The sequence below is a fragment of the Notolepis coatsorum genome (genome assembly GCF_963971535.1).
Source record: "Notolepis coatsorum genome assembly, chromosome: 6".
In the NCBI taxonomy this organism is placed as follows: domain Eukaryota; kingdom Metazoa; phylum Chordata; class Actinopteri; order Aulopiformes; family Paralepididae; genus Notolepis; species Notolepis coatsorum.
The window spans coordinates 127,332,132-127,404,220 of NC_140170.1; the positions used below are offsets into that span (position 1 = coordinate 127,332,132).

At 47.0% G+C, this 72,089-nt stretch overlaps 1 protein-coding gene across 1 annotated transcript; it reads left to right on the forward strand.

Annotated features, from left to right (window-relative positions):
• The first annotated feature begins 27,842 nt into the window (after positions 1–27,842).
• On the forward strand, positions 27,843–45,167 carry oser1 (oxidative stress responsive serine-rich 1). The gene is made up of 4 exons (XM_084316444.1): positions 27,843–28,171; positions 28,729–28,838; positions 29,311–29,421; positions 43,357–45,167. Exons 2-4 carry the CDS (start codon positions 28,762–28,764, stop codon positions 44,384–44,386), a joined length of 1,218 nt encoding a protein of 405 aa, XP_084172570.1. The 5' UTR covers positions 27,843–28,171; positions 28,729–28,761; the 3' UTR covers positions 44,387–45,167.
• The last annotated feature ends 26,922 nt before the right edge of the window (positions 45,168–72,089 follow it).

The window sequence follows — 72,089 nt, forward strand, 5'->3', positions numbered from 1 at the left end:
TCCTCTCAATCAAATTAAGAAAAAAATGCATTTGTTCAGCTCAACTCACAACTTTATTCTGTTTAACAACATTCTGTTTAAAAATACAATAAGATGCAATCAATATACAGAATAATAACAAAAACAAATAAAACCTTTTCCATAGAACAATCATTGGTTCAGGTCATATACTTCAAAAAGTGCTTTAAATACCAAAAAATAACTCAAACAATCACACATATCATTATAGGCCTGATAACGCAAAATGTGCAACTCTGAACCTTGCTTTAACTAATACAATCCATAGGCCTAAGATAAATGTGTATATTCTGGTTAAAAACAAGTAGGCCTGTACAAAATGAAATAAAAAACAAGGACACAATCATGACAAAATGATTGTCATGTATAAACCATGCTTAGACCTGTAGAACCCCCCACCCCACAACATGCATTTACACACACCAGTGTTTTAGACACACTTCTTTGTGTATTTAGCCCAGATCTCACCTGAAACACTAAAATGACGTGCAGAGGATGTGGCAGGTAGTGGCTCCGGGATGACACATTTGATGTCGTCCAAGTAACAAGCCGGTCTGCTAGGTTCTTGAGTGCACCCCCTACCCCATCAGGGGCACCCTTGCCATGAGATGCCTCTGAGAAGTTCCAGGTGACATATTCAAACCCTCTCATGAAAGGCACTGTCGAGGCCAGATAGAACGCTGTCTTGTTGCGGTACTGTCTGGGAGGTGGGTCCATCTGAAATAAAATGGATGTGCTTCACTTCTGGATGTTCCTCCCAGATGGACTTGAGCACTGGATTAAGATGAGCCCACGTTGCAACAGCATCATGCTTTAGGGACGCTGCAGAGAGGCAAAAGACTCCACACATCCCCCACTCAGGTATTTGACCCCAGTATGAAGCGTCACTTGCTGGTTCCCGCCACCAAAGTGGGTGTCTTTCACTTCCCTGGTGTACTTACAGCCAGGGCCGCCTGGGAGAAATCCTTGACTGTACACTGTACATAGTCAAGGATCTTCAGTCACAGTGCTCAGGTATTCTGCCACTGTGTACTCTCTGTTTAGGGCCAAATAGCATTTCAATTTCTTTCCAATGTGTGTCTCTCTCTCTCTCTCTCTCTTTGGATTTAAGTGTTGATCTTTGTCCTTTTGGATCTCTCATACATGCTCTCTCTCTAACACACACACACATGACAAACACACATGCTCTCTCTCTCTCTCTCTCTCTCTTTCTAACACACACAGTCTGCCTATGGCGGCATTTCTCGATGGCTAGGCTGTGCTCGCTGAGTCTGTACATAGTCAAGGATCTTCAGTCACAGTGCTCAGGTATTCTGCCACTGTGTACTCTCTGTTTAGGGCCAAATAGCATTTCAATTTCTTTCCAATGTGTCTCTCTCTCTCTCTCTCTCTTTGGATTTAAGTGTTGATCTTTGTCCTTTTGGATCTCTCATACATGCTCTCTCTCTAACACACACACACACACATGACAAACACACATGCTCTCTCTCTCTCTCTCTTTCTAACACACACAGTCTGCCTATGGCGGCCTTTCTCGATGGCTAGGCTGTGCTCGCTGAGTCTGTACATACTCAGCGAGCACAGCCTAGCCATCGAGAAAGGCTGCCATAGGCAGACTGTGTGTGTTAGAAAGAGAGAGAGAGAGAGAGAGAGAGAGAGAGAGAGAGAGAGAGAGAGAGAGAGAGAGAGAGAGAGAGAGAGAGAGAGAGAGAGAGCATGTGTGTTTGTCATGTGTGTGTGTGTTAGAGAGAGAGCATGTATGAGAGATCCAAAAGGACAAATATCAACACTTAAATCCAAAGAGAGAGAGAGAGAGAGACACATTGGAAAGAAATTGAAATGCTATTTGGCCCTAAACAGAGAGTACACAGTGGCAGAATACCTGAGCACTGTGACTGAAGATCCTTGACTATGTACAGACTCAGCGAGCACAGCCTAGCCATCGAGAAAGGCCGCCATAGGCAGACTGTGTGTGTTAGAAAGAGAGAGAGAGAGAGAGAGAGAGAGCATGTGTGTTTGTCATGTGTGTGTGTGTTAGAGAGAGAGCATGTATGAGAGATCCAAAAGGACAAAGATCAACACTTAAATCCAAAGAGAGAGAGAGAGAGACACACATTGGAAAGAAATTGAAATGCTATTTGGCCCTAAACAGAGAGTACACAGTGGCAGAATACCTGAGCACTGTGACTGAAGATCCTTGACTATGTACAGACTCAGCGAGCACAGCCTAGCCATCGAGAAAGGCCGCCATAGGCAGACTGTGTGTGTTAGAAAGAGAGAGAGAGAGCATGTGTGTTTGTCATGTGTGTGTGTGTTAGAGAGAGAGCATGTATGAGAGATCCAAAAGGACAAAGATCAACACTTAAATCCAAAGAGAAGAGGGTCTATACCAGAGAAACCAAAGCAGCAAGGAGCCAATGGCCGACATCAGCTAAATAGGCTAGCCAGGTACTGTGACACCAGGCCACACACAGCTTTGGCCAACGGCCCAACGCTACCCAAGCTACACAAACGACCAAGACATTCACACACAGCACATGTCGTATCTCCAAATGTTGTGAAGTAACATATGTTTTGCCTGGAAAAAAACATCGTTATTAACAAAACATTCGGGAGGGGAAGGAAGGAGGAGTGGGGTAATGTCATGACATTTTCATTAATCTTACCTGCACCAAGGAACGCAGGGCGAAAGGCCGCAACACAGGTCTCCACGTTGACGAAAGGCCTCTCGCTGTCGGGACAAAAATAAGCTATGGCCAGAGCCTTGTCATGGTGCAGGCCCGACTACATCTTCTGTCAAAGATGATGTCGTAGTCAGAGTGCCAGAACCCCCTGCTATTCTCACGGCTAATGTCAATGGTCGTAGCACAAGCTAACAGCTAACTCAAGGCTAACTGATAGCATCAAACGAACGTTCCCAGCCGAGCGCAGCCGGCAGCTAACGTCGAAGCTAAACAGCTAACTGGCTAACAGTTAGCTCAACCAGGCTATCGCTAACCATTAGCTAACGCAGAAGCAAGCTATGCGGCTACTTACAGGTGCTGACACCAGGCCATACACCGTTAGCTACTAGTAGTACTACAACAGCTAGTCGGCCAGTTTAGCTCCAGAGAGAGAGAGAGAGAGAGAGAGCGATGTCCACGGCGGGAATAGAATAGAGTTAATAGAATAGGTTAAAAACTCACCAAACGTCCAAGAGGATGGAGACAACCGCGTGGAGTTGACGAAGTTCATCTGCCAAACGACCATCCTCTTCATCTTGGCTGCATGTCTCTAGGTTAGCTAACGCTAGTTAGCCTTTAGCTAAGCTAGCTACTAGCCGACATCATCATGGCTATATCCCGACTGCATCATGACAAGGCTCCGGCCATTTGTCCCGCCTTTCGTCAACGTTCCTTGGTGACCGACCGACTGATAATGACCGACCTCTTCGAGTTGGCTGGCATAACTAAGCATAATAGTCAAAAGCTGCACGCGCGAAATAGTCAAACGCAGCTGACTCACGCCAGCGTACTACACATGATGTAAGTAACCACTCCGCTCCCTTCGTTGAAACCAATAGTATGTCTGCTGCAGAGCCCCATAGCTCCCTTCGTTGAAACCAATAGTATGTCACTGCAGACCCAGGAACAAGTCAGACACATTCTACAAACGTGTCTAATGTGAAATATATAAGCATATAAGCAAAACTAGATTTTAGGTCTGTGATGAAAAAGGGCCCCTTCCCGCGAGGCCCTGTGCGACCGCACTGCTCGCACACCCCCTGAGGCGGCCCTGCTTACAGCTATAGTTAGTGTGGGACCACCCACACTATTGTAATCTATACTATTTATTTATTATTTATTATTAACTCCTGCCAGAGCTTTTTTTGGTGCAACTCGAGTTGCTATTACTTTTTGGAAAGTTTCACCGCACCGTAAAACTGTAAAAATAGAAAATGGCACCCCGCAAGGAAGCGTGATTAGTCCGGTCCTCTTCGATGTGATGATTAATGACATTTTTGGGCAAATTGGAAAAGGATATGGGTTGTCTTTATTTGCGGACGATGGGGCCATATGGAAAAGAGGGAAGAATGTTGAGTATTGTTTAAAGCAGGTACAAAGAGCTCTGGGGGATGTAGAGGAATGGGGAGACAAGTGGGGTTTTAAAATATCCGCCTCTAAGTCTAATTATATGATTTTTGGTTTTAGAAAGAGGGTGCCTAGGGGAAGGCTGGTTATGTATGGATCTCCCTTAGGGAGAGTAAAGGTGTTTAAATTTTTGGGAGTTTGGTTTGACGAAAGATTGAATTGGGCTGTTCATATAGAGAAAATCCTGGCAAAGTGTGAAAGAATAGTGAATGTGCTGAGAAGTTTGGCTGGGAGTGGGTGGGGAGCGGATAGAGAGACCACGTGCATGATATACCAGGCGATGATCAGGTCAACAATTGATTATGGTTGTTATGTGTACGGCTCTGCGGCCAAGTTTAATTTGCGAAAGCTGGATGTGCTTCAGTGCAAGGCTCTGAGAATCTGCTGTGGAGCTTTTAAGACCACCCCTGCTTCAGCACTATTGGTGGAAATGGGGGAGTTGCCCCTAAACCTGAGGAGAGTAAAGTTAGGGCTACAGTACTGGGCAAAATTGAGTGGGACAAGTCTGTCCTTCCCAGCTAGGTGTTTACTTTAGGAGATGGGGATAAGTATAAACCTTTTTTGGCCAGTATTGATCAGTGGGCCAGGAAGTTGAGATTGCATCAGGGGGGAGTGGCGGAGCACACTCGGTGGCTATCAGTGCCATTTTGGCTAGTGCCTGATCGAGTCATTGAACTTAGGTTCTTGAAGGAGGAGGATAAGGGCGAGATTGTGGAGGAAATAGAGAGGTTCCTTCTGGAATCAGGGGCTCTGGAGGTGTACACTGATGGCTCTGTGGATCCTGAAAGTGGGAGGGCAGGATTTGGGTGGTGGGTGCCTCGGTTAGGGATCGGTAAGGGACAAAGAATATCCGATGGCAGCTCAGTATTTGTGACAGAGTTGCTTGCCATCCTCTGGGCATTGTGGTGGGTGGAGGAAGTGGGACCAAGCCAGGTGATTATATGCTCTGACTCGGCTGCTGCACTGATGGCTCTGAGTGCAGGTGGGTCTAAAGCTCGCCCTGATCTCATTCAGGAAATAATGTTGGTTTTATATAGGATTGCGAAGGCAGGCTGGTCAGTGGAGTTTTGTTGGGTCCCGGGGCACGCTGGTATTGCGGGGAATGAGATGGCTGACTCCCTTGCCAAACAGAGCCTGGGAAGGGAGGAAGAGATAGGCATTTCAATGGGAAGAGTAGAACTCAGAGATAAGATAAAGAAAGGAGTTGAGGCTGAGTGGCAGGATGAGTGGGAAAGGGGGACCAAGGGAAGGCACTATTTCTCTCTGCAGCCTCGGGTCAAGATCAAGGTGGAGGGATATGGGTCAAGGAGTGATAGGGTGAAGATGTGTAGACTGAGGCTGGGGCACTGTGGGTTGAACAGTAGCTTGTGCATTGTGGGCAAACATCCAGATGGGGTGTGTGAATGTGGAGAGACTGAAACTGTCGGGCATGTCTTCCTAAAATGTGAAAGGTATAGGAAAGAGAGGGAAATCTTTTATAAAAGTCTGGAAGAGCTGGGAGTCTCTTCCTTCTCTCTTAAATCATTCTTTGGCATGGATAATGAGAACCACCAGTTGATCACAGAGGCAGTGCTGACATTTCTGCATGCTTCAGAGTTGTACCAGAGGATATAGCGTTAGGGTATGTATTAGTATTGGACAGGCAAGAGGAGCAGAGAAGAAGGAGAAAGTGTGAGTTGAAGAGGCCTAAAGATGGAACACCACTAGTGTAGTATAAGAAATGAGGAGGGAAGAAATACGCCAAGAAAGAAGAAGAAGAAGAAGAAGAAGAAGAAGAAGAAGAAGAAGAAGAAGAGATCATCAAAAGAAGTGTGGAGGGCAGTAATACGCCACGATGCGTCTACTCTGCCGGAAATTCAAAAGAAGAAGAAGAAGAAGAAGAAGATCTCATTGTTCACAAGAAGAAGAAGAAGAAGAAGAAGAAGAAGAAGAAGAAGAAGAAGAAGAAGAAGAAGAAGAAGAAGAAGAAGAAGAAGAAGAAGAAGAAGAAGAAGAAGAAGAAGAAGAAGAAGAAGAAGAAGAAGAAGAAGAAGAGCTCATTGTGCATCTTGAAACAGGACTGAACAGAGACTAAACAACATAGATTGAAGCCTGCATTTCTCAAACAAGATGCCTAATGTGAGTGTCCACAACGGCTAGCTAGCTGTTCTACTTGAATACTGAATGTTAATATTGAATCAGACAATATTGAATACTGAATGAAAAAAGTAATTTAATCGGATGAATCACTTTATTTGAGGATATTAAATAAATTATACTTTTTATTTATTTATTTTTATTAAAAACGAAGGTTAGAACGTCCGTTTAATCAGATTAATCACTTTATTCAAATTGAGGATTTAGTTTTGAGGATTAAAAAATAAAGTATAATTATTATTATTATTTTTTAATCTTTTTTTAATTAAAAACGAAAGTTCGAACATCCGTTTGAAAAACCCTGACGAAGTTTGAATCCCAAAAACAGGCTTCGGGACAGCCTTACCAAACATTATTATTTATATTATTCAAATGGAACTTGTAACTGAGGGGTACAATTCCCTGACTGTATTGATAAGTATGGTATCATTAAACCACTACCGCTTTATGTACTTTAATTACTGGCCATACAGTACACGATATATGAATATGATGAACACTTCCCAGAATGAAATCGGTTCCAAACAAAGGTATAATCAAGTATTTAATGGAGCAAAAGGTACATAGGATACTTTACATTATTCTTTGAATGCACTTGTAAGGCAAAGGAATATGCGTAGGCAAATCAACAATGAATGTCCATTCTCTGGTTACGCAGGAGGTAATTATACAACCTGAATCTTAGGGAATTATATCTATGGTACACTAGTAATATAGCGGGAGATACTGGAAGGGGTTCCCCCTGGTTGTAAGCCAGCGGGGGGGTAGAAGATCTGTCGGTAGTAGGACGTCTGGTCAACGATGACTAAGGAGACTTCAGGTACAGAAGCCGGTGCAGTAGCCTCTTGATCCACAGACGAATACAGCTGTTCTCCGTAGACTGTAGACTGTAGCTCCACAGTGAAGAAAGCTAGTCGGCCTCAGGCTCTCTGAGGCGCCGACTCGACTTGACTCCTCGCGGGGTAAATCCAACACGTGCAGGCGTCGGCGATTATCCGCTCCATAAATCACAGGACCAAAGCAAATATATTCCAGCCGCAAAGGGCTATGTAGTCGTCGGGTAGATTAATCCAGTGTACATGTCCATACGGTTCTCGTCTAGGTCTCCTCGGGTGAAAGCGCCATGTGGTCAGCCCAGCCTGGATAAGAACTCTAGCTAATACGAGGAAGCGTTGGAGATGCTGGTCACTGTAGAACTTTAACCGCACGATACACTATACTCAAATAGACTATTAATGACTTAATAGAAATATGTCGCACTCGACGGTATAGCGCCAAACTCTGACAATTCAGTTATTAATTCGCACGCGGTCTCAATGCTCTATTCTGGGGCCAAACAGGCCATACTTCACCGCACGTTGTATCGTGGGTGAGGCTTCAACTTATTGGTAACTCATACTAAGGCTAAGAAGGGCTAAGGGGGGTAAGGGGCTTATATATTCACCTGCGCCGTATTTATACGCACGGTGAACAAACTAGTTCCAATCTCATTTCTGTCGCGTATCCCTGGGCAAGGCCGGGCATGTCCAGACACGTCTTGACGGTGACTTTGAACCTGACTCCGGAGGCCGGTCCCTGGCGCCGGTGGACCGCTGTCCAATAGGAGAATGGAATATTATGGTCTGGGCTAAAGGGATATTCCGTGTATATGTACAAGGAATATACAGGGGATATCAAACGATATACAAATACTATGCAATATATATCAATAAATAAATATATATATTCGGTTTAATCTGATCCTTTGTAACAGCCGCCCCCTAATTAGTCCCACCTAATTAGCTAAGCAGAGACAGATTAACCGCACTGTCCACTACTCAATGTCTGTTGTGAGGGGTCTGTCAGTTCACAAAGTCATGGGGTCATGGTCGTCATCGATGGTATCGGGGAGCCTTGGCAGTTCTATTAGCCTCACCACGGGTCGGGTGTAGATCCGCCCTTGGACGAGCACTTCGGCTGCTCGGACCTTTCCGTCGGCACCGGTGATCACTTTGCTTACGCGGCCAGCCGGCCACATAGCTCGGGGTAGTGACTGGTCGATAATCATGACGACTGTTCCTTCTGTCAAATTGTCTCTCTCTTTCACCCATTTCTGGCGGGTCTGTAGAGACGGTAGGTAGTGGAGTAGGAAGCTGTTCCAAAACTTGTCAGCCAATACTTGACTGTACCTCCACATTCTTCGGCCGTTCGCTTCTTCAGGCCTGTACATTGTCTGTGGTAGCGCGGGGTCCAGCCGCCCCATCAAGAGTGTGTTGGGGGTGACTGGGTCGACATCTGCTACATCACTTGAGACGTAACCGAGGGGCTTTGAGTTCAATACTCCCTCGATCTCCGTGAGGACTGTCATTAAGACTTCTTCCGCCACGGTCTGGGCCCCAAGCACGGCGTACAGGGCTGTCTTTATTGAACGTACTTCTCGTTCCCAAGTTCCACCGAAGTGAGGTGCGTTCGGGGGATTAAACTGGAAGTCAATCTGGTATGGAGCGAGGTGGGTCTTAAGTTCTGGGCCCATAGCTTGGAAGCTCTCTCTCAGCTCTCTTTCTCCGCCTTTGAAGTTTGTCCCGTGATCAGACAATAATATAGACGGTTTACCCTTCCGCGATGTGAATCTTCGGAAGGCCATAAGGAATGAGTCTGTGCTCATGGTTGGAAGGAGTTCTATATGCATCGCTCGGGTGGTCATGCATTTGAATACAATACCCCACCGCTTCTCGGTTCCTCTTCCTTTCTTTATATACAGCGGGCCGAAACAGTCCATACCGGTGGAGTGAAAAGGCTTGTCGCCGAGTCGGAGGCGACAGGGAGGTAGGTCAGCCATCCGGGGTATACTGGGCTGCGCTCGCCACTTACGACAGTCTAGACAGGTTCGCTGGAAGCGCCGCACTGCTTCTCTCCCTTGCAGTATCCAATAACGACGTCTGATCTCCGCGAAGACTCTCTCTGCCCCGGCGTGATGCACATCCTCGTCGTATTTCTTTATGATCAGCTCTGTGACCTTGTGTCGGCTGTTTAAGACTATCGGGTACTTGACGTCATCCGGTAAGTCTGGAGCTCTCCGCAGACGACCACCCACTCTGATGAGACCATGGGCGTCGCTCTCGGGGGCTAGGTGGAGCAGTCTGCTGTCTGATGGGACGGGCTTTGCTCCCTGTAGACAGTCTAGCTCATCGGGGAACGAGTCTCTCTGGGCTCGTTGTAGTAGAAGAAGTTCCGCTTCTTCGTAGTCAGCTGCAGTAATGTCAGTAGTGAGCTGAACCTCTGGGTGGTGCCACAGGAATATCTTTAGCTGCGCACTCTCTAGGGTGAGGCAATCGTCTATGTCGGGGTCTGTGGAGACGAGTGTGTTCAATCCACAGAACATAGATTTCTTGTTTTCTGCCTCCTCTTTACTCGCTTCCCGTGGGGTGGGTGTAGGCCACTCTTCTTCCGGGAGCTTGAGGAACTCTGGCCCGTCACTGTATAGGTTGTGACGGGTGAGGTCATCCAGGGACATTCCCTGGGTGATGACGTCAGCTGGGTTGTGTTTTGTGTCCACATACCTCCAGCTTGCTACTTCTGTTAAATCTTGAATCTCTGTGACTCTGACTCCCACGAAGACCTTGTATCTGCACGAATCAGACCGGATCCATGTGAGTACTGTCGTGGAGTCTGACCACAAGATTGTTCTTTGCACCGGAATGGTGAGTTCACGTTGGATTAACGTGGCGAGTTGCGCTCCTGCTAGGGCTGCGCAGAGCTCTAGACGCGGGATAGATTGTTGCTTTCGTGGGGCTATTCTTGAGCGGGCCAGGATGAAAGCAGTATGTATTTCTCCTCCCTCCTCTCGGGCACGCAAGTAGGCCACCGAACCGTAGGCTACTTCGGAGGCGTCGCTGAAGACGTGCAGGTCCATCTGGCACGTCTCCGGCCTCACTGTGGGTGGGAAGTAGCTGCGGCGTATGTTAACACCTGGGAGTGAGCTGAGTTCCGTCTCCCACTCTCTCCATGTGGATGCAAGGTGTTCGGGTATGGGGTCGTCCCAGCCCTGGTCCTTGTCCCATAACGCTCTTACAATCATCTTTGCCCTGGTGGTGTAAGGTAGAATACATCCCAACGGGTCATATTGTCTGGCGAGTGTTCTGTATACACTCCGTCTGGTGGTCGGTAGTGCAGTCGACCTTCCCTGCTCCTTGGTCAGGGGTGTGTGTTTATAATGGAGCGAGTCTGTTTTGAAGCGCCAGTCCTAATGTCATTTCTTGGGCTTCTCCTGGGATGGTCGCCATCCAGGTCTCGCTGCTTGCTGCCTTGTCCTCGGGGGAGAGGCTGCGCAATACTTGCGGGTCGCTGCTGGCCCACTGCCTGAGATCAAAGCCGCCTTTGATCAGGGAGGCGCGGAGCTTGAGTAGAAGGGCCTCGGCTTCTTCTGGCGTCGAGACGCTTTGCAGACAGTTGTCCACGTAGAAACTATTTTCTACACTTTTTCGGACCTCTTCATCAGCTGCTGGGTCCTCTGCGACGTGTTTTTGCAGTGCAAACGTAGCACAGCATGGGCTGCATGTGGTTCCGAAAGGGAGGACTTCCCATTGATAGATGGCTGGTTGCTCATCCCCGATCCTCTCTCTCCATAGGAACCGCAGCAGGGGCTTGTCCTCCTCCACTAGTCTCACCTGCAGGAACATCCCTTTGATGTCGCCGCTGATGGCCACCTTGTCCTGGCGGAAACGTAGTAACACGCCTAGTAGAGAGGGGCCGAGTGTTGGGCCGGGCAAGAGCTCTTTATTCAGATTTTGTGATCCGATCTGGTAGCTGCAGTTGAACACAATACGATCCTTGCCGTTGTGGTGGACTTTGTGGTGCGGCACGTACCATGATTCGGTCGTCTGATCGGCCTCTTTAATGTCAATTTTCTTTATGTGTCCCGCTGTGATTAGCTTGTTAATCTCAGCGCGGTACACAGTCTCTTGAGCGGGGTCTCTGGCTAGGCGCCGCTCTGTGTTCAATAGATACCGCTCTGTCGCTTCTTTTGGGGCGTGGAAGGTGGGCATACCCTCTCGCCTCAAGAGTGGAGTTGCGTATCTCATCACTCCGTTGACTTTGACTCTCTTTGTCCCTTGCTCGAGGAGTGCTATGGCGTAAATGTCTTCCTTGGAACGAATGTCTTTCTTTTCGTTCTTAAAGGGCATTGTCTCTAGTGTCCATAGCCTCTCGACATGCTGTAGGAGGGTGGTGTCTTCTTCTGTCACTCTGGAGTGGAGGCAGCTAGTGGCTGCTGTTCGGTTAAGAGACTTAGCGAGGGGGCCTTGTAATGTCCATCCTAGGCGGGTCTCGACTGCTGCAGGACAGCCTCTGGGCCCTGTGTGGACCCGGTCTATCGGGACTATGAGGTCTGCATGGTCGGAGCCTATCAGCAGGGTCGGGGTGGCACCGTCTATGAGCGGGATAGGTAGTTGACGCAGGTGCACGTATTTATCCATCAGCTTGGCGATGGGGTAGGTGTACTGCGACAGGCCTATTTCTTGGCTGGTGAAAGCATTAGTAATCCTATACCGTCTCTCTGGCTGCCCGCTTGCTGCGATAGTGAAGGAGACATTCTCGCCCTTTATCGTCTTTAGATCTCTTCTTATTGTCCGAATCGTCATCTGGTTTTCGCTCCCCCGCAGCCCCAGCTGGGCCGCAGCGGACGCGAGGAGAAGGGTCTTCTCTGACCCGTCGTCAAGGACGGCGTAAGTGTCCATGACCTTGTCTTGGTAACTCAGTGTTACGCGGACCACCTTTAAGAGCACCCGGGCGCCCCCGCTGCTGGCGGGGTCAATGTACATAACACTTGCCTTTGTGCTGCTTGAGGGTGCAGGCTTTCTTCTGTTACTGTCGTGTAGGACATCTAGGTGGGCTCCGTCACACCGACTACACCTCTTCTTTAAGCGGCAGTCGGCTGCCATGTGACTGCGCGCACATCGGTAACAGCGTCGGTTGGACTTTATCCATTGACCCACCTCGTCGGCGGTCATCTTCTTGAACGTGTCACATTGTGACAACAAGTGTTCTTTTTCGCAGTACGGGCACACCATCTTCCACTTCTCTTTCATCGAGGGGGTACTGTGGTTCTTGCTGCTCGGTACTGATTCTGATTGGTGCATGACGGTCACCAATCTTCGGCCATCGTTTGCTCTCCTAGGTCCCTCTCTGGAGCTTGGGGTGCTCCGCATGAACGTATCCAACCGTAGGCTGTTGACTTCTCTCGCCAGGAAGTCGGCTAGGTCTAGGAGGGATGGCTCGGGACCGTTAGGATCACGGTGGTCTCTTTGCCGCCTGAAGCGCTCTTGTCGGGCGGGCGGAAGCTTCTCTAAAATCCTCTCGACATTAGAGTTCGCGTACAGTTCGTGCATACCCTTTTCTCTTTGCGCCCCCAGCATCCCTACCAGGGATTGTACCTTGATAGACAGGTCATCTAGTGAGCGATTGTCTGTGGCTGGGGGTAGGCGGTCAATATGCCTTATCTCTTGTATTACATAGTCCCATATGCGTCCATATCTTTGGTCGAGTGCTGCTAGAGCCGCTGTGTATGGGGTAGTAGAGGTGGCATAGGCCAGTGCTATATTGTGCGCTCGGGGCACCTTGAGGTGCTTCAGTAGGATAGCATACTTGTACGGTTCGTCGGCTACATCGGACATCATTGTCTCTAAGCACATTCGTAGCTCCGTGTACTGTGCTCTGTTCTCGTGGGTGAAGTCCGGAAACGTCGGTGTGCCAATGTATGATGCCATGGATGGCTGGCACATCGGTGAGCGTTGGAAGAGAGGCCTCCTAGGCGAGTCTCCTCTTACGCCTCTTGGTGGGCTGGTACCTGCTGGGTACCATGGCCCGCGTATCCAGGTGCTATTCCTCTGGGCTGGTCGTGCGCCAAGCTCACCCGTGAATTGAGTCGGGGGTCTGTAGCGCAGAGCCGCGGGGGTAGAGCCTGGGCTGTACTGGACCTCCTGGTCTTGTGGAGTTCTGTGCTGCTGTCGGGCTTGACTCTCCTCCTCTCCCTCTTCTTCTTGCTCTGGCAGGTCCTCTAGATCCTGTAGTCGTCTATTTAGCCTCTCCGCGGTGTAGACCGTTTCTTCCTTGTAGCTGGTCCTCGCGTGGACCGGTCGGGGAAGGAGTTCGGAGGGGGGTATAGGCTCTCTCTGGTGGTCGGGCTCAGGGTCGCTTGATCGGGTAGGGGAGGGTGCCCTTGACCCGTGTCTTGACGAGGCCCTGGAACCCCGTGCGGAGGGAGGGGGTGTCGCCCTGGCGATCAGCTGCTCCATTATCTGCGCTTGTAATCGGTCGCGCTCGGCTTCGCGCTTGGTGAGAGCGATGTCGCGCTCTGCTTCTCTTTGGGCACCGGCAGCGGCGCGCTGGGCTTCGGCGGCGGCGCGCTCTGCTTCGGCGGCGGCGCGCTCTGCTTCGGCCCGGTCTCTTACCATATTCTCTTCCGTCTGAAGGCGTCTAATCTCTAGACGTATACGATCTTCGTCGCTCCGTTGCTGCGCTTGAAGGCGTTCTCTTTCCATGGAAGAATGTTCGCTCTCGCTAAGCATCTGTGCTTGGAGTCGATCGCGCTCTGTAGAGGCTGCTAGGCTGGCGAGGAATGCCTGTGCCAGCATCTTGTCCGCCCCGCTGGGGGAAGACGCTGGTTGAGGTGATCCGCTCCTGGCAGTACTCGTTGGAGATCTGTTCTCCTGTGGCGAGTCCTGGAGATCCATCTCCGGGGTGCTCTCCTCTTCTTGTAGCGGGTAGAGTTCCATCCCTGGAGAGCTGTCTTTATCCTGGAGCTCTCCGGGGACTACTTCTTCGGTCTTGGCGGGGGGTAAAGTCGTGTCAGGTCCCTCCTGGTCCCTACCGTGAGCTTGGTCAGTTACGTTAGAACCCACTAGGGCCTCTATTGGCGGGGTAGCCTGGGCGATAGGGTCGGACATAATTTTACTATCTACTTTTTCCGCGTTTACCGTATGTAGAAGGCTAGGTAGTATATTGGCAACGTAATCCTCTAAGTACTGAGGTGTCTGCCGTCTACGCTGCGGGCGATCTACTTTAGGAGAACCGTTTTGTGGAGTGTTCATCATAGGCCATGTCAATATTAATACCGCTATATTAATATTACACTAGTTACCCTCCGGCTCGAAGGACCAATTGTAACTGAGGGGTACAATTCCCTGACTGTATTGATAAGTATGGTATCATTAAACCACTACCGCTTTATGTACTTTAATTACTGGCCATACAGTACACGATATATGAATATGATGAACACTTCCCACAATGAAATCGGTTCCAAACAAAGGTATAATCAAGTATTTAATGGAGCAAAAGGTACATAGGATACTTTACATTATTCTTTGAATGCACTTGTAAGGCAAAGGAATATGCGTAGGCAAATCAACAATGAATGTCCATTCTCTGGTTACGCAGGAGGTAATTATACAACCTGAATCTTAGGGAATTATATCTATGGTACACTAGTAATATAGCGGGAGATACTGGAAGGGGTTCCCCCTGGTTGTAAGCCAGCGGGGGGGTAGAAGATCTGTCGGTAGTAGGACGTCTGGTCAACGATGACTAAGGAGACTTCAGGTACAGAAGCCGGTGCAGTAGCCTCTTGATCCACAGACGAATACAGCTGTTCTCCGTAGACTGTAGACTGTAGCTCCACAGTGAAGAAAGCTAGTCGGCCTCAGGCTCTCTGAGGCGCCGACTCGACTTGACTCCTCGCGGGGTAAATCCAACACGTGCAGGCGTCGGCGATTATCCGCTCCATAAATCACAGGACCAAAGCAAATATATTCCAGCCGCAAAGGGCTATGTAGTCGTCGGGTAGATTAATCCAGTGTACATGTCCATACGGTTCTCGTCTAGGTCTCCTCGGGTGAAAGCGCCATGTGGTCAGCCCAGCCTGGATAAGAACTCTAGCTAATACGAGGAAGCGTTGGAGATGCTGGTCACTGTAGAACTTTAACCGCACGATACACTATACTCAAATAGACTATTAATGACTTAATAGAAATATGTCGCACTCGACGGTATAGCGCCAAACTCTGACAATTCAGTTATTAATTCGCACGTGGTCTCAATGCTCTATTCTGGGGCCAAACAGGCCATACTTCACCGCACGTTGTATCGTGGGTGAGGCTTCAACTTATTGGTAACTCATACTAAGGCTAAGAAGGGCTAAGGGGGGTAAGGGGCTTCTATATTCACCTGCGCCGTATTTATACGCACAGTGAACAAACTAGTTCCAATCTCATTTCTGTCGCGTATCCCTGGGCAAGGCCGGGCATGTCCAGACACGTCTTGACGGTGACTTTGAACCTGACTCCGGAGGCCGGTCCCTGGCGCCGGTGGACCGCTGTCCAATAGGAGAATGGAATATTATGGTCTGGGCTAAAGGGATATTCTGTGTATATGTACAAGGAATATACAGGGGATATCAAACGATATACAAATACTATGCAATATATATCAATAAATAAATATATATATTTGGTTTAATCTGATCCTTTGTAACAGAACTCAAACATGTTCCGTTGTGATGCACAGTATGATGTCATAATAGAACATTCTAGAACATTTGTATCTATTCAACAATTCTCTCAGAAGATCTCATTGTGCATCTTGAAACATGACTATTATGACATCATACTGTGACATCACACATGTTCTAGAATGTTCTATTATGACAGACATTTGTATCTATTCAACAATTCTCTCAGAAGATCTCATTGTGCATCTTGAAACATGACTATTATGACATCATACTGTGACATCACAAATGTTCTAGAATGTTCTATTATGACAGCATACTGTAACAGCACAAATGTTCTAGAATTATCTATTATGACATCATACTGTGACATCACAAATGTTCTAGAATGTTCTATTATGACAGCATACTGTAACAGCACAAATGTTCTAGAATGACCTATTATGACATACTGTGACATCACAAATGTTCTAGAATGATCTATTATGACATCATACTGTGACATCACAAATGTTCTAGAATGTGCTATTATGACATCATACTGTGACATCACAAATGTTCTAGAATGGATTATTATGACATCATACTGTGACATCACAAATGTTCTAGAATGGACTATTATGACATACTGTGACATCACAAATGTTCTAGAATGATCTATTATGACATCATACTGTGACATCACAAATGTTCTACAATGGTATATTATGACATCATACTGTGACATCACAAATGTTCTAGAATGTTCTGCCATTCATTCCTTATGCCCAACATTTCCCGTTTAAAGTAGATTTGTAGGCAAACGGTGCAGTGAAACTTTCCAAAAAGTTATAGCAACTCGAGTTGGAACAAGCCGGTTGTTTCTTTTTTTTTTATCCACTTTTTCTCCCATTTCTTTTCTATTTTTCTCCCATCCCAAGTTCGCCTCGCCAATTCTCCCTTCAATTCACCCCTCCCCTGTCTCGAACGTTGCCAGACCATGCCTCCCACTGGTCGGCTGCAGTGATGACGAAGCCTTGCATCACGTGTCCCCTCCGGTACACGAGGAGGCAGCTGTTGCATCTTTTCACCTGTACAGCGCGATCTCTCAGTGGCGAGGAGTAACGTGTGGGAGGCTCACGCTGCCCCCGTTACTTCCTGATTCTGCTGTACAGGCGCACCAACCGACCTGTAGGAGTCGCTGTCCACAACGTCCGATCCCCACCCGCTTTCCCACCCCCTAATACTGCCAATTGTATTAGTATGAAAGACCAGCCAAGCCGGAAGCCACGCCGAGAGCTGGGTTCGAACCCAGCATCTCCTGTGTTAGTGGCGAGCGCCTTGCCCACTGCACCACTTAGCTGCCCTCAAGCCGGTCGTTTTGATACCTTACACTTGTGTGTGGTGTGAAAGCTCTGGCAGGAGTTACTGGACAAAAATCGGCAGAATAAATAATAAATAAAAATAAATAGTATAGATTACAATAGTGGGTGGTCACCTCACTGTAATCAATGTGGATGGCCACCTCTTTCTCAGTAAGGCTCACCTTGAGTGACTTCAGCCTCTGGAACTGGTGCTGGATGTTATACACATGAATGGCCAGTATATTTACATGGTCCTGAGTGAGGTCAACAAGTTTGTCGATAGATGTGTGTGTCTTCTCCAGTGCTGTGTTTTTGACATTCGTCTCCTCCAGTGCACCATCTTTTCCCTTTTTTGTGATTTTACCTGTCCGGGTAACCCACTGGTCCCAGGAAATTATGTTTCCCTTGGTTGATGGATCAATAGTTGTAGGGAAGGTTTTGCCTTGGCATTGAATGCACCTTCTGTACATGCATTCCATATCACTTGAGCTGCAGACACAGGACTCAACTATTTCAGTTGTGGATGGTGTGGCAACAATCCCAAGCTGGTGAAGCTTCTTGATTTTGAATTGGAAATTCTCGTGGATTTTGCAGGCACAGGTTTCTCTTTGGGAAACGTTGGGTCTCACTGTCCAAAAGGGCTTCAGTCTGCAGAACTGAGCCCTTGAGAGTTTGTAGCGAGGATGCTGACTGAAAAATTTAACATGTAGTATCTCCATAATGTCAGTCAGTGCCCTCTTCCTGAACACTTGTCCTTTCTTGCGGACTTCCCCTGTTTTGCCATTGATGACGGTTGAGTTGTCATCCTGGTGCAAGAAACGACTCACAACATGTCCCATCAATCGTCTCTGGCTGTTGTTGGGCAGGGTCTTGGGCTCTCTCCGGTGGGTGGCTCTCTTCTCAATGGTGCCTATCAAAGGAGCTGGTCCTTTTTTGTTTTTTCTTGTAGCCTTCTAAGCTGCTTCGTTAGGTTAGAGTATTTTCGGGACTGGATTTCCAGTTGATCTTTTGTCGCCCTCAGTTTTGACCTCAGTGAGGTTATGGTTGCCTTCCTTTTTCTTCCTGCTTTGGGGGTGGAGGAGGTCTGCTCTGGTGTTGGGCAGTTCAAATGTGGCTCAGGAGGGCTTGGTACTACCTGGACATCCTGCATCCTCCTTTTTCTTCTTGCTTTGGGGGTGGACATCTGCTCTGGTGTTGGGCAGTTTGATGGCAGTTCTGGGGGGCTTGGTGGTACCGGTAGGCCTCCATCTTGCTCCGGTACCTGTGCGGCATCTGGCTCATTGATGGAGGGAGGGGTCAAATCCAAGATGGCATTCAGTGTTTTCTTTTTAGCATAATGCCTGTTCGAATTTTCTCTCCATTGTTTTTGTTTCCTTTCATATTGTTTGGAGGTAAGATCTTCCATTTTCTTGATCTTACCATTTTCCTTTTGTTTTTGATATCTAGAAATGGAAAGGAAGCATACCATAAAATTAGGAAAAACATATATGGACAGACCCTACACTAGTGTGTGTGCATATGTGTGTCCTACAGTAGGTGTTGTGAAGGATCAGATTAAACCGAATATATATATTTATTTATGGATATATATTTAATAGTATTTGTATATCGTTTGATATCCCCTGTATATTCCTTGTACAATATGCACTGAATATCCCTTTAGTCTACTAACAGCCCATAATAGTTTCATTCTACCATTGGACGAGAACCTGGCGCCAGCAGCCATGCCCCTTGGTTCAAGTTCAATCGTGCCGACAAACATGTCGTGGCAAGCCCGGTTCCGCGTAGGAATACGTCTGGCGAAATACGAATGGTACTATTTGTTCACAGCGCATATATATATGGCGCAAGTAAAGTAGAACTTTCTTTTAGTCCATTAGTCCTTTACCCTCCAACCTAGTAACAGACGCGAAGCCTCACCCACGACGCACGTGTGGTGCAGTATGGCCTACTTGGCCTCAGAATAGGCATTGAGACATCGTGTGGATTAATAGTTGAATTGTCATAGTTTGGCACTATACCGTCGAGTGGGACGTATTTCTATTAAGTTAATAATAGTCTATTATGTATGGTGCATCGTTCGGTTAGAGTTATAAAGTGAGCAGTACCCCCATCGTTCCTGACGTTATCTGGAGTCTTAACCAGGCTGGGCAGACCACGTGTGGTGCTTGCATCCGAGGAGCTCCGGGCCAGGACGAGTGGACCTGTACATTGGATTACTTTACCCGGACGACGGCGAGCCTTCCACGGCTTGGATTATCTACATGCTTTGGGTGCTTTGATTATTCCATGGATAACGGCCAACACTGCTGAGTGTTGGAACTACCCCCCCCGAGAGGAGTCCAGGTGAGACGGCGCTCTACCCCGAGTGAGGTCGCCTCACGTCTCTTCGTTGTGGACCGGCAGCTACCGTCCATCAGAGGGCCCAGCTGTATTCATTTGCGGACCGAGGTTCTGTGGGCACCGTGTTCAGCACTCTGAATTCTCCCAAGAAATCGTCGGCCAGATGGGATACCGCCAGCGGCTCTCCTAACCCCCCCTACTGTCTTACAACCAGCGGGACCCCCCCCCCCTTTAGTGTATCCAGCTATAATCATTTAAGTACCATCGCTATAGTTCCCTAAAGAACCAGGTTGTATACTTGCTCCCTGCGTAACCAGAGATTGGACATTCAATGTTGATTTACCTACGAATACTCATTTGCCTTACAAGTGCATTTCAAATCATAAATGTCATTAAGTGAACGTTGTATATACCCTTTGCTATATAAAATATTCGATTTATACATTTGTGTGGACTTCGTTTCATCAGGTGGGAAAGTGTTCATCATATCTATATCATGTACTGGATGGCCAGAAGTTAAAGTACAAGCGGTAGTGGTTTAATAATACCATACTTATCAATACAGTCAGGGAATTGTACCCCTCAGTTACAGTAGGGTTCTCCCTGTGTGTGTGTGTGTGTGTGTGTGTGTGTGTGTGTGTGTGTGTGTGTGTGTGTGTGTGTGTGTGTGTGTGTGTGTGTGTGTCCGTCCGTCCTACAGTAGGGACTGAATGGCTTACAAAGTGCGCGTGTGTACACATCCTCTAGTAAGGGCCAGAAAGCTGGACATCCTATCAACTAAATGGCTTGTATGAGGCTTCCTATAAACTAGCATGTTTGCTAATGACTGTACCATTTCCAACCCCCCTAACCTCTCTCTCTCCTTCCTTCTGTACTCATCCAGCAGGTCAGGGTTGTTGTAAACCTTTTCTCTGAATTGTGCTAGCCTAGCCTTTGCTAACGCTTTCTTTTTCTCAGTGGCTTACTGTCTGCAATACACATTTTATTATTACTATGTAATTACAACCTTATGAACACTTAATGTTGAAGTGTTACCAACTATTACTATTTAATGACAAAGTTATGTGACGTGTTACCAAATTCTCATTGCAGAAAGAGAAGTTCTCATTACCGAAACACCCATTAAAATGTTGCGGTATATGAGAAGTGTGTTGCGGAGGATGAGATGAGTTAGCATTTTTAGCTAACAATGGAGAAGCCATGATGACATCGGCAAAAGAATTTCATGGTACATGTTAGGAATGTATTAACCTTTGTATTGATCAAATATTGATGATCAAAACTTTTTTCAAACAAGTAATACTTCATGTTTCAGTAATGAGAATCAATTTTGTCGTGTACAAGGGCTGAAGCGGGAAGTTAGAACTTTTAAGTGTTAACCATTGAGGTGACTTCACTTACCTTGTAGCCATCTTCTAGCTTGTCTTCTTGTGATGCATCATGGGACAATAAAACTTTATTTAAAAAATACTGTAGTCTTAACAGGAAGGTGAAAACTGTTGCACAGAATGAGAACTGCATCCATGGACATTATGTTTTCCACAAAAAAATCATTAATTTGTAAATTTAATTGTATAATTAATCAGAATTTCCTTGATGAGACAAATAAATAAACAATATTAATAAAGTTTTAGACAAACATTTTGAGTTTATTAAATATAAAATTAAGTCAATGGTCCATAGAAATCAATGTGGACGCATTGCGCTAATGAGAATTTAAGCACAAAATGTACTAAAATATTAAAATAATTAATTGTTATGAGTAAACAACTCATTGTACAAGAAAGAGCAAATTTTTATCTTTAATATTATGTTTTGTTTACTTGAATAAATGGTAACCTTTATTTAGAAAAGATCACGGCCATGGTAAATCATTGATTTCATGAGAATGACCATGATTTGCATCCTGATCTTCCATCCTAGGGCTTACCTACGCTTCCTTTGCAGGGCTTAGCGTACCGGTACCAGAGGCTGCCGTTCGGCTATTCTCTGGCTCCCCGCTTCTTCACCAAGTGCGTGTAGACCGCACTGGGGCCTCTGCGTCGTCGGGGGTTACGAATTGTCTTCTGCCCTGGACAACGTTCTGGTCCTTGGCCGGTCAGGGTAGATCGCCAGGTCTCATACCAGGCAGGTGATGTCTCACCAGCCTTGGTTTTGCTGTAGACTGGAAGTAGAGTTCTCCTCTTCCCAGTCAACGGGTGGAGTACTTGGGCTTTTTCTAAGCTCAAGGTCTATATGGGCATCCCTCTCGGAGCGGCGGCGAGTGGTTGGGTTCTCGCCGAGCTCGGGAGGTTCTGTCCTAGGACGGTTACGGCGCTGTCCGTGATGCGCCTGCTGCTGGGGTCCCTCTTGGCCTCTTCATGAGGAGGATGCAGAGGTGGTTTATTCCACTATGGAAACGGACCCGGTGTGAGACATATGGAAGCGGCTGAAGGTACTGGGGGACCTCGTCTTCTGGGGAGGGTCTGGTGCCCTCACCTGCGGGGTCCCCGTGGGCAGCAGGCTGTCACACGTCACAGTCTTCACCGACGCCTCCCTCATGGGATGGGGGGGGACGTGTCGAGCCAACGCAGTAGGGGGCAGCTGCCATGCTGCCCGGTCTGCTCTACATTCAATGTGTTGGAATTGAAGGCAGTCCTTCTGGTCCTCAAACGGCTCGACCACCTTGTGGTGGGCAAGCATGTTTTGGGTCAGGACGGACAACACGACGTCAGCGTTGTATATTGTCAGACAGGGTGGAGTGCACTCCCCCCGTCTGCACCGGGCGGCGGTCAGGCTCTGGCTAGTATGGGCGTTCTCCATCTGCTCTGCCTGAGGGCTCTCCACATCCCCGGCAGGGTGAATGTGGGTGCAGGTGTGATGTCGCGGGGCGGTCCTCACCCTGACGAGTGGGGATTACGTCCAGACATAGTCGGGCAGGTCTGGGACCGATTCCGTGGCCGTCCGGGATTCTGTACGCATTCCCCCCCTTACACCTGATAGCTCAGCTGTTGGGGCGGGTACGTCGGGAGCGCGGGACTTGGTCCTGGTCGCACCGGGCCGGGGCTCAGCTGTGTGGTCCCCGGCCCTGATTCAGCTCTTGGTGGCCCCGCCGTGGCCTGTTCCGTGGTCACCGCGGGCCCTCTCTCAGGCACGCGGAACTCTGTTCTGCCTCCTGTTCTGGGGCAGCCTCTAGGCTTGGCTGCTGACAGTGTGAATCTGGTGGGGATGCGTCTTGACTATTCTGTGGTTAACGCTATCCGGTATGCACGCTCCGTCCTCTACCGCGGCTTACGCTGGGGAGTGGCATATGGTTGAGTGTGGGGGCGGAACATTGTTCAGCCACCCTCTCGTGGAACATTCCTGCTTGGCGCTCTGCATCTCAAGCCTGTGGAACGTTCTCTGTCTCCGAGTGGGTCCTCCAACTGGTCCTGGGCCGGTTGTCGGAGGCCCCGTTTGAGCCTCTTGAGCAGGCGCCATTGGATCTGCTGTCTTGAAGACCGCATTAATTTTGGCCATCACCTACGCTAAACGCTTGGGTGAGCCAGTGTGTGCTCTCTCATGCGGCCTGAGTGCCTGTCTATTCGGCCGATAGCGGTGCGACTCTGAGGCCTAATCCAGTCTTTCTGCCAAAGAATATCCGGAGCTCTTTCGCTCCAGGGATATTGTGGTTCAGGCGTTCGTCCGCCTCCTCACACTAGTGAGTTGGTGCTGCGGCCTCCTGGTCCTCCCCGGGTCCCTTCGTTAAGTTTTCCCTTGTGGACATGACTGGGGGTTCTGTCTCCCAGGCGGTTCTGAGGTCTGGGACCTCTCCTGCGTCCCGCCTTTGGTGGGCTAGCAGGGGTGTGTAGGTGTGTGCCACGGGGTGATGTGTCACACGTGGTCTCGCCTGTGCTGTGCGTTTTTCAGGGGTCTCTCTTTTTCGCACTTTGGTGGAGTTGACTGCCCCCCCCCCCCCCCCCTTCGGCAGGACGGGCGGGTGGACGGGACTCCCCTCCTCCCTGGTAGTGGGGCTTACGGGCCCTCAGGGGGTACACTTGTCGGGTCACGCGTCTCCTCTGCCCCATATCTCATAATGGCAGGAGCGAGACGCAATGACCAATATGATATATAACGAAAGGTTATACTATAACCTAGTTATATGAATACTAGCAGAGCGTCTCGCTCTCAGTGCCCTGAGGTCCCTTGGTTGGGTTTTCAATGTTGGAAACTTTTTTTTCCGAGGAAGGTAGAGTGTGACCATGTCCGGCGTCTTATAGGAGGACGCTGGGGCGTGGCCTGTTCAGGTGCATGGGTGCAAATTGTTTGTTCATGAGCACAGTAGGTGCTAGGAGATAAGAGTTATCTCATAATGGCAGGAGCGAGACGCTCTGCCAGTATTCATATAACTAGGTTATAGGATAACCTTTCGTTCTCCACTCTAGCTAAAATCAGATTTTTTACCGTTCCTGCCCTTGTTTTCCGATCGCCACCCAGGCCACAATTGTCGACGGAATTACACAATATCGCACATAACCCTTCACATAACCCTTCAAGTGCTCATATTAAGACGACTAAGCTTCATCTCTTATCGTTTTGCTTTAATCATCGTGAGAGTGAAGGACGGCCTCAGCCCTCATTGAAATACATTGGGTCCATAGTGCATATTTTTTTTTATTCAAAACGAAGGTTCGAACGTCCGTTTAATCAGATTAATCACTTTATTCAAATTGAGGATTTAGTTTGAGGAGAATACATTTTTTTTTTTTTATTATTATTTGTTTTTTTAATTAAAAGCGAAGGTTCGAACGTGTTCAACAGGTTCAAAAAACCCTGACGAAGTTTGAATCCCAAAAACAGGCTTCAGGGACAGCCTTACCATACATATTATTTATATTATTAAAATGAAACTCAAACATGGTCCCTTGTGATGTCACAGTATGATGTCATAATAGAACATTCTAGAACATTTGTGTATCTATTTAACAATTCTCAAACCAGATGCTTTGCAGACTGTTTAGCTGTGGAAAGGTGAGTGTCCACAACGGCTAGCTAGCTGTTATACTTGAATACTGAATGTTAATATTGAATACTTAGACTCTTGTGACTGCAACTTGTTCTTGTTTGCGGTCTCTGACAAGAACAAGTTACAGGTTGAAAAAACCCTCAGCTCAGAACTCGGCAGAATATGCACCTGGCTCGCTGATAACAAACGTAAGGTTATCCTATAACCCTAGTTACCCATCTTAGCATTAGCTGCACGCTAGGATACTTGGAAAAACATCCAAAAGTGAGTCATGATGACCACGTTTATCCAAATATCCCGCCCCCCTGCGCCAATACATCACTCGGTCGTCTCACGAGACAACAAGCAGTATTACACATGCCAGTACCAATGCCTGCTAGCGCAGGTCCTACCTGGGCGCGAAGTGGCTCGACTGCCAACCGTCGCGCGAAGTCCCTCTGTCCGCTGTCATGCGACGATGAAAAAACAGGACAGGACCGCCGTACTGTTAGGTCGTGCCGAGAAGGTTTCGGGGGCTGGCGAAATTCTGGCGAATTCCCAACATTGTGTAATTTCTCCTTATGCTTCATAACAATTTCCAGTTCAAGAAGTGCATCTGAGCAGCTTCCGCGTTGGAAACGAAATGAGGAAGAGTGAGGCGTGACCACTTCCGGCGTAATATAGAGGCACGGGCATGGGAGTGGCCTGGTCACGTGCAAGTGGGTGCATTTGTTTTGTTTCCCAGAGCACACTAGGTGCTGGAGATAATGATATATCTCAGTAGGCAGAGCGAGACGCGATTGCCAGTATGATAATATAACTATCATTACACCTGGGTAAAACAGAATCCATTTTCTTCTGATCAAATAACAAACTCAGCAAGACCGACGGCTTCTCAGTTACGGTGACAATATTGTCACAAGGAAAGATGAAATTACATACCTGGGTTCCATCCTAGAGGCAAATCTTTCCTGTGACAAAATGGCATCCAATGTAATCAAAAAAGTCAACCAACAAACTAGATTCTTGTACCGGATCTCCTCTCTGGTAAACAAGAATACCCTGAAGACTCTGGCAGGAGCACTCATTCAAGGGTACTACGACTATGCTTGCACCTCATGGTACCAAAGCACCTCAAAGGCGCTAAAAACAAGATTACAAACATCACAAAACAAACTGGTCAGACTACTGCTTGACCTTACTCCTAAAACCCACCTCACCCCTGCCCACTTTGACCACCTAGGATGGCTTAGAGTAGACGACAGAGTACAGCAACTTGCAATGGGCCTGGTCTACAAGATACACTACACCACTCAGGTACCCATGTACATGTCGAAATACTTCCCAAAGGTCAGTGAATACCACGCCCACAACACCAGAGGGAGTTCCACAAATCATGTGCAACCCAGATTCGGCACAAACAAGGGACAAAACACGTTTTCGCAATTATGCCACAACAATGTGGAATGCCCTACCCACATTCAAAACTGCTCTGAAAGAGTACCTACGGGAGGCTGCAATTCGAAACTGGCCACCGTAAATGTCCAAACCCCCCCACCCCCTCCTAATAGACAGTCTCCTCTTAGGCTGGTAAAGCTATGCCTCCTGAAGTGTGAAAACGGAAGTACAGGAAGTACTGGCTACTGGCTTTCCGGTTTCGACAAAACAATTATAGAAACGTGTGAAGTGCACAATATTTCCTTGTTTAAATAATAATAATAATGACTTGGATTTATATAGCGCTCTTCATGACACCCAGAGCGCTTCACAGAGTCCATTATTCGTTCATACACAGTCATACCGGTGGTGGTAAGCTACAATTGCAGCCAGAGCTGCCCTGAGGCAGACCAGGACGTTCTAGCTTGTTTGCTGACAGGATTCGGGAAAAGTTTGGTCCGTTCGGAGGCAGCTTCCAGGGGAAATTCTACCCGATTCACACTTTCGGCCGTAGTGCTTTACCAGTCTTTATCTCACGGAGGATTCTGATTAATGCACTGCTTGTGTGTATGTTTCCAGGTGTGTATGTGTAGCATGTGTGTGAGTCTGGGTGTTGTTTGAGTGTGTTTGCATGTGTTACTGTGTATTTGTCAGCCTACTTGTGTGTGTAGGGGTGGGTGGGGAACACTGTACAACTAAGCAAAACTGTACATTGGAATATTGACAAAACCATACTTGGTCATTTACTGTACATTGGAGGGGGTTGGGTTAGGACATTTACAGGGGCCAGTTTCGAATTGCAGTCTCCCGTAGGTGTTCTTTGAGAGTGGTTTTGAAAGTGGGTAGTGATTCACATTCCTTTACAGCTTTGGGTAGGGCGTTCCACATTGATGTGGCATAATTGCGAAACGTGTTTAGTCCCTTGTGTTTAGTCCCTTGTGTGTGTGTGTGTGCGTGTGTGTGTGTGTGTGTGTGTGTGTGTGTGTGTGTGTGTGTGTGTGCGCGCACGCACAGTGCAAGGTGTGATGCAGGTTGGAAGGCTATTTTTACTAGGTTCCTTTTAAAAATGTGGAAAAACTAGTTTATAAAAAAACCTGTTTAACTGTTTAAAAATAAATAAAAAAAACTGGTTTATAAACAATGTTTGAAGCCACAGCTTGTGGTAAATTATATGAATATATTAAAATAGGCTAATACTACTGTAGCCTATTCGTTTTTATACATGTATTGATTGATTGATTGAAAACTTTATTAACATATTGCAGAATGGGTAAAATACAGTACGGCTCAATACAAACAACTGCTAAGAGGATGCAGACGAGAAAAATACTTTTGTCTTGTTTACATCAGGGTCCTCCATTTTCAATTAATCAAGACATTTATGACATAAAAGACATACAAATATACTGTGTAAGATTTGGACATTTACTGGGGCCTGTTTCCTGTAGGTGCTCTTTGAGAGCGGTTTTGAAGGAGGGTAGGGATTCACATTATTTTACGACTGTGGGTAGGCTACAGGGTGTTCCAAATATTGTGGCATAATGTCGCCTATAATGTTGTGATTTTAGTGCATTAGCCTATTGTGTAGACTGTAGAATATTGCAAGAGCATAAAAGTGTCTCAGATGTAGGCTGTTCAACGTGCCCGTTGGCCCACTGCAAAGCTTTGTCCTCTGCTGTGTGGAATGGATGTTACACAATTCAATTTCTGTTACATAATCCTGACATACTACACCCCACTACTCTCATATAATTGGTTCTCTGTATGTAGGCTAAATAGCACACATGCGTGTGGAGTAAACTTCGTGTACACCAATTTAAGGAAAATACTCCAGTGCTTTGTGTATAATAATTGCAGAACATTTACATCTCATGACTTCCATCGTGTGGCTGCGGTCACACAGGTTGACGTCAGAAGGAAAGGGCGCATGTTTTGTGTGCGTACTACGTCAGCACCAGAGCGCGTTGTTGCAGAGTCACTGCGACGGGTTCGTGTGTAAACAAGAGCTGAGAGAGAGAAACGTCTGGAAATAGATCGTAAACACCCCTGTTTTCCGCGATCGTAGTGTTGAATTTAAATCAATGTGTGGTTGGTGTAGTGTAGGGGATCGAATGTGGCCACATATGCGCCACACAATAGGATTACTGGTCGTGTTTTCGCGGAGGCAACCGATGAGAACACAGAGCTACTAACTGCTGCTAGCTTGTTCTGTCGCTAGCTGCCTAGCTGGCGAGCTAACACCCGAGGGCCCGTAGAGGCTGAACACCTGCATGTCCTGGGAGTTTCACCCTAGACTGCGACCAGGATCTCTTGAGCCGTAAGTATCGTCACATATGTAGTGTTATGTAACGTTAACACAGCACTGTTGTATTTTATTATACGAGGCTGGATGTCTGTGTGTCTCTGTAACGTTAGCTAACGGTAGTAGCATTAGACCGACGAGCTGCTAGCAGGGTGGGAGTGATCATGGCAGCCCGTGTTTACGAGTGGGGTTTTGTTGTTGTTGCTGCTTCAGGGTTTTTTCTTTTTGAATAATGTTATCGTTTGTATTTATAGCGACATAACGCTATAATATATTTAAGCAATAATACACGACAACCAGTGCAATATCAGGAATATTGCCACGGCTGTGATGCGCCCGCAGTGTATTGTTGCTTTTATACAGCAAGTTGCACCGTCGGGGAAAACATAGGACGAATACAGACAATTCTAGTGTCTTTTTATATTGTAAATGTAATCAAACCGTGTCAGTCGGCTTTTATGCTTGGGGGTTACTGCTAAATGAGACTAAATCCTTCAAGCCCAAAGCCGGACCACAGTGCTAAGACTTCATTCTTTGATGTTAGTCAACGAGATATAACATGTGTGTTTCAGCTGGGTGGCTGGTCTGAACAGCCTCCTTCCACTATGGAGGCTGGGGGAAAGGACTGCGAGGAGGAGACACTGCAGACGGCCTTCAAGAAGCTGAGGGTAGATGCTGAGAGGTGGGTAATGATAGTACATTATGTCTCTGACTGTAACTGGTTGACAACAAAAATGCCAATTTAGGCTGCATGTGTTTGTGATGGAAGGAGCCTGAGTGCTCTGTTTAGAAAAAAGGAAGAAATGTAAACACTGTGATATGACACTTTTATTTTATATATATATAGTTATAAATAACGGATTTTATAATCCTGTTGTTTAGCTTTTATTTTTTTAAGCAGATACCCATAACGTATGCACAGATAGGGTGGCGGTGTAAAGATACTTTGCGCATGTATATATATCCCCCCCCCCCCCCTGTTTTATTCTCTTGCTCTTTGTGTCTGTCGGTCTTTCTCTGCTTGTTGATGTATGTGTGTTTTATTAATGTTACCTGTTACCTATCCACTTCGTGCCTAGTGGCACATAAGGCCTTGTTTTATTAATGTATCTGTACATTACTGTTTTTTTTTTTTTTTTTTCCTTTTCCTCCAGCCTGCCTGCTGTTGTATCAGAGGCCCTAGGCCACAGGGCAGTCCCCAGGGCATGTGCTGAAGCCAGCGGAGCCAAGCCTAAACTCAGCTGCCCTAAAGACAACTGGCATGGGTAGGTTACCTGTTCCTCCCACAGGAGTATCATTATATAGACCTGGCTAGGGCAATGTGTCGATGTGTATCATCTCAGTGTGATTGACAGAAAATATTAAGTCAGATTTCCTCACAACATGATATTTGAAATATTCTATAGTATACATTGAATGCGAATGAAAATGACAGTTTCAGTTTGCCATCACACGTCTCAGTACCATGTGTTGACAAACATGTGATTTTACATGCTGTATGTAGTAGGCTTGGGCGACGATAGGACGATATTGCTTACGTGTTGTGGACATGATAACAGAACGATATTCAATTATGCAACACCTGTTGTGAATCTTGTGCTATAGTCAGTCTCTCTTTCCCTTTGTCTCATGCTTCAACCGCATTGTTCTACCCTATCAAAAAAAACGTAACATTATGTGAGCCCATGTTCTGACCCTGTATATAGCGTTACCGCATGTAACCTAACTTAGTGGAGAAAACTTTGGAAAGATGTTAGCAAAAGAATGCAAATGCACCTAACATGACAGTTGACGGTGGCGACACGGTACAAGGGCAGATACTAGCGTTGGATACATTGGGAAATAAATTGTTTCTATCCATACAGTTGAAAAAGATAGTTTTAGGGAAATGGTCAATACATTGTGTTACTGTATGTTCAAGAGCGAGGAAATCAATGTTACCTTTTAACCCACTGAAACCGGGAAACACATTTGTGTGTATACAGGCTATATAATGCATTATTGGCAGGTGTTTTAGATCTAAATGGGCTAGAGCTGTGTTTACTTGTCTCTTTTAGTTTCACTTCCACACTCTCCTGTGGTATCCTTCTAGCTCTGTAAACTACACAACGTAAACTATGCTAAACCATAGGCACAATCAACTCCATAAGGCACAAATCGAATATTGATATGCCTTCAAATTCCCATCCCTAGTTAACATGCATACCTTTGTGTATTTCACAGTCTGTGTTTGTAAAACAAATTAATGAGCAGAGGTGCACTAGCTTACAACCAAGCTTGATAATCAAATTTGGTGTTCACTCTTCCAAATAATCAAGCCACATAACTATCCATTCATGAAATGAAATTGTGCACTCGTGAAATCCTCCCTACCCCGGGAATATCCATCACAAACATTAATGTTTTGTAAGAGTGGCATTTAACGTTAACGCAGGACTGTGCAACAAAAGTAATCCTGGCCAGTCATATGCCACAGAACAGTGCATTGTCCATTTAGAACATATTCCAACTAGAGTTGTTCCGATACCAGTATCGAAAATGCCGCCGATACTGCCTAAAATGCTGGTATCGGCGAGTACCCTCTAATTCTGCGCTCCGATACCATATGACGTAATTTATCAACAACACTGCGGTCTGCTGAGTGAGCATTATAAAACAAACGTGTTTTTAACCGACCGTGAATTAAAGTGTCAATGTCATTTTAACAGCAGATACTTTCCAGATACTTTGCCATCGTCCCGACAGAGCGCTGTTGACGGGGAGCTCTGATGGGTTCGCTTGGTGGTGTTATTAGCATTGAACAGCTAACCGAAAGCTAGCGTTAACTAATGTTAAAGTTTTAGCTTTAACGTTACCTTGGCTAAAGTTGGGGCTATTCATAATCCAGCAATAATGGCTGCAGACCTGCAAGCAAAGTACAGCAAGTTGGCAAAGGAGTATTCCAAGTTAAATCACATTTTCACCAGTAACGTTAGTCTTTCCATCTACCGGTAGCTCATGCTAGCTAACCTAACGTTAGCTCACGTTAACGTCATCACTGATCGACCACCGCGCGTACACAATTAATGACATGTTTTATTTCTTTTTAAATGTATGCACTGGTATCGGATAGGGGTGGGAATCACCAGTTTCATCATGATACGATACGATATCGATTCTTTGGACAACGATACGATATTTGCCGATATCACAAAGTCTCTCACGATACAATACGATTAGATTAGATTCAGGTGCCTGCAATCGATATGAGATGATATCATATGCCCATTTAACACAATCGGTAACATTTAGATCAACTAAAAAAAGGTAACAAAAATATCATTTGACATTTGTATTTTTGAGCTCTTCCAGACATTTAAAGGAAAATCAATCTATTGTTTTTAATACAAATAGACCTCCTGTTCACTGTAAAGTGCCACGTTTTGATATATTGAGCTTTAAACTTTAAGCTCCATTTTTTGGAACTCAAAACTCAACCTAAAACCCCTCCCTACCTTCCTCTCCCAAACCGTTCCTACAACAATTTGTTGATGTTGCATGATCATGTATAGGCCTACATTTATTATGTATTATATTGTTTATGTTTAAATAACATTTAAACATCAAACTCCTCTGACCTCATCTGGTCTTTCCAAAGACGCACGCACACACACAGAAAGGGAGAATGCTATGCTGTAACGTCTACACACACGGAGCTACTGCTGTTGTTCTTGGGCGGATATGAGACTCGCCACAGGATTTTCAAAATAAGAGTATCGATATGAATCGATCTTATTACATTGCATCGATCCGATTCGATCGTTGATAATTACATCGATGTATCGATCTGGATCGATGTATCGTCCCACCCCTAGTATCGGATCCGTATCGGTATCGGCCGATACCCAAAGCTTAGGTATCGGAATCGGATCGGGAAGGAAAAAATGGTATCGGAACATCTCTAATTCCAACCATATAATCCACCTAATCACACGTTTCCAGATCTCGTGTCTTGATATCAGGCAGACTTTAACAGAGTTTACATGTTCACTTACAATCGGCTTGAGATGACGGCCAACATAACGTCAGTACAACCTCCTCTCCATGAGGAACGTTATTATTGTTGGACTGCCACCTTTTCTATTTTCTTCTCAGGACTGTCCTGTATCGTTTTGGGCTGAGCACCCAACTGAGAACTCAGAAGCCCTTCTGTCTGTTGGATGAATTGGCATGTTCTGGTGGAAATAGTGACACAAATTAATACGTGAGAGACTTATAAACTCGATATGTCCATAAAAGAACACAACATAATACAACCAGAGGAGAAACTCCAGAGATGTATGGGTCATCCTCAGACCATGGTTGACCATGATAACAGGAGTTGCCACATGGTATTGAATTCAGCAGATTCTGGTTTGGGTGGGATCATTGCTTTGTTTTCTGTTGGTGTGGGTGAGTTGCTTGAACGGTGAGAGGCGTCTGTTTTGCTAACCGGCCTTTTTACAACTCATCTGTTTCATTTGATAAACACATGCAACTGTTTACTCTTTTATGACCGGCCTTGAAAGAAGGGAATGTACTGCCATTATGAGCCTTTGGAACATCTGTAGTGCTGCTTGTAGCTCTGAAATGCACGATGGTGCGTGTCTCCAAGATATGTAAACTCATTGAGGATTTTCTCAACATTCCCGATACATAGTATGTATGGTCCTCATGTTTTCGTTTCACGACTGACAGTATACCTGAACACATCACACATTAACCTGCTGTCCCCTAGCCACCTAGTCATACATTTTTAATTTAGTTACATTTACACATGCTAGGTAGGTAGGTACACACTCCTGCCATTGCCCTTGACCAAGGAGCTGGCATTACAACTGGAGTTGGTTCCCGGGTGCTGGACTATGGCTGCCGACTGCTCGTGAATAGTTTTTTTGCGTTCCTGTTATATATATATGTGTACTTGGCAATAAAGAGATTCTAGGACTATTTATATTATTGTTTAAACAGTAGACATAGATATCATACCCACCTTTAGTAGAGAATATCTCAACTTCAATTGATAAGACAGCTGTCCCCATTCACAGTGGTGTTTAAGCTGATTAAAAACATTGCTACACCTCTCATGATGGGGACCCACCAGAGGTGGATAGTTGTGGGATATGTGTTAAGATTATGATGCATCACTTTCCTTTTATTTTGGTGGAGTGTTACTTTAAAGGAACATGCCAACATTATGGGAAATGCGCTTACCGTATTCTCCAGAGTCGGACAAGAAGCTAGATACCAATTTCCCCTCTGTGTGTTTAGTGGAAAGCTATCCGGCTGCAACATAGCCTAGCATAGCACAAATGCATGGAAGTGGATACGGACCACTAGCCTAGCTTAAAACTCAAGAGAGGTATTTTTGGTCAACAGCTAGGCTAGCTTCCATTAATTTGTGCTAAGCTAGACTAGCTTGCAGCCAGATAGCGTTCTACTGAACACACAGAGAGGACATTGGTATCTATCTTGTCTGACCCTGGAGAAGCGGTAAACACATTTCCCATAATATTCATGTGTACCTTTTTAAGAAAGGAGGATTTACATAATAAGATAGGGATGCCCCGATCACGTTTTTTTGCCACCGATCACCGATCGTCTTTGGTTTTATAAAAAAATATATATCGTTTATTTTTTTAATAAAATATATATTGTGGAAGTGAATCAATGAGACGAGCAGACGGAGTATCGAGTCTCTGAACTTTACTTCCAAACAAATCCAACAGAACCAAGCCACAGCCACACGCCCTTAAGTCAACTCCCTCCTGTCACTCAATCAGTGTCCATTCTGAAGTGAGACACCTCCATCTAGTGTCCACCACACAGCCCCCCCCCCCCCCGAACATTCAGACTTGACATTCAGTGCAACACCAAATAAACGGAACTGAACACAATAAACCCCCAAAAACAGTGCACCCAGTGTCTTCAGTCTCTTTTAGGAGGTCTGACCACACGGCCATAACGACTGTATTTAACAGTCACAGGGAACGTGGAAAGGGTAAGGGTAGGGGCAGGGGGCCGTCCCCGCCGCCGCAGAGGCTTCGTCGGTGGAAAGGTAGGGATAACAACGGCCGGAGGGCATGGGACAGGGGAAGACTTGGGTGGCCGGCGCCGGGGCTGAGCCAGCTCCACTGGCCCGTTTGGGACCACATGAGCAGGCTTAAGACGATCGACTGAGATCTGCTCCTTATTCCCCCCCCCATGTCCACCACAAAGTACTTGGGGCCCGACTCGAGGACGCGGAAGGGCCCGTCATAGGGAGCCTGCAGCGGAGAACGGTGGGCACCATGACGGATGAACACATACCTTGCAGTCATCAGGTCCTTAGGAATGTAGGACTGGGGAAGGCAGTGATGTGTGGGAACTGGGGCAAACACCCTCGCTGCGTCCTGGAAGGCAGATCGGTGAGCTGCAGTGGACCAAGGGGCAGAGGAACCAGGAAGGAACTCCCCTGGGACCCTCAGCGGTTGACTAAAAACCAATTCGGTTGAAGAGGCCTGCAGGTCTTCCTTAGGGGCAGTACAGTACGCAGGCCCAACATGACCCACGGAAGACGGTCGACCCAGTTGCCGTCTGTGAGCGTGGCCCGGAGAGCGGCCTTCATGGATCTGTGAAAACGCTCACACATGCCGTTGGCCTTTGGGTTGTATGCTGTGGTACGATGGAGTTTCACCCCAAGTCTCTCAGCCACGGTGCTCCACAGCTCAGAAGTGAACTGGGATCCCCTGTCCGAAGTCAGGTCCAATGGCGTGCCAAACCGAGTGACCCAGCCGAAAATAAACGCCCGAGCCACCTCCGCAGCCGATGTTGATGACAGGGGAACAACCTCCGGCCACCTGGTGGTCCTGTCCACCATAGTGAGGAGGTGTGTGAAACCCTGAGACGGGGGAAGTGGGCCCACCAGGTCCACGTGGACATGGTCAAACCGCCTCTCTGGAATGAGAAACGGCTCCAGGGGGGCCTTAGTGTGACGATGTACCTTGGCACGCCACACAGGAGGCCGCCCATACTTTGACGTCCTTCCTAAGGCCCGGCCAGACGAACTTGGCCCCTACCAACTTGACCGACGCCTTTACCCCAGGGTGTGAAAGGGCATGAATGGTGTCAAATACCCGGTGGCGCCAGTCAGTTGGAACCATGGGGCGGGGCTGGCCAGTGGAGACGTCACAGAGGAGCGTGGCGCCGCTGTCGTGAAACACCAAATCCTCAAGTCGAAGTCCTGTCACAGCCGTCCTGAGGGTCTGAGTCGGTGAGCTGGTCAGCAGCCATGGCAGCATAGTCGATGCCCAGGTGCACAGGGCTGACGCGCGCCCGGGAGAGGCAGTCTGCCACCTGGTTGTCTTTACCGGCTACATGCTGGATGTCGGTAGTGAACTCTGATATGGCGGAAAGTTGGCGCTTCTGCCGCCCCGACCATGGCTCTGTGGTCTTGGCCATGGCAAACGTTAGGGGCTTGTGGTCGACAAAAACTGTGAACTCTCGGCTCTCCAGCAAGAACCTGAAGTGACGTATGGCGAGGAAGAGGGCCAGGAGCTCCCTGTCGAATGTACTATACTTCCTCTCGTTGTCGCGCAGCTTCCTACTGAAGAAGGCCAGGCGCCAGCCACCCACTGCTCGCACACCGCACCTACTGCATAATCGGAGGCATCGGTGGTGAGGGCTATAGGAGCAGCAGGAGATGGGTGTGCCAGCATGGCGGTGTTGGCAAGGGCAGCCTTAGAGCCCTCGAATGCCTGGACCCGCTCCGGGGACCAGCCCACGTCATCGTTTGCTCTCTTCCCCGTCAGCGCCTCGTACAGAGGTCTCATCAGGTGAGCCGCATGGGCTATAAACCTATTGTAAAAATTAACCATCCCCAGGAACTCCTGGAGAGGTTTGATGGTGAGGGGGCGGGGGAAAGCAGCAATTGCCTCCACCTTGGCGGGTAGAGGAACAGCCCCCTGGGAAGAGACATGGTGGCCCAGGAAATCCATGGCCGGCAGGCCAAACTGACATTTGGCCGGGTTCACGATCAGCCCATGCTCGTTGAGCCGCTCGAACAGTTGACGGAGATGTCCCCGATGCTCCTCCACCGATGAACTGGCTACCAGGATGTCATCCAGATAAATAAACAAAAATGACAGGCCTCGCAGCACAGAGTCCATCAGCCGCTGGAATGTTTGCGCTGCCCCTTTAAGGCCGAATGGCATGCGCAGGAATTCAAACAGTCCAAACGGGGTGATAATGGCAGTCTTGGGCACGTCGAGCGGATGGACCGGCACCTGGTGGTAGCCACGCACCAAATCTATTTTATAAAAAAATGGTGGCGCCCGCCAGGTGGGCAGAGAAATCCTGGATATGTGGCACTGGGTACCGGTCATGAGTGGTGATGTTATTTAGGCGACGGAAATCACCACACGGACGCCACTTCCCATTCGCCTTGGGGATCATGTGTAGTGGGGAGGCCCAAGGACTGTTGGACCGGCGCACAATGCCGAGCCGTTCCATTGTGGCAAACTCCTCCCTGGCTATTGCCAGTTTAGCAGCATCCAGGCGGCGTGCCCGTGCATAAACTGGCGGGCCCACCGTTGGGATGTAATGTTCCACCCCATGTTTGGCGACAGAGGCAGAGAAAGTGGGGACAGTCAGAGCAGGAAACTCGGCGAGGAGGCGCTGGTACATATCGCCTGTGGCGAGCATATTGGCCAGGGCAGGCGGCCCCGGCCCCCCCAGTGTGCAGGGGTATGTGTCAACACAGAGCCAATCAGCCTACGGTTCGCAACGTCCACTAACAGTCTGTGAGCACACAAAAAATCTGCGCCCAGTATAGGCACCGACACTGAAGCAATAATAAAATCCCAGCTAAACTGCTGTCCATGTAAACACATTGTCACGTACCTGGTACCAAACGTACGGATGGAAGTCCCATTAGCCGCGTCCAGGGGTGGTCCATGTCCGTTTCCCAAGGCGTCCCTGGCCGACGCAGGCAGGATGCTCCTCTGGGCGCCCGAATCCACCAACAGACGCCTTCCAGACAACGTGTCCTCGATAAACAACAGCTCGTTGATATTTACGCCAGCGCTCATAGCCGCTAACAAGCGCCGGCTCTCGCGTTTCCCTGGTTACCAAAGGTGCATGGTGGAACACAGCTCTTCGCTTTGTTGCCAAAACGGCGATGATAGTAACAAAGCCCTCTATCATCCCTCCGTGTCTGATCCCTGCGATCAGCCACCCGATCAGACACAGCAGCCACACAGTACTGACGGGAGGCCAGTAGAATTCTGTCCGCCTCCTCTGCCAATCCCCGGTAATCCTTGGTGCGCACGAGAGGCGAGCTGGCCAGAGCTGTGCGCACCGGAGTCGGGAGTTGACGCAGGAACAGCTGCACAAAAAGAAATGTAGCGTCACCTGAACCGAGCAGTGCTAGCATGTTCTCCATCAGTTCTGTTGGTTTACTGTCCCCCAATCCGTTGAGGGACAATAGGCGCTCCGCACACTCTGCATCTGACAGCTGGAAAAGCCGCAACAGCTGTTCTCTGAGCGCGTTGTATTTGCCGGCTGCTGGTGGCTCTCTCAGGAATCCCATCACCCGGCGTGTAGTGGAGGAATCCAATGCCGCGACAACATGATAATATTTCGTCTCATCCGACGTTATTCCACGGAGGTGAAATTGTGCCTCGATGTGCTGAAACCACGGGGCCGTGTCATGCTGCCAAAACTCTGGCAACTTGACTGTAGCGGCATACACTGCGGGAACCACAACAGGTGGATTCTCGTTATTGCTCATATTTCACACGTTTAGGGTCACCACTGTGGAAGTGAATCAATGCGACGAGCAGACGGAGTACCGAGTCTCTGAACTTTACTTCCAAACAAATCCAACAGAACCAAGGTACAGCCACACCCTTAAGTCAACTCCCTCCTGTCACTCAATCAGTGTCCATTCTGAAGTGAGACACCTCCATCTAGTGTCCACCACAATATATTATATAATTATACTTGTAGTTGTATTATCTGCGAGACATCGCCACGCAACAAGTCAAAATGCTCGCTATCTGCAAACAGCTCCACTGTCTGTGTGTATACTCTGCTTTGGTCAAATCACATTCAGCATGACCTCAGCTAGCCCCTTTCGTGACTGCGATGCAAGCCAGGGGCTCGAATACGCATCGAATCAATGTTAGGAGCTATCTGTAGCTACTGCTAGCCGGCTAGATAACGTTAAGACAACGCCTCAGTGAACTATTTAGTTTACTGGGACATTTCATATTTAAACAGTGAGCTAACGTGAGCTAACGTGAGCTACCTAGCTAACGGAGGTATCATGCACTACTAGACTATTGCTGGAGCATTTGTTGATATCAGGAGCTATCAGTAGGTAGCCGGCTAGATAACTTTAAGACAACGCCTCAGTGAACTATTTAGTTTACTGGGACATTTCATATTTAAACAGTGAGCTAATGTGAGCTAACGTGAGCTACCTAGCTAACGGAGGTATCATGCACTACTAGACTATTGCTGGAGCATTTGTTGATATCAAGTTCAAGTTCTTTAATAGTTGTCATACAGAAGTACAGAATACTTTCATACAAAATGCTTCTTACTGTTACGCTCCAGAGACTGTGCTAGACAAGATAGTATCAAATAACATAATAACATAATATAGCATGAATTTAGAAGAAGAAAATGAGGTCACAGTGTTCGGTATAGACATATGTACAATGTTCTGAGTTACCATATAATATACAATACACAATACTATGCAGTGTACTAATGTACAGTACTATCTAGTGCAAAGCAGAAATGGGATGAGGTACAATTTTAGGTACAATTTACAGTAAGGTGTACGAGTTGTAGTGCAATCCTTCATCCATAAATATAAAGTGTGGGGAGTGGGTGCTACAGTGTGTTTGTTTAAAGTGAGTGTGTGCGTGTGGATGTGTGTGCTATGTGCGTTTGGTGGTTGTTGTTGTGTAGTGTTCATTCATTGTTCGTTTAGCAGCCTGATGGCCTGGGGATAGAAGCTACTTCTGAGTCTTTCTGTGCTCGCCTTGAGACTCCGGTATCGCTTGCCTGACCGCAGCAGTTCAAAGAGGCAGTTGTTCGGGTGACTGGAGTCTTTAATGATTCTCTTAGCCTTGCCCTTGCAACGCTTGTAGTAAATGTTCTGGAGGGTGGGGAGCCCCCCTCCAATTGTGCGTTCGGCTGAACGTGTCACTCTTTGTAGTCTGCTTCGGTCTTTTGCAGTGCTATTCCCAAACCAGGAGGTGATGTTGCCGGTCAAGATGCTCTCTATTGTACATGAGTAGAAGTTCTTAAGGATCTTCTGGCTGACTTGGAACTTCCTTAGGCGCCTGAGGAAGTAGAGGCGTTGTCGTGCCTTCTTCACCACACTGTTAATGTGTGTGGTCCATGTCAAGTCCTCGGATATGTAGGCTCCGAGGTACTTGAAGCTGTTGACTCTCTCAACCGGTGCCCCGTCGATGCTGAGGGGGCTGTAGTCCTTGACCCCCGACCTCCTGAAGTCCACAATCATCTCCTTTGTTTTGCTGACGTTCAGGGAGAGGCTGTTTTCCTGGCACCATCCCGCCAGGACCTTGACCTCTTCCAGGTAGGCCCTCTCGTCGTTGGCAGAGATCAGGCCCACCACCACTGTGTCGTCAGCAAATTTGACGATTGTATTGCTACTCCGCTGAGCCACACAGTCGTGTGTGTACAGGGAGTAGAGGAGGGGACTCAGAACACAGCCCTGGGGGGCCCCTATGTTGAGGGTGATGGATGAGGAGGTGCAGTTGCCTGCTCTCACCACCTGGGGTCTGCCAGTCAGGAAGTCCAAGACCCACTGGCAGAGGTCATAGCCCAAGCCCAGGTCCCTGAGCTTGGCTATGAGTAAGTAAGTAAGTAAGTAAGTAAGTATTTATAAAGCACCTTTCATACATGTCATGTAGCTCAAAGTGCTGTATGGAGGGGACTATGGTATTGAATGCCGAGCTGTAGTCGATGAATAGCATTCTCACATAGTTCCCCTGCCTCTTGTCCAGGTGTGATGCTGCTGTGTGCAGCACATGGGATATGGCGTCCTCCGTGGACCTGTTGGGGCGGTATGCAAATTGCAGGGGGTCCATGTTGATGGGGAGGGAGGAGCAGATGTAGCCCTTTACTAGCTTCTCAAAGCACTTCATGGCTATGGAGGTGAGAGCTACAGGGCGGTAGTCGTTGAGGCAAGCAGGCTTGGATTTTTTGGGTACAGGGATAATAGTGGACTTCTTCAGGCAGGTGGGGATGACAGCCTGTTCTAAGGACAGGTTAAATATGTCAGTGAATACTGGGGCCAGTTGGTCGGCACAGAATTTTAGGACGCGGCCGGGGATGCCGTCCGGACCTGCTGCCTTCCTGATATTCACTTTTTTAAAGGTCCGCCTCACCTCATGCTCTGTTACCCTGAACACTGCGCCTCCATCAGCAGCCGACCCCCCCCCCCCCCATTGCCGAGGCTTGTGAGCTGGTGTTGTTATTACCAGCATCAAACCTCGCATAGAAGGTATTGAGGTCGTTTGCTAAGGAGATGTCACTGTTCAGTTTGAGGGAGGCGCCTTTGTAGTCTGTCATCGTTTTGAGCCCCTGCCACATAGCTCTAGAGTCAGCTTGTTCAAACTGGAGTTCAATTTTATCCCTGTAGCGCCGTTTGGCCTCTGACACTGTCCTCCTTACGTTGTGTCGCGCCACCTTGTGGTCATTCATGTTGCCTGCCACTAGGCCGTCATTGTATGCTTTGGTGCGCTCTCTCAGAGCTTCACGGACGGATTTGTCTACCCAGGGTTTTTGATTTGGGTAAACTTTCATTTTGGTAGTGGGGATTGTTTCTTTCACCCTAGTACAAACATAGTCCAGCACTGTCTCCGTGTAGGCATTAATGTTATCTGTGTCGCGGAACACAATCCAGTCTGTGTGGTGAAACACTGACCGGATCGTCTCTTCTGACGTCGGATCCCATTTCTGCACCTCTCGCGAGACTACGGGAGTACTTTTAATTCTCTGTTTGTACTTTGGTGAAAGAAAAATTGACGTGTGATCTGATTTACCAAAGCCACTATCAGAATGAGCCTTGTAGCCACCTTTAAATTGCGTGTAACAGTGATCTAGGATGTTACCGCCTCTGGTGTTGCAAGTCACATGCTGATAGAAGTCAGGCAATACCTTTCTCAGATTGGCGCTATTGAAATCTCCCAGTACTAAAATGGCGGCGTTAACGTTAGCCACTTGTATTCTATTTACCTCGTCGTGTAGTCTGGAGAGCGCAACCTTGTTGCTGGCTTGCGGTGGAATATACACTCCGATCAGGACGATCGCCGTTAACTCCCTCGGGAGGAAGAAAGGACGACACTTGATGGTTATATATTCCAGTTCTGGGGAGCAGTGGTTGGATAATTCCTTCACGTTCGTTGGATCACTCCAATTTTTGTTAAACATGAAGGCAATACCTCCTCCACGTTGTTTACCGGACTCTGATGACCGATCCTTGCGATGGATAAAGAAGTGATCCGCTCGTTGAATTGCGTGATCTGGAACCTCCGGTGTGAGCCATGTTTCGGTGAAGCAAAGGACATTGCAGTCCCTAACGTCTCTTTGATATTGAATCCTTGCTCGGATGTCATCCAGTTTATTGTCTATTGATTGTACATTGGCTAGCAATATACTGGGCAGTGGTGTACGGTGGACCTTGTAGACTCCACTACAGACCAATTATCAGTGAATGTTCATGCATTTTTAAGAAGGGCAACTTTCACAAAAAAACAAAGAACTCACCAAAACATCTCAGTAGCACCTTATCTAAATGTTATATTTCATATATGGAGATTCATATTTATTTATGTATTGCATGCATTTCTACATTTTATTTCCTATTTTGTTTATTCATCCCAGTATCTTTCTTTCTTATGTGTGGAATTCTACAAGGTGCGCGCACACACACACCTACACACACACCTACACACACACACACACACACACACACACACACACACTTACATTTAGTCATTTAGCTGACGCTTTTATCCAAAGCGACTTACAAGTTCTGTACGACAAGACAGCAAGAAGGGTACAACTCTTATCAGCTGAGTAACAATGTTCATCAAAGTGTTGCATGTTACAGTGTAGGTTAGTTTATTAGGACAAGTGCATGACAGTAAGGTTAGTCACAGTTAGATTTTTTTTTTTTTTTTTTTATCATTTCAGATAATGGTTGAAGAAGTGAGTCTTTAGTCGACAGCGAAAGATTGGACGGGATTCGGCTGTCCTAACTGGGATGGGTAGTTCACACACACACACACACACACACACACACACACACACACACACACACACACACACACACACACACACACAAATCGAAGTAAAAAAAAAATTAAAATTTTTTTTTTGAATTTTTTTTTTGATTTTTTTTTTAAACTTCGATTTTTTTTTACTGTTCGAAGCTTGTGCCATCGAATCGAACGTTCGAAGCTTCGAAGCATTTAAGACAGCCCTAGTTGACTCACTGTGTCATTTTGTTTAAACAGTAACGATAGCTAGGTAGCTAACGTTAGCTCACAGAGCTCCCATGCACTAGACTAGAGCAGACTGTTGCCGGAGGCAATTGGAGCCTGTTGACATGGGTCTGGGAGGAGGGGGAGGGGCTGTGAGCTGCAGCTCTGTGTGCTTGAGAGAGAAGTCAGCGAGTGAGAACTCCGCTAAGAATTGGATCATGTTTTTCGATCGGTTTTCACGATCGGCGAAAATAAAGCATCGGAATTCACTGATCTCATATTTGTACTGAATATCGGCCGATACCGATCGCTGGCCGATCAATCGGGGCATCCCTAAAATAAGATATTCCTATATTGATCCCCTTGGGGAAATTCAGGATGTGATAAAATGTACAACATTAAAATGTTTCTATATCCTTCCCCTTCTTTTTGTTGTCTCTTTCACCACTTCGCCGCACTCGCCTGCTCCCTCTCTCCTACCTCCTTCCCTACCTTTCTACCTTCACCCCCTCTCTCCTACATCCTTCTCTACCTTTCTGCCTTCACTCTCCTCTCACACCTCCCCTCATTCTCTCTTGCTTTCTGACCCCTTGGCCTCTAACTCTCTGGCCCCTCTTCCCCCCCTCTCTCTTTCTGGCCCCTCTCCCCCCTCTCTCTCCTCTCTCTCCCTCCCAGCTGTATGAGGAAGGCCTCCAGAGGGGCTTCCAGGACTCAGAGACGTCGGCGGTCCAAGTCTCCTATCCTGCACCCTCCCAAGTTTACCTACTGCAGCAGCAGTAGCAATGGCACTACAGCCTCCACTTTGTCACCCCCCAGTGGCCACTTGAAGCATCAACGCCTGGCTGTGCCTGAGGTTGAGGAGACTGGCTCTGGTGGTGGTGGAGGAAGAGCTCCCTCCACCTTGGCCGTCCCAGCCCAGAAAGAGCTTCTATCCTCTGCTGTCTTGGGCCACATGTCCCCTCCTGTGTTTGGGGCTTCCGCTGAGTACGAGCCAAGTATCAGAGCTGGAGCCAGAGGCATTTCTGTTGTTGCCTCTTCGTCTTCATGCCAAGAAATCCCTGCTATCGCCACTACTACCACAGCTACATCCAGGCAGGTTGGGGCCCCTGGCCAGGCCCAGTCAGACGAAGGTACCAGCCCAGAGAAAGTTGCCTGTGATGGGGCAGAGTGTAGAGCAGCAGTGCCTGGGATATCTAGAGTTGCTGGTGGTGCCTCTGACTTCCAGGCCTTGTCCAAGCTCCACAGCAGCAGTTCCGGAGGAGGAGGCCCCTGTCCCTGCTCTTGTAGCCAGAGAGAGAGCCCAGAGCCTGGGGAAGGAGAGGGTCAGGTGCAGGATGCTGGCTCTCCGTGTCAGTGCCGGTCCAGATGCCAGGCCGGCCTCCCGGAAGTGTACTCTTTCACAGGGCTTCGCAACGTCATCTCGGAGTGTGAGAGGAACCTACCGGGCAACAAGGTCACCGGTCACCCGGGCCTTTCTCTGCCTGGTCCCAGAACTCTGAATAGCACCAACAATAACACCACCACCACAGCTATGTCACCTTCAACATCATTGTCTTCATCGACATCTGGCTCCCTTCGCTCCTGCTCGGAGCAAGCACGGGCCTACGTTGATGACATCTCAATAGAGGACCTTTCTGGCTACATGGAGTATTACCTCTACATCCCCAAGAAGATGTCGCACATGGCAGAGATGATGTATACTTAAAGATAATTAAGAATATTATAGTAATAATAATTCAAGAAATTAACGAGATTAAGTAAAGACGATTTTCTTTTTGCTTTGCAAGTGGAGTGAAGGAATATGTATGTGAAAAAGAAGGAAAATGGTCCAGGAAAAAAAAATGCAGATTTAACCATTTCTAACCCAGGCTGAAATGTCTGTTCATTTTATTTTTCTTCTGTTCAGTCCTCCCTCCCAAATATTTCTCGAGCTGAAAGATATGCATTGAATGAACCACTACTACTAATTCTCATTTAGTTTTGACTTGTATTTGTTATATTTCTGTTGCTTTCACATCTTTCTATCATTGGATTATTTTTTGTTTTTGTTTGTTTAATTCCTGATTTCCAAACAAAGTTGCCAAAGCTCTTGTTACAGTAACTGGCTGTGTTGGTAATATATAGTCTATAGATACTTGTCATCATGCCATGTGTGGGGTGGTCAGGTGGCGTAGCGGAGATTGTGCTCGTCACCAATGCAAGAGGCTGCGGTCTCGACTCCCGGAGAGTCAGCATTGCCTTGGCTTGGGCTGATTGCTATACTAACTCGTTTGGCTGAGTTAGGGGGAGGGAAGCCGTGGGTGGTCCTGGGCGTTGTGGACAGCGACCCCCACAGTTCGGTCGGGGCGCCTGCACAGCGAGGGTAGGATCTGGAGAAAGGTAGCGTGACCTTCCACATGTTACACTCTCCCGGTGAGAATCTGCGCTGGCTGCCGGCTGGCTGCACATGTGTCGGAGGAAAACATGTGACAGTCTCCGGCCTCCCGGACCAACAGTAGGGGGGGGGGGGGGGGGGTTGGGAATTGGCATGCCGACTAACGGTGGGATGGGAGAAAAATCGGAAAAAAGGAGGGGGGAAAAGATAATAATAAAAAAAATCATGCCATGTGTGATGATGATATTTGTGGTTTCATGAATCAAAGGTCTTCTGTCCCGAGGTTTCATTTCAGTCAATAAAAGAAGCAACCTTTTTTTGTTTGTTTAAAACCAGTTGTCCATTTTTCTTGTTTCTGTTTGAATGATGTAATTTACCTATAGACAGCCACCTGTATTCACCATATTCACACGGTGGCCATTTTCTTATGTCATGCTCGGGTTGGGATTCCTTTCCACCCTGGTCCCACCTTGGAAGAAATCCCATCCTGAGCAGGACGTAAGAGCAAAATGGCCACTGTGAATGAATACGGTCAATGGGTAATGTAGTTTATAGTTTCAGAAGGGTGTTTGAAGAAGCAGGGTTACTCCGTTTGCCAGAAAACTGAAAAACAATTCCCTGTAATTATTGATGTATTGAATACGTTGTGAACTGAATTGATGTCTAATGCTTCTTGAAAGGCCCCTCATATAGTTTATGTGCATCCTGGCAGCATCACACTGATTTAAAATGAACAGGGATTGGAGAGAGATTTTTACATTCTCAAAATTAATGAATGATTTCTTAAAATAATAGATACAAGTGCCAATAAACCCTTTCACTGCATTTTGAGGTTTCAATCGTTTTTTGTGTGATGTTTGTCAACATTGACAAAAAGGTATTCAATTCAATTTAATATTGGATGAAAGTGTTCCATCTACAGTTCAAACTTCTCAAGAATATATTTGCCATGGTTAATAAATAACTTATGAAGTGAAGATTATAAATGTTTGTCTTTTATACAAAAGAAAATACATTACATGTATTGCAAAGCTGCATTCTTGGCACGACCCTTCATTACAATAATTGTTCAGTTTAAACAGACTGGTTGTAACATTTATATCTGCAGGTATTTTGAGTGTCAAGTCTTCAGAAAAAGCTATCAAAAATGTGATGACAATGTCAACATAAACCTACTTACGGTTTGTTTCTGATTATAACTTATAAAATATGACTGTTGTGAAGGGCCAGATTAAACCGAATATATATATTTATTTATATATATATATTTAATTGTATTTGTATATTCTCTAATATTCCCTGATATCCCTTGTATATTCCTTGTACAATATGCATTGAATATCCATTCTAGCCTACTGAACATCCCATAATAGTCTCCATTCTACTATTGGTCGAGACCTTGGTGCCAGGCTGCCATACCCCTCAGACCCAGTTCAAACGTACCGCTCCACATGTACGAACAAGTCCTAGTTCCGCGTAGGAATCTGGCTACCGCACCACTAATGGGACTATTTGTTCATAGTGCGTATATATACTGCGCTACTAAAGTAGGACTTCCTTTTCAGTCCAGTTTCTTACCCTCCAATAGAGTCACAGACGTAAAGCCTCCCCGCGACGCCACGTGTGGGAGTAAGGCCAAGTTCGCCTACCATCGGTATTGAGACATCGTGTATATTAATATTCGAATAGTCATATTTGGCACTATATCGTCGAGTTGGACGTAGTCTATTAAGCTAATAATAGTCTGTTAATATATAGTGCTTCGTGCGGTGAGAATACTACCGTAGTCAGTACCCCATCGTTTCGGGCAGAGAACTGGCTGCTTACCCAGGGTGGTTGACCCCATGTGAAGCTGCACCCGAGGAGCCCCAGAGCCGACGAGCGAGTGGACCTGTATACCGGATTATTCTACCGACGACAGCCCGCCTTCCCAGGCACGGATTATGCTTTGTATACTTTGATTATTCCATGGATAAAGACCCCCGACACTGCCGTGTGTTGGAACCCCCCCCCCTGGAGAGGACGCAAGGTGAGGAGACGCTCTGCAAGACGAGGTCGCTTCACGTCTCTCCCCCGTGGACCGGAGAGAGCCGGCCCACAAAGAGTCCACCTGCTTTCATCTGTGGTCCAAGGATCGCCGGCGCATTGAACGGCACTACAGTGGGTTCACCTGGGATACCCTTGGCCGGACGAGGCAGCCGGATTCTACCCCCCCCCCCCCCTCCTACTCCTGTCGGCTTACAAGCGACCGGATTAACCCCCCCTTAGTGTATCTAGTATATAATCATTAAAGTATCATTGCTGTTATTCCTTAACTATTCCAGGTCGTATATTTACCACCTGCGCCATCAGAGATTGGACATTATCTATTGATATACCGACGAATACTCTTTGCCATAAAAGTGCATACTATTTCAATTCATAAATGTAATTAAGTGATTAAGTGCTTGCTCTACACACCATTGCTGTGTAGTAATAAACGCATACTTCGACTTCGTACATTTGTGTTGGATCCGTTTCATCTACGTGAGAGTGTTTATGATAATATATTTATGCCGTGTACTGGGTGGCCGAATATTAAGTACAAAGGTAGTGGTAGTAAGTATCATATCTAGTAATACAGTCAGGGAATTGTACCCCTCAGTTACAATTGGTCCTTCGAGCCGGAGGGTAATCAGTGTAATATTAATATAGTGTTATTAATATTGAAATGGCCTATGATGAACACTCCACGAAACGATCCTCCTAACCAACGCCCGCAGCGCGAACGACGGCTCCCTCAGTACTTAGAGGCTTACGCTGTCAGTCAACAACCTAGTCTTCTACTAACAGTAAACGCTGTAAAACTAGAAAGTAAAAGTATGTCTAACCCCAACGCCCAGACTACGCCGACCATAGAGGCCCCTACGGGCTCTAATGTAACTGACCAAGTTCACGGTGGGGACCAGTGGGAACCAGACATGACTTCACACCCCGCCAGTACTGAAGAAGTAGTCCCAGATGAGTCCCGGGAGGAATACAACGCTACCGAGAGAGAACTCGGCACGGAAGAAGACGGGGAGAGCACCGTGGAGATAGAGCTCCAAGGCTCCGCAAGGAGTACCCCGAGGGAAGGCTCCCCTATACAACCGCCTTCTCCCAGCGAGGCAGAGAGGACCCTACAGCAGGCCTTCCTCATCAGCCTGAACGCCGCTGCTGAACGCGACCGACTGCAGATCCAGCAGCGAAGCGAACACGAGCAGATACGTCTAGAAATAAGACGCATTCAGATGGAAGAGAATGTGGCCCGAGAACGAGCCGGTGCTCAACGGGACGCAGCGCGCGACAGACAGCAGTCGCAACTAATAGAACAGCTGATCAGACGGACAACACCCTCTCCCTCCGCCAGAGGCTCCAGGAACTCGTCTAGACACACCTCCAGGGCGGCATCCCCTAGCCGAGTAAACAACCCTGAACTTGACCAACAGACGAGGTCTATACCCCCCACAGACCACCTCCCCCCACCGGTCCAAGCGAGACCTAGCAACCGGGAAGGAGCAGCATATCCTGTGGAGAGGCTAAACCAGAGACTACAAGCACTGGATGACCTAACTGAAGACGAAGAGGAAGAGGAGGAGAACCACGCCCGAAGACAGCACAGTACTCTACCGGACCAGGAGGTCCGGTACAGCCCAGGCTATACTCCCGCGGAGCTGCGCTACAGACCCCCGACTCTATACACGGGTGAGCACGACGCACGACCCGCACCGAGGAACAGCACCTGGACAAGCGGGCCATGGTACACTGCCGGTACCAGCCCATACCAAGGAGCGGGAGGAGACTCGCCTAGGAGGCCGCTCCCCCAACGCTCGCCGATGTATCCACAGTCAGCGTCATACATTGGCACGCCTATGGTACCCGACTTCACCCAAGAGAACCGGGCCCAGTATACAGAACTCCGCATGTGTCTGGAGACCATGTTGGTGGATGTATTGGATGAACGCCACAAATACGCCATCCTACTGAAGCACTTAAAGGTTCCCCGCGCACATAATATAGCGCTCGCCTACGCGACTTCCACCACCCCATACACAGCAGCGCTGGTAGCATTGGACCAGAGGTATGGGCGCATATGGGATTACGTGATCCAGGAGATCCGACACATCGACCGCTTACCCCCAGCAATAGACAATCGAGCACTGGACGACCTGTCCATCAGAGTGCAGTCCCTGGTAGGGATGTTTTGAGCGCAAAGAGAGAAGGGGAGGCATGAACTTTACGCCAACTCAAATGTGGAAAGGATTCTGGAGAAGCTGCCGCCCGCTCATCAGGAGCGCTTTAGGCGGCAGAGGGACCACAGAGACCCGAATGGCCCCGAACCGAACCTCCTCGATCTAGCAGACTTCCTGGCGAGAGAAGTCAGCAGCCTACGGCTAGATACATTCGGACGGAGCACCCCTGGCTCCAGAGAAGGAACCAGACGACTAAATGATGGAAGAAGATCGGTGACTGTGATGCACCAATCGGAGTCAGTACCGAGCAGCAGGAGCCACAGTACCCCCTCCAGAACGGAGAAGTGGAAGATAGTGTGCCCCTACTGTGAGAAAGAACACTGGCTAGCGCAATGTGACTCCTTCCCCAAGCTGAACGCGGAGGAAGCCAGTCAATGGATAAAGTCCAACAAGCGCTGCTTTCGCTGTGCGCGCTCACACATGGCAGCCGAATGCCGCTTAAAGAAAAGGTGCACCAAGTGCGATGGAGCCCATCTGGACATACTTCACGACAGTAACAGACGGCGCCCTTCACCCGCACCATCCAGCCGCAAAGCGAGCGTCATGTACATCGATCCCGCCAGCAGCAGTGGAGCCCGAGTACTCCTAAAAGTAGTGCGTGTGACACTAAGCTACCAGAATAAAGTCCTGGACACTTAAGCCGTCCTCGATGACGGGTCAGAGAAGACCCTGCTGCTCGCCTCCGCTGCGGCCCAGCTAGGGCTGCGGGGAAGCGAAACCCAAATGACAATTCGGACAATAAGACGAGATTTGAAGAAGATAAAGGGCGAGAATGTCTCATTCTCTATCGCAGCAAGCGGCCAGCCTGAGCGACGGTACCAGATTACAGACGCTTTCACCAAGCTGATGGAGAAATATGTACATCTGCGCAAGTTACCGATCCCGCTCATAGACAATGCTATGCCGACCCTGTTGATAGGCTCCGACCATGCAGACCTCATTGTCCCGATAGACCGGGTTCATACCGGACCCCGAGGCTGTCCTGCAGCAGTCGAGACCCGTTTGGGATGGACTCTCCAAGGCCCGCTCGCCAAATCTCTCAACCGAAGTACAGCCACTAGATGTCTCCACTCCCGAGTCACAGAGGGAGAAACCGCACTCCTGCAACACGTAGAGCGGCTATGGACCTTGGAACAAATGCCCTTTAAGAACGGAAAGAAAGACATTCGCTCTAAAGATGACATTTACGCCATTCACCTCCTCGAGACAGGGACCAAGAGAGTCCCGGTCAACGGCGTGTTGAGATACGCCACGCCACTCCTGCGGCGAGAAGGAATGCCTACTTTCCACGCCAAGACAGACGCCACAGAACGGTACCTGCTGAACACGGAGCGGCGCTTAGCCAAGAACCCCGCCCAAGAGAGTGTATACCGCGCTGAGATTGAGAAGCTCATCACAGCGGGACACGTCACAAAGATGGACATTAAAGAGGCTGACCAGACCACTGAATCGTGGTACGTGCCTCACCACAAGGTCCATCACAACGGTAAAGACCGCATAGTATTTAACTGCAGCTACCAGATCGGATCCCAAAATCTAAATAAAGAGTTACTGCCCGGTCCCACACTCGGCCCCTCCCTACTCGGCGTTCTACTCCGCTTCCGCCAGGAAAAGGTGGCCATCAGCGGGGACATTAAAGGAATGTTCCTGCAGGTGAGATTAGTAGAGGCGGACAAGCCCCTGTTACGGTTCCTATGGAGAGAGAAGCCAGGAGATGAGCACCCAGCCATCTACCAATGGGAAGTCCTCCCCTTCGGAACGACGTGCAGCCCCTGCTGTGCTACATTTGCACTACAGAAACATGTAGCAGAGGACCCAGCAGCGGACGAAGAGGTCCGACACAGCGTAAAGAACAGCTTCTACGTAGACAACTGTCTACAAAGCCTTTCAACCCAAGAAGAAGCTGAGGCTCTCCTGATTAAACTCCGCGCCTCATTGATCAAAGGCGGCTTTGATCTCAGGCAGTGGGCCAGCAGCGATCCACAGGTACTGCGCAGCCTCTCCTCCGAGGACAAGGCAGCCAGCAGCGAGACCTGGATGGCTACAATCCCGGGAGAAGCCCAGGAGATGACCCTGGGATTGGTGTGGCGATTCAAAACAGATTCGCTTCACTACAGACACAAGCCCCTGACTACGGAGCAGGGAAGGCCGGCGGCGGCGCCGACCACCAGACGGAGTGTGTACACAACACTCGCCCGACAATATGACCCGCTAGGATGTATTCTACCGTACACCACCAGGGCAAAAATGATTGTACGAGCATTGTGGGACAAGGACCAGGGCTGGGACGACCCCATTCCCGCACACCCTGCATCCACCTGGAGAGAGTGGGAGATGGAGCTCCACTCACTCCCAGGCGTTAATATGCGCCGAAGCTACTTCCCACCCACGGTGAGGCCAGAGACATGTAAAATGGACTTACACGTCTTCAGTGACGCCTCAGAGGTCGCATACGGATCAGTAGCCTACTTGCGGGCCCAAGACCAGGGGGGAGAGATCTACACAGCATTTGTCCTCGCCCGCTCGAGAATAGCCCCACGCAAGCAACAATCTATCCCACGTCTAGAGCTCTGCGCAGCCCTAGCCGGAGCGCACCTAGCCACGCTCATCCAACGTGAGCTCACCATACCGGTGTCTAGAACAATCCTGTGGTCAGATTCCACGACGGTACTCGCCTGGATCAAATCGGACTCATGCAAGTACAAAGTCTTCGTGGGAGTCAGAGTCACCGAGATTCAAGACTTAACCGAAGAGTTAACCGGAGAAACAGAGTGGCGCTACGTTGATACAAAACAGAACCCAGCTGACGTCATCACCCGGGGGATGCCCCTGGATGACCTCACCCGTCGCAATGTCTACAGTGACGGCCCCGCATTCCTAAGACTCCCGGAAGGACAGTGGCCCATGCCTATCCCGAGGGAAGCAAGTCCAGAGGAGGTGGAAAATAAGAAGTCTGTGTTCTGTGGATTGAGCACCGTAGCCTCCACCGACCCTAACATAGACGATTGCACGTCCATAGAGAGTGCACAACAAAGAACATTCCTGCGGTACCACCCGAAGTGCAAGTCCCCCGCTGATATGTCAGCAGCTAACTACGAGGAAGCAGAATTGCTTCTACTGCAGCGAGCCCAGAGAGACTCGTTCCCCGATGAATTGGCCTGTCTACAGGGAGGAAAGCCCGTCCCATTCGACAGCAGATTAATTCATCTGGCCCCCGAGAGCGACGCTCATACCCTCATCAGAGTGGGTGGCCGCCTACGCAGAGCCCCCAATCTACCGGATGACATTAAATACCCGATCGTATTGAACAGCCGACACAAGGTCACAGAGCTGATTATAAAGAAATACGATGAGGATGTACATCACGCAGGAGCAGAAAGAGTCTTCGCGGAAATCAGACGTCGTTACTGGATCCTACAAGGAAGAGAGGCGGTACGACGCTTCCAGCGAACATGTCTAGACTGCCGCAAGTGGCGCGCGCAGCCCAGCATACCAAGGATGGCTGACCTTCCTCCATGTCGCCTCCGAATCGGTGACAAGCCATTCCACTCAACGGGTATGGACTGCTTTGGCCCGCTGCACATAAAGAAAGGAAGAGGAACCGAGAAGCGGTGGGGTATTGTATTCAAATGCATGACCACCAGAGCGATACACATCGAGCTTCTCCCGACCATGAGCACAGACTCATTCCTTATGGCCTTCCGAAGATTCACATCACGGAAAGGAAGACCGTCTACCCTATTGTCCGATCATGGGACAAACTTCAAAGGCGGCGAAAGCGAGCTGAGAGAGAGCTTCCAAGCTATGGGCCCAGAACTTAAGACCCACCTCGCTCCAGCACAGGTTGATTTCCAATTCAACCCCCCAAACGCACCCCACTTCGGTGGCACTTGGGAACGAGAAGTGCGCTCCATAAAGACAGCCCTGTACGCAGTACTTGGGGCCCAGACTGTGGCGGAAGAAGTCCTAATGACAGTCCTCACGGAGATTGAGGGAGTACTTAACTCGAAGCCCCTCGGATATGTCTCCAGTGATGTGGCGGATATCGACCCAGTTACCCCCAACACACTCCTGATGGGGCGGCTAGATCCTGCATTACCCCAGACAATGTACCGGCCTGAAGAAGCGAACGGCCGACGAATGTGGAGGTACAGCCAAGTATTAGCCGACAAGTTTTGGAACAGTTTCCTACTGCACTACCTACCGTCTCGACCAACCCGCCAGAAGTGGGTAAAGGAGAGAGACAATTTGACAGAAGGAACAGTCGTCATGATTATTGATCAATCACTGCCCAGAGCTATGTGGCCGGCCGGCCGCGTAAGCAAAGTGATCACCGGTGCCGACGGCAAGGTCCGAGCAGCTGAAGTGCTCGTCCAGGGTCGCACTTACACCCGTCCCGTGGCGAGGCTCATAGAACTGCCTCGACTCCCAGACACAATCGATGATGACCATGACCCTACAACCCTATGACTTTGTGAAGTTGACTGACCCCTACAGCAACCCCTTATGTGAAAATAGACAACGCGATTAATCTGTCTCTGTTTAACTGATTAGGTCTGGGACCAATCAGGGGGTGGCTGTTGTGAAGGGCCAGATTAAACCGAATATATATATTTATTTATATATATATATTTAATTGTATTTGTATATTCTCTAATATTCCCTGATATCCCTTGTATATTCCTTGTACAATATGCATTGAATATCCATTCTAGCCTACTGAACATCCCATAATAGTCTCCATTCTACTATTGGTCGAGACCTTGGTGCCAGGCTGCCATACCCCTCAGACCCAGTTCAAACGTACCGCTCCACATGTACGAACAAGTCCTAGTTCCGCGTAGGAATCTGGCTACCGCACCACTAATGGGACTATTTGTTCATAGTGCGTATATATACTGCGCTACTAAAGTAGGACTTCCTTTTCAGTCCAGTTTCTTACCCTCCAATAGAGTCACAGACGTAAAGCCTCCCCGCGACGCCACGTGTGGGAGTAAGGCCAAGTTCGCCTACCATCGGTATTGAGACATCGTGTATATTAATATTCGAATAGTCATATTTGGCACTATATCGTCGAGTTGGACATAGTCTATTAAGCTAATAATAGTCTGTTAATATATAGTGCTTCGTGCGGTGAGAATACTACCGTAGTCAGTACCCCATCGTTTCGGGCAGAGAACTGGCTGCTTACCCAGGGTGGTTGACCCCATGTGAAGCTGCACCCGAGGAGCCCCAGAGCCGACGAGCGAGTGGACCTGTATACCGGATTATTCTACCGACGACAGCCCGCCTTCCCAGGCACGGATTATGCTTTGTATACTTTGATTATTCCATGGATAAAGACCCCCGACACTGCCGTGTGTTGGAACCCCCCCCCCTGGAGAGGACGCAAGGTGAGGAGACGCTCTGCAAGACGAGGTCGCTTCACGTCTCTCCCCCGTGGACCGGAGAGAGCCGGCCCACAAAGAGTCCACCTGCTTTCATCTGTGGTCCAAGGATCGCCGGCGCATTGAACGGCACTACAGTGGGTTCACCTGGGATACCCTTGGCCGGACGAGGCAGCCGGATTCTACCCCCCTCCTACTCCTGTCGGCTTACAAGCGACCGGATTAACCCCCCCTTAGTGTATCTAGTATATAATCATTAAAGTATCATTGCTGTTATTCCTTAACTATTCCAGGTCGTATATTTACCACCTGCGCCATCAGAGATTGGACATTATCTATTGATATACCGACGAATACTCTTTGCCATAAAAGTGCATACTATTTCAATTCATAAATGTAATTAAGTGATTAAGTGCTTGCTCTACACACCATTGCTGTGTAGTAATAAACGCATACTTCGACTTCGTACATTTGTGTTGGATCCGTTTCATCTACGTGAGAGTGTTTATGATAATATATTTATGCCGTGTACTGGGTGGCCGAATATTAAGTACAAAGGTAGTGGTAGTAAGTATCATATCTAGTAATACAGTCAGGGAATTGTACCCCTCAGTTACAATGACCTAAAGTCACTTTTGCTGCAACATTTTAGTTTCTGGCATTCTTAGATTATATATAAGGTAATTAACCCTACCCAGAAGACAGGACCATTGAAATATAAATAAAGTATGTACAAAATAATTTAAATGTGAAGTTACAAGGTTTACACATGGCACATTGTTACATGATATAGTCGAATGATGAGCCGAGTTCCAGGAAGGCTGGGCACACCTCACAATGTGTTCGGGGAAAATCCCCACAGAGACTAGACATGCTTGTTACACAGTAATGCCACAGCTCAGTAAGTCCTGAGTGTTTCTTATCAGTAAGGATACAGTCAGATAGAACTAGCATTGTGGTGGCCGTGGTCTGCGTTTAGGGCTTCCCCTCGCCTGCAGGTGTTCTCTTAGTTTTAGTACATTGTCAGTCTTGTCAGAATGACTGAGCGAGGTGGAGACATCTAGATGTGGTGAAGGTGCTAATTGTACTGCTTGTGACAAAAGAGCTGCCGGTTCCGTTCACTCTGTGTGGTGTAGGTCTGTTGGATGGATGGGGGACATTCCAGCCTTCAGTTTCCTCACAGCCCATACTTGACTTCGCTCTGTCAGTTTTACAGAAAGAGATATGATATCCATGAAGGCAGTGTGCAAAATACCCAGCGGCAATCAGCAAGTCCCCTACCTGGCTACACATAGTACTTTAGCGTTAGTCTGCATTCTTCCACAGATTCAATATGCAATAGAGATTCCACGAGTGCAAGGCAATGGACTACACTATACACACTTTGCATAAATAAGGCTAATAATATTGTACACAATAAAGTATCTCAAGCTACAACAACACAATGGGTCTCATTCCCGAACGAAGTTACGACAAAATATTTCGTCTTAGCCAGATTTCGGCCCATTTAAGACATATTAGGGCTGGGAGTGGGAGTCTCCAAACTTTCCTGAGATCTTATTTGATCGTGGCTGAGAGCAGATTTAAGAGTGCTGAGGAGCACACTTATGATTGACTGACTAATTGAAAATGTTATTAACTTGACAGACTGTTCTCATAGTGATTCCTTCACGTCAACGCTACAGGCCTCCTTGGAATTAATTACTTAATCATAATTAAAATAAATATGACAATATTTGTACGATAAGAAATTACGCATTTGATGTCGGAAAAATAAATAATATGGATTCATCTGATCACAGGGCAGCTGGATTAACCATATCTGAACCAGCTATTTTGGACAAATAATTACTCAGATATTCAAACACAATTATGCAATTATTGTGAAATGATTGAAAATAATAATAATTTAATACCTTCTGTGGAATTTGTATTTCTTATTTGTTACACATCTGTTTTAATGATTAATTATATACATTTGAAAGAATGCAGGTCAACATGCAATGTATCCCATTGATTGGTATACAATGGGACAGACCTTTGTTTGATTGATTGATTGATTGATTGAAAACTGTATTAACAGATTGCAGAATGGGTACAGTACAGCTCAATTACATAAGGGGATGCAGACCAGAGAAAGAATTTCGTCTTGTTTACATCAGGGTCCCCCATTTTCAATTCATCATAACATATATGAAACACATGACACAGATAGACAGTACTGCTACATCTATACATTTATGACATACCAGATTTGCAAATACAGTACTGTTTGTGATACAAAAAGAGTCCAGAAAAGAGAGTACATTTGACGTAGAAACTGTTGGAGGAGGTTGGGTATAGGAGGGGTGGGTGGGGGATAGACTTACACTGTACAAGCAAAACTGTACATTGGAATATTGACAAAACCATACTTGGTCATTTACTGTACATTGGAGGGGGTTGATATAGCTATAAACCTGCATTCCTTCGAATATATCATTAATCAATTAAACTTATATTGAAATACACTATATAGCCTATACACCAACACTGAAATGACAGTGGATAAATAAATAAGAACTAAAGCTAATCGGTGGAAATAGACTGCATTAATATTCCATAACAAGTCTTGTGTGCGCCTACGAATGAACAGTAGCCTATAGGCTTAATTATGGAATAATAAGCCATACTGCGTTCATTCATTACGCCCGCCGTAGGCTATATATATTATATGTCATTCATTCATTCATATACAGTACTGCGCGCGCGCGTGTGTGTGTCTGTGTGTGCACGCGCGCTGCGGCAGGTGTGTACCGCAAGCTGTATATGATCAGATGCCAATACATTAATCGAATCTAGTTTTGATGGGCGCAAGCGTGATTACGAAACCTAGCCGCATTTCTCGGAGACGCTCTCTGATTGGCACTGACTGACGCTAGGTTTCGTAATCACGCGGCCAGTGGTGCGTTGTTAATATGGACTGAGCCGGCACGCAGGATGCCGCCGTGCGCACGCGCGCGCACGCGCATATGTTCCCTCGCGCACATGTATAATAATACACTTTGTTTGTATAGCCTTTCATACTGAAACTGCAGCTCAAAGTGCTTCACAACAGAAGAAAGACAGGCATAAAATGAGCACATAAAGTGCAGACATATAAAATCAGTTTTTCACATTAGGATCTAACATCCCAACAGGCAACCTTGTTTATGGTTTGATTCAGTTTTAATATAAATAATAAAAATAAAGAGAAGATTAATTAATTATCTACTCAGTCCCAAAGTTTGTGATGTAAATATGGAATGTCCCAAGTTGCTGCTGTTTACAGAGTGTATTGTTGTCTAAAGGTGAATGATGGTGAATGAAGGGTTAAATCAAAACAGTTGTCAATTCCAAACGGTGAGACACGTAGGAAAATGTATCCGATTCCTCATACATCATTCACCTTTGGACAACAATACACTCTGTAAACAGCAGCAACTTGGGACATTCCATATTTACATCACAAAGAGTCCAGACGTGGTTGAAGAGACCGGCCTAGCGGCTATTGTTATGATAATGCGAGGTAGCGCCGGGAGGCAGGTAAACAGACGAGCCGAGTCGAGCGCAGCGCGTTCTTGAGTGCACGCGCATGCGCGCACAACCATGCATGTGCGTGCACGCGCTTCTGCTCAAATCTTTAATACTCAGTGAGCTTGCACACCGTGCTACCCCGTCCCATGAACAACGCATGCCTGCACGCGGCTTGCAAGACTCGCAAAGCACTTCCGCCATTCCATTTCACACAGCTGCGTCACCAGTTGCCTTATAAGGAGCTATGGAGGCGTTGCTTTGTATGCAAATGAGCTGAACGGGAACGCGCTTTAGAGTTTAAGACAGAATGCCATTCTCCAAGCAGATATCAGATAATATAATTTGTGCGACCTTTTCAGCCACATATTACCAGCACGTTCAGGACTCAGAGTGTACTTGTCATAGATTATGTCTCAGTGGTTCCAAGATAAGTCTTCCAGAATATATCTTTGAAAAATTTTCGGGAATGAGACCCAATGACTATGCACTGCGACAGAAGCCACTGCACAAAAGATGAGAGGAAACAGTCAGCATGGCAACAATCTTTTTCTTTTTTCATGTTTTGTGAATGCATTTTGCATTTTAACTTGTTGAGGCTTTCAGGGGGTCTAAGAGTGAATCAAGGGGAGACTGAGTCTGATACTCCATACATCGCACCCTGCGTCAAGGGAAACATAATTGAAATGTATACTTTTACAGGTCAGTTTGATTGATTGATTGATTGATTGATTGATTGAAAACTTTATTAACAGATTGCAGAATGGGTACAATACAGTACGGCTCAATACACACAATTGTTAAGGGGATGCAGACCAGAGAAATACTTTCGTCTTGTTTACATTATTATGCGACATCAATGTGGAACGCCCTACCCAAAGCTGTAAAGGAATGTGAATCACTATACCCACTTTCAAAACCACTCTCAAAGAACACCTACGGGAGACTGCAATTCGAAACTGGCCCCTGTAAATGTCCTAACCCAACCCCCTCCAATGTACAGTAAATGACCAAGTACGGTTTTGTCAATATTCCAATGTACAGTTTTGCTTGTACAGGTGTACAGTGTTCCCCACCCACCCCTCCTACCCAACCCCCACCTCACCCAACCACCTCCAATGTACAGCCCCCCCACCCACCCAACCCCACCCCACCTACCCAACCTCCGCCAATGTACAGTTTTTACGTCAAATGTATATACTCTCTTTTCTGGACTCTTTTTGTATCACAAACAGTACTGTATTTGCAAATCTGGTATGTCATAAATGTATAGATGTAGCAGTACTGTATCTATGTCATGTATGTCATATATGTCCTGATGAATTGAAAATGGGGGACCCTGATGTAAACAAGACGAAAGTCTTTCTCTGGTCTGCATTCCCTTAACAATTGTGTGTATTGAGCTGTACTGTATTGTACCCATTCTGCAATCTGTTAATAAAGTTTTCAATCAATCAATCACATCAGGGTCCCCCATTTTCTTTTCTTATCTACTTTTTTTCTCCTCCTTTTTTCTGTGATTTTTCTCCCCATCCCAATTTACCTCTCATGCCAATTCTCCCTCCCCTGTCCTGATCGTTGCTCGCATATGCCCCCCACTGGCCGGTTGTAGGGAGGATAGAAGCCTTGCATCACATGTCCCCTCCGATACACGAGGAGGCGGCCTGTCACATCTTTTCACCTGCCAGCGTGGACTCTCATTTTGGCGAGGAGTAACGTGTAGGAGGCTCACACTGCCCCCGCCATTTTTCCTGACTTTGCTGTGCAGGCGCCCCAACTGACCTGTAGGAGTCGCTGTTCACAACGACCAGACTACCACCCTTCGACTTCCCACCCGCTAACTCTGCCAATTGAGTTAGTATGACGGCCGGCCCAAGCCAGAGGCAACACCGACAGCCGGATTCGAACCCGGTGTCTCTTGCGTTGGTGACAAGCGCAATGTCCGCTGCGCCACCCAGCCACCTTATTTCATAATTCATCATGACATTTATGACATACAGATACAGTACTACTGTTAAATTTTTGACATACAAGGTATGCAAATATACAGTACTGTTTTTTATTTTGAATTGAGAGCAGTTTTGAAGGTGGGTAGGGATTCAAATTTTTTACGGCTGTGGGTAGGGCGTTCCACTTTACTGTGGCATAATTGCGTAATGTGTTTATTCCCTTATTTGAGCCGAATCTGGGTTGAACATGATTTGTGGAACTCCCTCTTGTGTTGTGGTTGTGGTATTCACTGACCTTTGGGAAGTATTTCGACATGTACATGGGTACCTTAGTGGTGTAGTGTATCTTGTAGACCAGGCCCATTGCAAGTTGCTGTACTCTGCCGTCTACTCTAAGCCATTTTAGGTTGTCAAAATGGGCAGGGGTGAGGTGGGTTTTAGGAGTAAGGTCAAGCAGTAGTCTGACCAGTTTTTTTTGTGATGTTTGTAATCTTGTTTTTAGTGCCTTTGAGGTGCTGTGGCACCATGACGTGCAAGCATAGTCGTAGTACCCTTGAATGAGTGCTCCTGTTAGAGTCTTCAGGGTATTCTTGTTTACCAGAGAGGAGATCCGGTACAAGAATATAGTTCGTTGGTTGACTTTTCTTTTTTTTTTTTTTTTTACTTTGACCAGTCAGCTGGTTCTTTTCGCGTTTATCGCTTTTTCTGGTCAAGTATGACCGACAGAAACAGGTTGAATGGGGGTATAGATGGGGGGAAAGACACTCTGAGAAAGTACGGCTTGTCCGGGAGTCGAACTCGCTACCCCAGATCCGTGACGCGCACGGTTGTCCCCGACGCCGAAATAGCGTTCGAGGTACGCGGTGAGCTACTGGAGCTCCCCTTTGGTTGACTTTTTTGATTACATTGGTTGCCATTTTGTCACAGGAAAGAGTTGCCTCTAGGATGGAACCCAGGTATGTAATTTCATCTCTCCTTGTGACAATATTGTCACCCACTGTAACAGAGAAGCCGTCGGTCTTGCTGAGTTTGTTATTTGATCTGAAGAGAATGGACTCTGTTTTACCCAGGTGTAATGATAGTTTGTTATCATCGAGCCAGGTGCAGATTATGCCGAGTTCTGAGCTGAGGGTTTTTTCAACCTGTAACTTGTTCTTGTCAGAGACCAGCAGGGCTGAGTCGTCCGCGACTTAAATATGAATACCTAATGTAAGCTAATTGAAGGTAATCATTGCAGGGCATATAATAATACTTTATTATTTATTCCCAAGTATTTATTTAAATTTTTATAAATGTTGATGCATTGTAGACACAAGTTCACAGGGCTGCATATATTTGTGATGCCGTAGGGCTGTGGTCATTCTGGGAGGACTTGCTTTCAATAAAGCATACTCTACATTAACTGACGAACAAACATGAGCTCTTTGGTTTATACCTGGACCTTCAGAAGTAGGTGTTAAACCCAGTATGAACTTCAAGGTACCTTTTTACAGACCAGGAAAACCTCAATCTATAGGATTAATTACTTGAAACACTGGTAGTCTACATTAGGCTGTATGAAATAACTGACCTAGAGTTTTCTACTAGCAACGACATTTCTATAAAGTATTATGATTTGTGAAGAAATATTTCAGTACCTTTCTACTCTGTTCTAGGCCTGCCTGGTTGAGTAGAGTGGTTTATTGTTGCCTCAGTTACAAAGGGCAATAGCGGAAAGTGGCCACCAGAGGGCAGCATTGCCCGTTACTGTCTTGCACTGATACACTGAACACCTAAAGTGCTTCACAGTTGAGAAAGGGTTCGAAAGTTGACAAAAGCGTGACCTAGAATGATTCAATAGGGTGTGTCTCTTTCTCTTGAAGCTTGGGGAGAAAGAGGTTTGTCTATTATTTAGCCTACCAACAGCACATATAGTGAAAAGGCAACATGAGCAATCAAACCTCTTCTAGGCTATTGGAGCTGCATTAGGCAAACATGGAATACAAAAAAAGCACTGCTCGCCTCACTCTTATGAAAGCATGTTTATTTAGCATGATTTCTCAATCTGTGCCCCTCTCTCTCTCTCTCTCTCTCTCTCTCTCTCTCTCATCAATTATCATCATCATCAGTCATTATTGTCATCATAATCATCATAATCATCATAATCATCATCAAGGTACATAACGGCAACCATGAAACACAACAATATACATACTGTCAGTGTCAGTGTGTTCGTACCGTAAAGCCTTGACACACCTACTATGACTATGCGTGCACCTCATGGTACCAAAGCACCTCAAAGGCGCTTAAAACAAAATTACAAACATCACAAAACAAACTGGTCAGACTACTACTTGACCTGAACCCCAGAACCCACCTCACCCCTGCCCACTTTGCCAACCTAGGATGGCTTAGAGTAGACGACAGAGTACAGCAACTTGCAATGGGCCTGGTCTACAAGATACACTATACGACCGGGGTGCCCATGTACATGTCAAAATACTTCCCAAAGGTCAGTGAATACCACAACCACTACACCAGAGGAAGCTCAACAAATCATGTTAAACCCAGATTCGGCTCAAACAAGGGACTAAACACGTTTCGCAATTATGCCACAACAATGTGGAACGCCCTACCCAAAGCTGTAAAGGAATGTGAATCCCTGCCCACATTCAAAACCGCCCTTAAAGAGCACCTACGGGAGGCTGCAATTCGAAACTGGCCACCGTAAATGCCCAAAACCCCCACCACCTCCTAATAGACAGTCTCCTCCCCACCGCATGTATATATTCCCTCCCCGCCGTATGTATATTTCCCTCCCATCCACCCACCCCCTCCTAATGTACAGTCCCCTCCCCATCATATGTATATACTCTGTCAGGATCTAGGGGTAACAGTACTGTATATTTGAATACCGCCTATGTCACAAATGTATCAGTACTAAATACCTATATGTCCCTATGCCATAAATGTCATGTATGTTGTGTATGTCATAAATGTCTATATGAATTGAAAATGGGGGACCCTGATGGAAACAAGACAAACGTCTTTCTCAGGTCTGCATCCCCTTAACAATTGTATGTATTGAGCCGTACTGTATTGTACCCATTCTGCAATCTGTTAAATAAAGTTTTCATTCATTCATTCATTCACCTCCCTCTCCCCGTCATCAGCTGACTGCTGTATCTCTCTCTCTCTCTCTCTCTCTCTCTCTCTCTCTCCCTCTCTCTCTCTCTCTCTCTCTCTCTCTCTCTCTCTCTCTCTCTCTCTCTCTCTCTCTCTCTCTCTCTCGCACGCACGCACGCACGCACGCACGCACGCACACACACACACACACACACACACACACACACACACACACACACACACACACACACACACACACAGTTTTACGTTATTGGAAAGTCATTACCCGTTCTATTCCTCTCCTAAATCACTCTCCCACACGTCACTGAGGATACCAGTCTACCCAGCGGAGCCTACATGTAGAGTCCAGACCAGTATGCATGACACTTCTTGTGTGTCTATTGCTTTTGGGTCCTCACATGATTAAAAGTGCTTGTATACTTCAATACAATGGGGTCGTAGGATCAGGACAAGACAAATATATACTTACCTTGAGTATTATATGTTTAATTCTGTACAGTCATGGTCATGCTAATTTGTCACACTATTTTTCAAGTTGAAAGACAAAATTGTCAAATATTCTTGTTGCCTGCAAGGTGGATATGGGTGCTGGTAATTTACCTCAATCTCAAACCCCACCGGCCACCCTCTTTTCTTGATCCTCTAATCATTGGGCAGAGTTAGAAATCAATTCCATGCCCTTCCATGCTTCCTTTGTAGAGCCAAACACTTTACTTGCATATTAAGACTCAGCTGAACACAAATGTACAAGGTCCTTCTTGTCACTTCACTGTGTAAAATAAAGGCTAAGACTTCCTTCTTGTGTATTCAAATTCATGTGCATGTTTGTGTTGTATGCTCTCAGAACTGGAGGCTTACTGGCCTAACATTGTTGTTAGCTTCATTTGAATTGCTGGTAATTTGACACGTTGTACAAAATGTACAGAACATTTACCAGAAAGCCTTTCACAGTGTTGGTGAAAATGGATCAAAGGAGGAATGAAATTGATTGTGCAAATATGTTTGGCAGGTTTTGAATGATGTCTCTTTTATGTCTCTCTTTTTTTCTGTTCATGGCAAGTTGTCCAGTGTTGACACAAATCTGTTATTCTCCTGTGTAAATATGACAGTGTTGTACTATTTGTGTGTGTGTGTGACTGTGTGTGTGTGTGTGTCTGTGTGTCTGTGTGTCTGTGTGTGTGTCTGTGTCTGTGTTTGTGTGTGTGCAGACCTGTGTGTACAAGTACTGTACATTATGTCCATGAGATGTGTATGGCAATAAACATCAAATGGTTTTCTGGAACTAAGAAAATACAACCTGAGGGAGAGAGAGAGATAGATGGATATGGATAGATAGAGAGGAGAGAGAGAGAGAGAGAGAGAGAGAGTACTCCATACATAAACAGGACAATGTAAGCTTTCATATCAAAGAGAGGAAATAGAAAATAAGGTTACATTTATAAATATTTTAACAGCTCAGCTCAAACAGCTCAGTGCTTTTTGATGGCCCTGAAAGACCTAAGTTGGTTGGCACACATTAATCATGTACAAAAAATATGTTTACAGTTTTGTTTTTCATTATGAAGTTTCTTGTTTGAAACAGCACGTTAATCTGTTGTATCTAAATGTCCCCATGCGCTCAACATAAACTTACTGTGTGTCAAAACAGCTCTCTCTCTCTCTCTCTCTCTCTCTCTCTCTCTCTCTCTCTCTCTCTCTCTCTCTCTCTCTCGCTCTCTCTCGCTCTCTCCCCCCCCCCCTCTCTCTCTCTCTCTCCGTCTCTCCTTAACTGGTTCCTGTATGGTAATATGATCCCCCAGGTCATGTTGAGACTTGCAGTCTCCACCTGCACCACCTCCACCCTCCCCCTTCTCTGTCTCCTTCCATTCCTCCTCTTCATTCCCTCCATCCCTCTGATCTCCCTCACGTTTCCCTCTGGTCTTCCTATTCTCTCTCCCACCTTCTCTCTCTCCTCTCAACACCTCACTCCTTCCCCTTGTATAGATTATCTCCCTACCACTTCCCCCTTCCTCTCCCTCTATCTCTCCGTCTTCCTTTCCCTCTCCCTCTTTCCTCTCCCCCTCTTGTCATGTCATCCCTTCCCTCCCTCCCCCTTCTCTCTCCTCCTCCCCCTCTTCCCTCCTAGAAGAATATGACCAGTATGAGTCAGTAAACTCAGTATTGTCATAGAAAACGTTGTAAAATGGCTTCTCCTTCACCATTTGGAGACCAGTGTGCTGTCACAAGTAGTGCTGTTGTCATTCCACTCTAGCCTCCCTCCCCCGCCTTGTTCCTCTCTCTCTCTCCCTTCCTCTTATGGCTTCTCCACCTCTCTCTCCTCCCCCCTTCCCTTCCCCACACCTTCATCTCCTTGACCTCCACCCCTCTTTCTTTCTTTCTCTCCCTCCCTACCCCTGTTCCAGTCTGCTTACCTCCTCTCATCATCCTCCTGCTAATTTTCTCCACACACTTTGAACGGGAGAGTTTCCAGGGACATTCTGGAATCTGGATGTAAGTAGGAACACCGGAACCCCTACTTTCATACTTTCACGTTGTTTCTCCCCGGAGTGGTTGTGTGTCCCCTTAAGCCAGATTGACCCACGGACGGGTCCGGTTACGAGTTGGAAGGTGGGTTGGACCCAGGTGCAGTACAGAACAGATATGACGAAGGACAGGTGTTGATTTTCAAACAAGGAACTGTTACTTTAATGTTGTAACAAACAGTACACGCGAACGACGACGTGTAAACAAAAAGAGAGATGAATCTGCATCTCAGAATAACAAAACAGGGAAAGCAAAGTGGAAAGAACACTGTCTCCAAAACACGTTATTTGGCATATACGTCAAACGACGAAGAAGTATACAAACACAATAATATAATCTAAACTTCCAACAGTGAATGCAAACAGCAATCAAAGTGACATGATAATAAGGAACAGTAGCGAGCGTACTTATCCTCCTATGGCAAGGAGCGACAAGACTTACTCACAACGGTGTTAATGTGTTAATACCCTCAGGTAACGCTAGGGCTTTGCTCCCTGAGGAGAGCAAAACCCCAAACGTTACAGGGTCCAGTTGATCAGCTGACTTTCACAGGCTCTAAGGATAGTGGTATCATTAGATTAGATTGGTACTGCACAAGTACAGTACAACGAAAAGAAGTTTGGCATCCAACCAGAGTGCAAATGTAACAGTAAAGTGCAATAGTAATTTACAATGTACAGGTGATTAACCTGGGTATAAAATATATAAATGAGTAGGCCTACTACTGGGTGTAGTGCTAATCAGATGTATGTACATAGTTCTAATACCAATATGTACAGTGATACAGGTATAAAGACAGTATGGTCGTAGACTCATACTGGCCAGCAGCGCAACTACTAGAGTAGGTAAGGGATATGTACAGATATAGACATAGTATCTACAGTTATGTAAAATGATTATGTGCAGGTATGTACACACATGTGGATAGATATATTTATATATGGTCAAAATAAATAAATATATATATATATATATATATATATATATATATATATATATATATACGGTAAATACAGCATTATTGTACATGCTATCATATAGAGTCATCATATGAAACTAGACAACATTACTAGCTTGTCGGAAGGGGGGGGGGGGGGGGGTGCATGGCCATTTCAAAGCGGTCTCTTTTTTTTAAACAATTATTATTATTTTTATTTTTGAATTTATTTAACCAGGTTTTTCCCAAAGAGATCCAAGATATCTTTTACAAGGGATACCTGGTCAAGAATAGCAGAATCAGAGAGTTTCAGAATAAACACATAGACATTACAGATAAAGGTTACAAAATGACCAGATGAAACATTTGCACACAGATAACCTGGTTACAATAGGCTTCACCATAGCCTTAAATACGTTCAGGGATATCAAGCTTTGGATTTTTAAATCAGACTGAAGATTGTTCCAAGCTGTAGGTGCGGAAAACCTAAAAGCTTTCTTTACCATTTCTTTTCACACTTTGGGAACAACAAAGTGCAGAAAGTCCCTTGAATGGAGATTGTAATTTAATTTACATCATTCAAATTGAAAAGAGACGCTAAGGAAATCGGAACCATACCAAGAATGGCCCTGTAAATCAGAACATACCAATGACTGAGCCCACGTGCACATAAGGAAGGCCAGTTCCCTTTTGAACATAACACACAATGTTGAGTAAGAGATCCACAGTGTGTAATACATTTCAGATCCCCGTGATACACACTATCCAGCATGTGGAGACAGTGAGCAGGGGCATTGCCATTCATATATAACACATCACCATAATCAATCACAGGTAGAAAGGTAGTGACCTCTTGCCTCAAGATATCTGAATGAAAAAAGGCTCAATGGATACCCAAGAGCCTCCCCTTTACAGACATGCCCAGTTTATGCTAACCCCATGCAGTTGTGGGCCAAGACCATGCCTTTTCTTTGCATACGGTACAAATATGTTATTTTCGCCTAGTTAAGAAAATGTTAGCCTATATTTGCCTATTTCAGCATACTGTGGAATTGAATAAATTGGATAGGAGTGTGAAGATGAAAATACAACTGTGAGGATTCGCCTGTTCCCTGGACCTTTATTCCCTGTCTCCTCACCTCACCAGCCCCCACCTTTGGACTTTCCCTGTCTACTCTCCTTCACCAGCCCCCACCCTTGCAATGATTTACTCTCCTCTACTCTTCACCAGCCCCCACCCTTGGACTACCTTTCGCAGCTGTCATAGATTATGATTAGCGCCCCAGAGGGCTTTAAATACCTGGACCTCCCCTCCAGTCCTGGTCGGGTCGTTCTTGTTACTACAATCTACTGCCGCGTCTCCGGCGTGAGACGTCGTGCCACCCCTGTACATCACCACCTGTTGCCGTTTGCCTGGAGTGGGACGCCGTCTACGCTCTCTAATGCTCTACGGGAGGTTTTCCAGTGTTCCCACTCCAGACGTCATGCCGGCGCGCATCGCTTCCTAATTCCACGGGAGGATGCGTCTCTTCGCCCCGGTCCCCTGGGACCCCGGTGTTCTGCGCTGCCCGTCTGCAGCATCCGAGGGGGATCTCCGTGCCAGGCCTGGAGTGGTGTTCCCACTCCAGACGTCAAGCCGGCGCGCTCCCACTCCAGACGTCAAGCCGGCGCGCATCGCTTCCTAGTTCCACGGGAGGCTGCGTCTCTTCGCCCCGGTCCCCTGGGACCCCGGTGTTCTGCGCTGCCCGTCTGCAGCTTCCGAGGAGGATCTCCGTGCCAGGCCTCCGCCGTCGGGCCCCTGGCCCCGTGCCAGGCCTCCGCCGTCGGGCCCCTGTTCCCGTGCCAGGCCTCCGCCGTCGGAATCCTGCCATCCCTGTAAGCAGCTCTGGCCCTCGCCCTGTCCAAGGCCTTAACCCTGTTCTCTGTCCCTGTCTCCAGCCCGCCTCCCCGGGCCTCTGTCCCTGTCCCCCTCTCCAGTGCCCCTGGTCCTGGTCCTTGACATTCAGCCCTGGCCCTGTCCCTTAGCCTTAGTCCCTTAGCCTGTTCGCCTCTTAAAGGCACAGTGCCACATTTTCCATATTCTTTGACCCTTGTGTTTTTTGTGTTCTCCCTTAAAGGGACTGTGCCGCTTTTTGTTATTTAAGAAATAAATGCCCTGTTTTGGCTTACTCTCATACCTGTCTTGTGTTGTGCGATTGGGGTCGGTTACAAACCATAACAACAACTGTATTATTCATGTGTGATGATGTATAGTAGTAGCCATTTTAAGAGAACATTTTCTTTTAAACTTGACCTCACTGTATAAAATAACATATTGTAACCTCTTGGATAATCAAAGCTTCATGAAGCTTCACAACAAGGAACTAGAGCTGTAGTATTTGGATGGTGTATGGCTTGCCTATAGGTACAATGACAATAAGTGGGGTTTTCCGAACCATTTTATAAAAGATTATTGCAGACATAGGCATTATGTCAAAGGGTTTCGATACCAAATCAATGTTCTTAATGTCGTACTTTGGAGAGATCGTTGACCATGTTTTACAATACTTGAGTGGTCAAAAATGGTACCAAATCTGTATGGTATCTAAAACGAATGGTATCAACCCAAGAAGATTAGACCTAATTGAGCATGGGAATGGCTATCATTAGGCATAGATATAATGCCCCTAATATCGAGATCAGAGTTTCTGTTCGAAAATAATTGGTGCCAGTCCATGTGTCCTAGAAAACTTCAATGTCCCGGACATAAACAGTGTTTATTGAGCTTAAAAACAATTGATAGATTATATAAATAACGACATAATCGAGACATGTGTTACAGGGCGACTGGCTCAGGAGGTAGAGTGGTCCTTGAGCAACACTTAACCCCTAGGTGCTCCAGATGAGCAGGTTGGCACCTTGTATGGTTGCCGCCGCCATTGGTGTGTGAATTGGAGAATGTGAGGCATAAGTTGTAAAGTGCTTTGGATAAAAGTGCTACTGTATAGAAATACAGTCTATATGTCTATATGAATGTAGATTTATAATATATGTTGGGTGATGACTCTGGTGATGGTGGCTGCTGAGTCTGAGGAATTTGGAGGGGATATTGTCATGGCCAGTGGCCTTGTTAGGTTGGAGGGCGCTCAGTTTTTTGAGTACCTCATCTGTTGTTACCATTTCAAGTTTGAAGTCGTCTTTGTGGACCCCCCTCTGGTGTTGTGGTCGTGGTATTCACTGACTACCCTCCCACTCAGGGCAGTATGGGGTAGAACACATAGTAGCATACTACAAGAACCTAGGTGTCCACAAAGACGATTTCAAACTGGAAATGGTAACTACAGATGAGGTACTCAATAAACTGACAACATCCCCTCCAAATTCCTCAGAGACTCAGCAGCCGCCATCACCCCAGTCATCACACACATAATAAACCTCTCCATAAAACAGGGACACGTCCCCAAGGACTTCAAAATAGCGAGAGTAACACCCCTGCACAAAAAGGGCAGCAAATTAGACCCAGGCAACTACCGCCCTGTTTCTATCCTTACATCCATCTCGAAAGTCATGAAAAAAATAGTATACGAACAGGTCGAAAAGTACCTTGCGGATAAAAATCTAATCTACGAATTCCAATCTGGCTTCAGAACATCCCACTCCACTGACACATGCCTTCTCTATTTGAACGACCACATCAAGCAAGAGGTGGACGCGGGGAAATACTGCGGCATGGTCATGCTAGACCTACAAAAGGCCTTCGACACTGTCAATCACACCATTCTGATTGACAAGCTAAAAGCAATTGGTTTTGATAGTTTATCAGTGAGCTGGATACAATCCTACCTGGAGGGGAGAGAACAGATGGTGGAGGTAAACGGTACCCTATCCCCCCCCCCTCACAGTGAACTGTGGTGTTCCACAAGGAAGCATACTAGGACCACTACTGTTCCTAATTTATGCAAATGACATGTCGTCAGCTTGTGACTGCAACTTGTTCCTGTTTGCGGACGACTCAGCCCTGCTGGTCTCTGACAAGAACAAGTTATAGGTTGAAAAAACCCTCAGCTCGGAACTAGGCAAAATCTGCATATGGCTCGCCGACAACAAACTATCATTACACATGGGCAAAACAGAGTCCATTCTCTTCGGTTCAAATAACAAACTCAGCAAGACCGACGACTTCTCAGTTACAGTGGGTGACAATATTGTCACAAGGAAAGATGAAATTACCTACATGGGTTCCATCCTAGAGGCTAATCTTTCCTGTGACAAAATGGCATCCAATGTAATAAAAAAAGTCAATCAACGAACTCGATTCTTGTACCGGATCTCCTCTCTGGTAAACAAGAATACCCTGAAGACTCTGGCAGGAGCACTCATTCAAGGGTACTACGACTATGCTTGCACCTCATGGTACCAAAGCACCTCAAAGGCACTAAAAACCAAATTACAAACATCTCAAAACAAACTAGTCAGACTACTGCTTGACCTGTCTCCTAGAACCCACCTCACCCCTGCACACTTTGCCAACCTAGGATGGCTTAGAGTAGACGACAGAGTACAGCAACTTGCAATGGGCCTGGTCTACAAGATACACTACACGACCAAGGTACCCATGTGCATGTCAAAATACTTCCCAAAGGTCAGTGAATACCACGATCGCAACACCAGAGGGAGCTCCACAAATCATGTAAAACCCAGATTCGGCTCAAACAAGGGACTAAACACGTTTCGCAATTATGCCACAACAATGTGGAACGCCCTACCCAAAGCTGTAAAGGAATGTGAATCACTACCCACCTTCAAAAACCCTCTCAAAGAACACCTACGGGAGACTGCAATTCAAAACTGGCCCCTACAAATGTCCTAACCCAGTTGTACAATAAAGATCAAGCATGGCTTTGTCATTATTCCAATGTACCCAACCCCCCCCCACCTCCAATGTACAGCCCCACCCAACCCCACCCCACCTACTCAACCTCCTCCAATGTACAGTTTCTATGTCAAATGTATGTCAGTATTCCAATGTACAGTGTGTCCCCCCCCTACCCAACCCCCCCCCCCCCCCCCCCCACCTCCAATGTACAGCCCCACCCCACCTACCCAACCTCCTCCAATGCACAGTTTCTATGTCAAATGTATATACACTCTTTTTCTGGATTTTTTTAGTATCACAAACAGTACTGTATTTGAAAATCTGGTATGTCATAAATGTATAGATGTAGCAGTACTGTCTATCTGTATGTCGTGTGTGTCATATGATGCATTGAAAATGGGGGACCCTGATGGAAACAAGACGAAAGTCTTTCT

Coding starts and splice junctions, on each gene's coding strand:
- oser1 (XM_084316444.1), top strand. CDS start 28,762: ATGGAGGCTGGGGGAAAGGACTGCGAGGAGGAGACACTGCAGACGGCC. Junction 28,839..29,310: donor CTGAGGGTAGATGCTGAGAG/GTGGGTAATGAT, acceptor CTTTTCCTCCAG/CCTGCCTGCTGTTGTATCAG. Junction 29,422..43,356: donor CCTAAAGACAACTGGCATGG/GTAGGTTACCTG, acceptor TCTCCCTCCCAG/CTGTATGAGGAAGGCCTCCA.